Source organism: Anopheles ziemanni, chromosome 2 (genome assembly GCF_943734765.1).
Source record: "Anopheles ziemanni chromosome 2, idAnoZiCoDA_A2_x.2, whole genome shotgun sequence".
Lineage (NCBI taxonomy): Eukaryota > Metazoa > Arthropoda > Insecta > Diptera > Culicidae > Anopheles > Anopheles ziemanni.
The window spans coordinates 82,021,380-82,091,703 of NC_080705.1; the positions used below are offsets into that span (position 1 = coordinate 82,021,380).

At 42.2% G+C, this 70,324-nt stretch overlaps 9 protein-coding genes and 1 pseudogene across 9 annotated transcripts; 2 read left to right on the plus strand and 8 right to left on the minus strand.

Annotated features, from left to right (window-relative positions):
- Nucleotides 1–9,060: 9,060 nt before the first annotated feature.
- On the minus strand, nt 9,061–10,047 carry LOC131294531 (microfibril-associated glycoprotein 4-like). Its single transcript, XM_058322578.1, has 2 exons — nt 9,284–10,047; nt 9,061–9,187 (listed from the first exon to the last, which is right to left on the minus strand). Exons 1-2 carry the CDS (start codon nt 10,045–10,047, stop codon nt 9,061–9,063), a joined length of 891 nt encoding a protein of 296 aa, XP_058178561.1.
- Nucleotides 10,048–10,936: 889 nt separating this feature from the next.
- Nucleotides 10,937–12,265, minus strand: LOC131294532 (ficolin-2-like). Its single transcript, XM_058322579.1, has 2 exons — nt 11,313–12,265; nt 10,937–11,230 (listed from the first exon to the last, which is right to left on the minus strand). The coding sequence occupies exons 1-2, from the start codon at nt 12,263–12,265 to the stop codon at nt 11,095–11,097; spliced, it is 1,089 nt and encodes a 362-aa protein (XP_058178562.1). The 3' UTR covers nt 10,937–11,094.
- A 1,149-nt stretch (nt 12,266–13,414) lies between these two features.
- On the minus strand, nt 13,415–14,239 carry LOC131294533 (ficolin-1-like). Its single transcript, XM_058322580.1, has one exon. The coding sequence runs from the start codon at nt 14,237–14,239 to the stop codon at nt 13,415–13,417; it is 825 nt and encodes a 274-aa protein (XP_058178563.1).
- A 1,087-nt stretch (nt 14,240–15,326) lies between these two features.
- Nucleotides 15,327–16,849, minus strand: LOC131294535 (ficolin-2-like). The gene is made up of 4 exons (XM_058322581.1): nt 16,668–16,849; nt 15,981–16,403; nt 15,529–15,627; nt 15,327–15,456 (listed from the first exon to the last, which is right to left on the minus strand). The coding sequence occupies exons 1-4, from the start codon at nt 16,847–16,849 to the stop codon at nt 15,327–15,329; spliced, it is 834 nt and encodes a 277-aa protein (XP_058178564.1).
- Nucleotides 16,850–17,652: 803 nt separating this feature from the next.
- LOC131294536 (ficolin-2-like) lies at nt 17,653–18,810 on the minus strand (annotated as a pseudogene).
- A 1,090-nt stretch (nt 18,811–19,900) lies between these two features.
- Nucleotides 19,901–21,059, minus strand: LOC131294537 (ficolin-2-like). Its single transcript, XM_058322582.1, has 3 exons — nt 20,835–21,059; nt 20,095–20,630; nt 19,901–20,024 (listed from the first exon to the last, which is right to left on the minus strand). The coding sequence occupies exons 1-3, from the start codon at nt 21,057–21,059 to the stop codon at nt 19,901–19,903; spliced, it is 885 nt and encodes a 294-aa protein (XP_058178565.1).
- A 583-nt stretch (nt 21,060–21,642) lies between these two features.
- On the minus strand, nt 21,643–22,798 carry LOC131292122 (ficolin-2-like). Its single transcript, XM_058320784.1, has 2 exons — nt 21,855–22,798; nt 21,643–21,772 (listed from the first exon to the last, which is right to left on the minus strand). The coding sequence occupies exons 1-2, from the start codon at nt 22,796–22,798 to the stop codon at nt 21,643–21,645; spliced, it is 1,074 nt and encodes a 357-aa protein (XP_058176767.1).
- A 1,133-nt stretch (nt 22,799–23,931) lies between these two features.
- Nucleotides 23,932–24,893, minus strand: LOC131294538 (ficolin-2-like). The gene is made up of 2 exons (XM_058322583.1): nt 24,145–24,893; nt 23,932–24,058 (listed from the first exon to the last, which is right to left on the minus strand). The coding sequence occupies exons 1-2, from the start codon at nt 24,891–24,893 to the stop codon at nt 23,932–23,934; spliced, it is 876 nt and encodes a 291-aa protein (XP_058178566.1).
- Nucleotides 24,894–25,885: 992 nt separating this feature from the next.
- LOC131282682 (large ribosomal subunit protein eL15) lies at nt 25,886–26,943 on the plus strand. The gene is made up of 2 exons (XM_058312208.1): nt 25,886–26,252; nt 26,518–26,943. Exons 1-2 carry the CDS (start codon nt 25,944–25,946, stop codon nt 26,821–26,823), a joined length of 615 nt encoding a protein of 204 aa, XP_058168191.1. The 5' UTR covers nt 25,886–25,943; the 3' UTR covers nt 26,824–26,943.
- Nucleotides 26,944–30,671: 3,728 nt separating this feature from the next.
- LOC131294539 (angiopoietin-related protein 2-like) lies at nt 30,672–39,988 on the plus strand. Its single transcript, XM_058322584.1, has 3 exons — nt 30,672–30,675; nt 35,156–35,321; nt 39,499–39,988. Exons 1-3 carry the CDS (start codon nt 30,672–30,674, stop codon nt 39,986–39,988), a joined length of 660 nt encoding a protein of 219 aa, XP_058178567.1.
- Nucleotides 39,989–70,324: the final 30,336 nt, after the last annotated feature.

The window sequence follows — 70,324 nt, forward strand, 5'->3', positions numbered from 1 at the left end:
TCTAATGAAGTTTGAGTTGACTGATATATTTGTGAACCCTTTTTAATTGACCCCATCGCCGGGCAACGCCTCTCCAATGTCTTCACAACTTAGCCAAGCGTGACAGGCATCCTTTAATATAGACACACATACACACACCCACACAGAGCGGACAATCATCGCCAAAGTCCACATAATTGGCTCGACTTCCCCAACCATTTCCGGAGCGAGCAACAAGTCGATAAGTACCACAAAAATGTTCACCGTGCCGGTTGCAGGTTCGCCACCGTTTGGCTCAAGTCCAAGAATTTCGCTCGCATGTTTCATGGTCAACGCAGGACAAGACGAGCCGGAGCCTGAGCGCAGGCGAGCCGGAGAAGGTGTACACCGCAACGTTGCAAAGAATTCCCCGCCTGTTTTACCGACCAGCACGTCCGGTCACGGGAGTCCACCAACGAGTTTAAAGCGGAATGCTGGCGGACCGAGCAAACTATAAACGGACACCGCGTGCCAGTGGACAACAAGCCAGAAATTGACGACCAGCCGGAGGGATAGATAAACTTGTTAGACTAAAAAAAAACGTATAAAGCTCTGCTAAATGGTAAATGTGTGAAAATGTGTACAAATATAGTTTATTTTATGTTATCAGACATGTTGATAATGTTGAATTTAGAAGAATTTTGGCCAAACTCATACGAAAACTTTTGTAACTCTGCGATTCATTCTGCAAATAATTACTCGACACTTTCGTCCTAAGTTTATTCCTCCTACTGAACAAGATCGGTAATCAGATAGATCGCAGCAAACCATGCAACGAGGAAAAAACCCTGGGAAACCGAGGTCATACACCACATTTCGTTTGAGAGATTGTTGCGAAGATCTCCCACATAATCTATGTATGTTTCTAGACACTTTTTCAACTAACAGTCAAAACAATGGCGTAGCAAAATAGAGACGAATGACCGAAGAGGTCAAAGTCTCTAAAATTTAAAAAAAATGGCGGAGCAAAAAATAGCTTTGCACTGACTTCTCTTTTTACCGAATTTGGTTCTGAGTTATACACACTTTTAATAATTTTGCAAATTTAAATTAAAATCGTCCTTAAGGACGAAATTGACAAAGGAAGTTTATCTCTTACGGCAATATTGGTACAGAAAAGTGGATAATCATAGCTTTATAGCCGCATAGTTATGCGCAATGAAAAATAATTGTAGAATAACTGTTTTCATTACCTTGCACTAGCACCGTCCTGGGCGCAACATTATTGTGACGCATTGTTGTAAAAACGGATGTGACAAGTGGTAAGAAATTGCGCTAAAATTAACATCAAGTGCTACCCCAAAGTCCCACTTTGCCGGTACCTTGTACCTTTACTTCAAAAACATCCTCTTTCGGTTCTGTTTTTGTGCATTACCTTCATCCCCCTACTACAGTCTACTTTTCGTTTTATTTTTCATTCGCCCGCTCGGAGCGGGAAAAATTAAGAGAAATTAATTTAACAAAAATGAAAAAGCTCAACTGTCACATCCAGTTGACACCAGGTTTTTCGCTACCATCCCGGGGGAGAAGCGACTTCAGCTGCGACACAATAAATCCCGGGGGCAATCAATTAAGCATGTTTTCTTGCGTGTAATGATGCCGTTGTTGTTGAGTACCGGAAAAAGGAGTGAGCTAAGAAGGCTTCCGAGCGCTAGCTGGTGTCGATCGGTGAACGGTTTAACAAAGTAAGCGGTGCGATTCAGCTTGGTGGTGCGAAAAAAAGGGAAAATAAAAATTAACTGAAACGCTGTCACTTGCACGGTGCGGTGCTTCTCGAGATGACTGTAGGTAACAATTAATTCTCCGTCGATGCTGTTACTTCGTGGACAAGTTGGCAACCTTCTTCAATGTAACGAAACCGTGGGCAATCGTTTGCATCCAGCCCGTCATGGTAACAGGTGGTGTAGCAGCAATATGAAAAATAACCTATTGCCGCTATGGTTCTGGTGGAACTTGATAATTCCACGGTTTAGTATGGATTAGAGTAGTGTAATTTCGATTTTGATGCATGAATCTGAGTGATTCTTTGCATCGTCTTAGAGTTTCATGAACCTAGAAAGAGAGATTCATGAATCCTAGAGAATTAGTAATGTTAAAAGACCAGATAAGTGAAGGCCAAACAATTGGTAGAGAGAATTCCCTGTTTTTTCATCTCCCATATGAACGCCAATGAAAGAATCATGAATCATTCATTAAAGATTCATAAAGATTCATCAACGTTTGAAAATTCGAATTACAAAAGATTCATGAATTAGTCTGAATGACTCTCAAATGATTCATATCTATGAATCTCGCCTAAAGATTAATAAGTCACATCAATATTATGGTTACCACTAGTTTTACTATCTTTTTCAACGAACTAACATTTTCGATAATTTAAGAAATAATGAATTAGTTTGATTGGTGAAAGTAATATTTTGAATTCACTTTAACATAATTTTTCAACAATGTATCAAAACTAAGTTTTAAAGCTCTTTCCATTATTTTTGCTTGTCGTTTCAATCTTTTCGATGCACAAAAACACTTTAATATTGCTGACAATGCAGCAGTTCCAACATTGTCCTCGACAGTTTCTTCTCAACCAATCAACGATTAATTTTGTTTATCAATTGTGTATAACATCATCATTTGATCTTCAAAGATAGCATATTTATTTCTGATTCGTAAGATACGGCACGGTTATAAGATATCAATTTAATATTTGATTTGATTCAAACCTTACATTAAGCTTAATCTTACACAACTACCCTTTAGCTGACATCAATCATTCGAGCGTTGGGTCATGAATAACATCCCGTGCGTGCATCCAAGAATTACCCATTGCCAAACACCAATGAGTCTCCGTTCTAAATATATAAAAGTACCGAAGAAAAGGCGGCATCTTGCCTTTGTGTTCCATTGGTGTGCATTTTACACAGTAAAACTATGCGCGCCATCATATCGACCAAACCAACTACTCCCAGGCCAAAAAACGCATCAGTGGAGCGGCAAAAGAAGCGGGTAAAAAAGGGTAAAAATATAAATGCCATCCAAGATGGGAAATTGTTTTCTTACCAGCCACAACCAGACGGAACGGAACGCCGGTAAGGAGATTTTGGAAAAGTGAGCTGCATTATGCATTATGCATATGACGCCGCTCTGCCGGTTTGGTATCTTCAATGCACGCACACACTCAAACACAGCCATAGACGCACATGCAGGGCGATATAACCGCCGTAGAGTGCTGCAGTAAACTGTCACTCATGCTGGGCTGCATGCTTATGTCACTGACAGGGTTTGTTTGCCACTGTCTGCACCGTGATAAGAAAATGAGAAATGGGACGGAGGATTTTCTGTGAATACACAATTGATGTAATATTTCGGAGCTGGCCCCGGGGTAGGTCGGGAGGGCGAGTATCGCCAGTACAACATCGCTTCGATCCCGGCCCGCTCGGTGGTTGTCTCAAGGGAAAACGTGAGTGGTTCAAGCATTGATCGCTTTCGTGAGGATGCTTAATGCACTATTGTGCAAGCGAGTCGGTGCCGAGAAGCGCTGGAAAGTATTTAAATTCACTGGAGTTGAGCTAGACCGAAACAGCAATCATTTATGCGCTTTAATGTTGATAACTGATACATTGTAAAGTAACATTGAACATTTTAAAAAGTCAACTCTTTTCCTTGAGATAGTGCCTAAAACATACCGCGTTGGTTAAAAGGTCTTTCTAATACATTTCTTTTTGAGCTTTAAGTTTATAACAAACAATCTTTTTTTTTCTTTCTCGCAAACCCAAAGGATTAGCAAGCCGAAGGATGGCTTAAGGAAATAATTTTCTCATTTAACAATGGCAATAAATTTAATCCAAAGCCGACCCGTGCGTTTTACGGTCAAATGCAACATTAACGCAAATTAATCGCCAATCAGCAGTCCATCAAAAGCAAATTCAATCCGTGCCCGGGTCTCTTTTCCAACGCTCCGGGAATCTCGACCGCCTAACCTAATCAAAATCTAATTTTGCGATACGTTTGAAGTCCGGCTCCCCCGTACCGGACCCCATCCGGCCGACGCCGAGGGGGCGAATCGTCCCGCTGTTCGGTAGAATTCTTTCTTCCTTTTTTCCCGGGAGGATCGGTATTTCTTTTTTATTTCTTTCATTCCCAAACGTTTTTCCGGCAACCACATTCCTCACCTCGTGCCCCGGATATTTAGGACAGCTGTCAGCGTGAGCCTGACGAGCGTCTGATTGGTAGCAGCTGTTGCTTCTGTTATCATTCAAAGCTGTCATGTACGTGGAGATGGATAAGACGGTTGCCTGCCTCCCGCAGGAAAGAGGGCGCTCGTTTGGCAAATCTGGCGCTAGTAACGCTATAATCGAATCAATGCTAGAACCCACCCCCCCCAGCATCCACAGACCGTAATGGTGGACCCGGTTCGCAAAGAAGTGATAATTCTAGTTGATAACGGACCTAGTTCTTTCATGCGGTGTAGCAGCATCCACGTCGGCGTGTGTTAGCAAGCTGACAGACAACGTTGGTTATCATCGGCGCTGCAGGTACCATGGAAAATCCACGGTGATGGAATTTATGGCCTAGAAGGGGCTGAGGGGGTTGAACAAAAAAAAAAAAACAGGAACCACTTCCATGTGTGTTCTCTGCGTACACTGGATTATGGTTTCCGAACATATGTAACCGGGTCGTTGAGCTTATGTTTGGGAAATTGATTTCGATGAATAGGTAATGTGTTGGAATATAATTACTCGTCTGGTATGGAAATATGGGTAATACAAAAAAAAATCACTAAACAAAGTGGATGCAGTAATATTCAGTTCTATATTCAAACATAATGAATATGACACAAGTTGTTTGTGGTAGAGTTTTGCCTTATGAATCTTTTGGTGAGATTCATACAGAATGATTCATGAATCTTTAAGGATTCGCATCTCCAAACATTGAAGAATATTTTATGAATATTTGATCATACTGTAATGAATGTTTATTAATGTGCGACAAAAAAGGTGGTTCTACCTACCAATTGTAGTGACTTTTTGGAGTTCATTAGTCTGTTATTAAAAGGATACTGATCCTCAGGGATTCATGAATCTCTCATTCAGAGATCTCAAAATCGAAGCAAAGAGTCATTTGGGTTAATGAATCTGAATCTCTAGTTTGTTGCTGAAATCCTTGCTGAAAATTATATAAAAAAAGCATGTTATTTAAATCAAAACAAGTAGCCGAGTAAGTCCGGCATAAAGTTTACCAGTCATGAGAACATGCTTTGCGAAACAAAGGCATCTAAACATTAAAAGTACGGCAACGACGAATAAAGTACTCGAAACTATCTGGGCACTAACAATACGGCATACTCCCTTAATCCAAAATAAAAGGATATAGGATAAATGAACACTCAGTTCAATTTAACACTATTTAGTTCTAAATTTAAACTAACAACTGCTGTTGAATAACAACAAACATTTAACTCCTAGGAGTTAAAGAGAGTAAATTGCTACCAGTATTGATATTGTTAAAATTTCGCTTCATCCAAAAGGAAGAATATGTTCCCAAACTGGGCGCCGCGTTCCGTAGCCCGTTGTTAGCAACTGCCAAACTAGCTACAAGGAAAAAGCTACAGGTTAAATAAACGACTGCATACGTGGTCGACGCCACATCCTGAGTACTGGTACCCAGGACTGGACTTCCTGATTCAATTTTCGTGTTTGCATTGGTTTGCAGCACGAAAGCGTATGTACATATACGATTTTTTCTCCTTCTTTCTTGTCGTCTTTGCCGCCTTAGTCGAGGGAGTATTTCATCTTTTTTTTTTTTTTTGATTTCGATTATGCTACCGAGAATCATCATCTGTTTGCACACATGCACACAGCCCGTTCGGGAGGTCCCAGTCACGATCGTGCCCATTTCCATAGTGGCTCCGAAATTCAAACAGAAAGTTTTCATCCAATATATTGACACAAGAAATTGGCATTTTTTCTTCAGCGGTCGGAACCGTCTGGTAATCGACTGACCCAAATTTCTACCCCGATCGGTGAGACACGAGGTTCTCAAATAAGTCTTTGAATGATTCATCACGTTCGGATTAGCAGATCGTTGAAATGACAGAATTTAAATTCTGTGTAGCAATCTACTGGCACGAAGAATATTTTTCAAATAAGGCAATTTTAACATAAAATTGTTTATCGACAGTAGAGCTTTCTTATCACGACTTAAATCTCATTTTTACATGACTTAAGATATTTATGATAAGATTATTTTTCGATTTGGTTCAATATAATCAGAAATAACATTTCCGAAACACTTCAATTTAATTGATTGAATGAGATAAACAAAATTAAATCTAGTTATCGAACCCGTTCATATTAACGTCTACGTATGTTTGCCGTCAAAATAATCGGAACATTCCAGCTTATTTCTAACGTAAGCATTTAAATTCTTTTGTTTAATTTAATGTGCAGTTATTTATTTATGTTTCATTCAATTCTAAACATTTTAAGAATCATCATACCTTTTAACATTTTTCACTTTTTTCTCTTTGTTTCCTGTTGCACGCCATGAAAATCCAGCGAAGAATGGAAGCGTGATTTAAACTTTGTGGTTTTCTATCATCCACCCTTCAAACAACCCCTTCGTTACACTTTCCGCCAAGAACGCATTAGGTGTTGAAGCACCTTCCTTCACACACATTATTGACGAGACAATCTTCTGCCGTACGTTCGACGAAAGATTCGCCACCGCTCGAGAGGTCCCAGTCCCTGGCGTCGCCCGGAAGTGAAAAGGCTTTAAAAGTGATGTTTATTTTGCTCCCAAATCACCCTTTAAGCCCACCCTCGTCCATCCATACACACACGTGCACACGTGCTCTCTACGTACGTTTCTCTTATTCCCCTATACACGCATTCCGATAAGACACTCACCTTTCGAACTCGATCCCCAACTCTTCACGAAACACCCTAACGTGAAACAATTTCCTGCTTATCTTAACCTTCCCACCGCCACTGCCACCCGTTCTAAGGCTCCGATGGGGAGTGTGCCTGACGAAAGGATACGGTGGTAGGATCCTCTTCGCAGCCGGCGACCGTCGCATGACAATATCAAGACATCTAGAGGCCCATCATCAAGTGTTTGTTCCGGGTAAGGGATAACGAAAAAGAAAGAAATGAAACGGGGGAAAAACCTCACACAACAGCCGAGCGTATTTTCACAATGAAACCCACTTTTCTAGCATCCGCAATCGTTTTCCCCTTGCCGCACCGTGGGTTTTCCGATGCAGGATAATTTTGCATATTGCCAACGGAATGTCAAGTACTTTCCGACACCCGTTTCCCGCGACGGGAGAGGGAACGGAGGGAACGAGTTTAAATCACAATCATTCACCCAACTCAAAGGTTTACATTAGCCCTTCAGCAACGGTTTGACATCGTAATCGTGTTCGTATTTATCTAGTGGTGATTACTGACACATGATGAATCTGTTGATGTTGCGACCAATTGAAAGATATATGAAAGGACGGGAAAGGTACGTTTTGAACTGGGATCTTTTTTCTCAATTGGCTTGAAATTGGAAAAGTTTCCACGGCACTTGTTTAGGCAATGTACACGACAAAAACACCTCCATGTCGTGCAATCATTTCGCATAAAAAAGGAAACAGTGAGTCAATTCAACACAAGGTTAGAATGAAAATTTTCTTTCGAAAAAAATCTAGATGTCGAGTTGCATCAGTTTATTTGTAAATTTAATCTACACACACGTATAAATAAATCGAACGGATAACACAAGTTAAATTTACAACAGAAAACATGCATCAACCACACCTGAAATCAAACTATTCCAGAGTATTAGTTATATATATATTGCATATTAAAATAAACTTTGCAAAAATTAAGACCAAATTTCAAGATGTAGCAAACTGTTGAAATGTCTACACGGAATAAAAATAATCAATAACTATTACATAAGCCAAAACAAAATCCCAATCCATAGCTAGACAACGCTTTGAGTGAAAGTTAACCCTCGCATGTAACCCGTGTTTGTCCAGCATATAACATTACAACTCCTCCACTTAGGCGAGGCATAATTTAATTCTCAAACAGCTGCGCTTGCCAAGAAATTAAGATATTCTTCCCCGGCTAGATGCAAACAAAACGGGTGAAAAACCATCAGTGATTCCGCGTCGCGACGGGTCGGGGAGGTAATGCAGATATGCAAATGCTGAGGACACAGGGTTACAACAAGGGAAAAATAAGTACCATAACGCGACCGACTGAAACGATTACGCTTGCCACGAAGGAGCGCTGAGGAAAAGTGTAAAAAAATCTAAATATTTTCCACCCGATCGGGCCACGTTGGATTAAAATTTGCTTCAGACGTGTATTGGGAGTGGTGGCAGCATCTTAATTGAATTCAAGGTGAAATGAATGCTGTTTTTGCTATCTTAGAAATATCTCGAGATAAGATTGTTCTCTCCAATCTGAACCGAACGATGTAAAAACCTACGGGAACAGGAGCGTTCAAAAATATAAACATCGGGTGACTTACAAAGCAAAATTCAAGAAACATTATTTGAACGTTTCTATATTATAACTTTATAAACAGTTTACAATTTTGTATATAAATTAACTTTTCGCAAAACATAAACCCTAGCAAACATAGTTATGAACAGAAGTGTCCAAATTTTTCAACTTTAAGTAATATACGTGAAAAACTCTCTCGCTCCCAATCCTCCCAATGAAGGGCTTCTAGTAACGCAAAAGACGCTCATTGGCACGAAAGGTTTAAAAACGAAACCAAGCATAGTAAAGAGATTTTAATTAAAAGTTGAAGTTTCGTGTGAGCCATTTTGAGCCGAAGTATGCATGTAGAGCGAAGTCATGAAGGATAATTAATTCATGACTTGACGCATTCGGCGAGCAGGCTGAAGTTGACAGAGCGTAGTAGAAAACACAATAGTGCTAAGCATAAGTATTAATGCAGGTGGAAAATCAGTTTATCATACATTTGATATTTTCATTAAATTCTGGTTTTAATTCATTAAAAACGATATAAATGTATAACGCCTTACTCCTTACTTCTTATCATCATCTTTGAAGATTTCAATGCATAGTAGTGTCCACGAAATTCGTACCAAACCATACCAGAAGCATATTCTTTCGTTTCACCGCGCAAATATCGGCCATTAAGATTGCTGTAGGGCGATTAAAGACAAATTGCAATGAGATAAGTAATCAAGCTACGCAATAAATAAATAAAGATAGATAATATTTTGCTACACCAAACCTACCTACTATGGCACGCTGTATACCACCAGGCGCCTGTGAATTGAACCGCGCAGTTCTTGTACCAGGTATCATTATCCGAATCCAGGGTGGTAAATGGAACTCCTTTTATTCCACTCATAGCATTTCCTGCCGTGCCTGAATATCCATCTATGCTTGCCACCAAATACTTTTGAGCCTCGTCTCCAATCGAAAATCGCTCGTACCTTGCATAAGTCCGGTTGCCATCGAAGTCTTCCAGCAAAACCACCAACTCATTTGGCTTCGACGCGGTCAACTGATGGATGCGATCCAAGCCCAACCAGAACTCGCCTTCCAACGAACCAAAGCCGTTTTTATACTCCTGCCAGCCGCGATAGAAATCCACAGAACCGTCGAAACGTTGTTGAATCACTGTCCATCCTCCGGACTCGTACTCTTGATCGCGTAGCACGCTCATCGGTTGCTTGAAAGGTTTCTCCGGTTGAATCTTATATATACCACTCACATTGACCGGCAGCTTGCTACAGGAAGTAAAGTTGCTTCCGCGAAGCTCAGCAATCAGCGGCTGCGTAGTTTCAACTAGCTGAGTAATGGATTTCGCCATACGGTCCACGTTATACTCCAGCACTTGCAGCTTCGTCATAATGATCTCAAACGAAAAACCACCTGGATACGCACTGGAACTGTTCTGATCAGTCCTACTCCTACTCACTTCTTCACATCGCACAACTCCAACGATAAAGAAAGCTGCGAAAGTAATCAAATGGTTCGTGCGCGAATTAGCCATGTTGACCGTATGATGAGCGAAGCTAAACTGACTGAATTCAGTCAGCTTCTTGACTATTTATAGAAGCAAAATTACAGTACCATCTCATCTTTTCATTTTCTTGTAAAATCCTCTAATTGTCGAAAAAACATGGTTAAATAGCTTGCCTTTTTGAAATAAAAAAAGGTTCCGATTCGCAACAAATCATTCGTTAATTGTTATAGTTTGATGTACAGGGTAGGACAGAGAAACTCGACGCTTTGAAATGTTGTTATCATAAAAACCATGTCATGAAGTTCTCGACAGACCGGTAGTGAACGTTCACGGTGAAGCCTACATTTACAGGGGCGCCTTTTTTCATTGAGTGTGCTCGACCAAGTGCACTCCACCGATTTCGCTTCATGCGAAGTTTTTGTAAGGTTATCTCAAAACTGCCGTCTGCAAAAGACAAATTTCGGACTTAGAAAGAGCTGAAATCCAACGTGAGCCACATCATCGATAACATTCCTGGGTACATGTTTGAAAGAGTGCAGTTAAATGTTATATAAGCCATTAGCCGAGTTTCAATTTTAAAATTATATGAAAAAGGATTTCATACACGGAAAAAATAAGAAACAACATGATTTGTTTGTACTTTGTCTTTTAATGTCTTTTCAAATGCCAAGCTTCCCTGCCTCACCATGCACATACACTAAGCTAGTGGTCAGGGAATTTTTTTTTAAATTTCAATTCACACTATATTTGACCATTGATTGACAAATATACGCATTAAAACAAAATAAGTTCAAAGATCCTTGTTCCATATATTTAAGCTTATTTAAGAGTGTCTAAAATATTGAAAACAAAAAAATGATATGGAAATTGTGTGACAATGTGGAATTAGTCACCATAGACTTAGTTATGTAATACAATCATAATTTATTGAAGTTGATTCAGTTGAATAAAGATAATGGAGGTTGATTCCGACGACCGATCGGACAAACGCTTTGATTCAGCATGAAGCAACCGTAGCAAGCACGCTACCGGATGTTTACAAGAGTCGGGTGACGCTTCAACGGTAATATCTGCTTATGGGATCTTAGCTTTGGGTTTTATCATCATCTTTGACGACTTCAACGAATAATGATGTCCACGGAACGTATACCACACCATCCCGGACGCGTACTCTTTCGTCTCTCCTCGCAAATACTTTCCGTTCAGATTGCTAAGGAGGAGTCCACAAACGGTCGAAAAAAATGGTTTAAAACCATTCTAGCAATTAACGCATAACAATATTAAATTCTTACCTCTTGTGACAAGCCCCATACCACCAGGCCCCGAAGTAGGTAACGGCACAGCTATCACCCCAGGTGTCGTTGTCCGAGTCGAGCGTGGAGAACTTCATACCATTCAGCTCGCCCATCGAGTCTCCAGCCGTACCGGAGTATTCGCCGATTTTTGTAATCGCATACCTTTGCTGCTCATTTCCAATCTCGAACAGGTCGTACTTGGCATACGTGTTATTGCCATCGTAGTCCTCCAGCAGCACAACAAGCTCATGTGGCGTTGAACCGGTTAGTTGATAGATGCGATCCAAGCCCAACCAGAACTCGCCCTCCAGATGGCCGAATCCTTCTTTGTACTCGTTCCAGTCGCGGTAGAAGTTCACCGAACCGTCGAAGCGATGCTGAATCACTGTCCATCCGCCGGATTCGTACTCCTGGTCGCACAAAACCGTCATTGGTTGCTTGAAGGGTTTTTCCGGTTGAATCTGATATATGCCGGACACGTGAAAGGGCAAGTTGCTGCAAGAGGTGTATCTGCTTTCACGGTGCGTAACGATTTGTGATAGATTGTTTGTTTTACAACCAGCTTGCATTAAGTAGTCCCCAAACTGTCGGCTTGTGAGAAGCAGCTGCTGCTGCGCTATAACATCTTTAAGATCACGCTGGATGAAACTCAGGTTTTGACCAATAAGCTTGCCATTAAAACTCATTTGGTTGACTGTTTCTCCCGTCTGCTGGACAACCCAAGATAACTGTTCCACGGTTGTTACCAATTTACCCACATTCGATGATAACACGGTGATCCGTTCGTGAACTTCTATGTCATTGTTCATGAGCTGGTGCTCGAGCAGCTGCAGCTTTGTCAAGATCATCTCGAACGAAAATCCTCCTGCCATCGCACTGGAGCTATGCGGATGAGTCACATTTGAATCACACCAAACTGCTCCTATGACAAACCCTACTGCAATAGTCATCAACAAGATCAAGCGCATCTTCGCGATGTTGATCGTACGATCTTCAAACCAGAACTGGCTCAGTTCGATCACCCCGATGATCAATTCAAAAGGCTACGTTGGTGTTCGTTTCATTTTTGCCTTTTCTGCTATATAAAAACAAGGTTCCCATGAGAGTGTGGTTCACCTTGACCTGAGAATTTGTATCAATCAGGTCGGCTATGGAAACCAGTACTGCGATCGTATATTACTCCAATGTTTTATGTCGAACTCTTTTCTAATATTTTGCTACTTTTCGATTTATTTCACCGGAAGAAACTTAATATGATAAATTGACAGTTGTTTTATTAGACATCTGTGCAAATTTGTGCAATGTACTCATAGAACAGCTATTCACTAAGCTATTGGAAAGCGCTACCATGATGTCCCACCGTCTTTCGCATGCGCCTAAAAATGTACAATGGACATTGCATGGTTGTAGTGTTTAGAAATAATTCTTAATCAATTATTATTAATTATTAAATAATATGTTCAATAGTTTCATGCGAAATATTTCTAGTTTAGAAATGCGTAACTTATGCACTAAATTGCCACCCCAGTTTTACCGTCGTAAAAATATGAGGTTTCAGCTCAAACCCAGCTCACTATTTTTTCTGGAGGCACTTAAAACGACCAGTTTTATCTGGGGCATTGTTTTGTGTTTTCTTCTTCAAAAGCAAGAACTAGTCAAAAATTATCTACAGGAAGTATTAACAGCCACCGTATTTTGATGCCGAAAACTAAAACTTTATTTCCAATTACATGGAAGAATACAATTAGTTTTTCACATTGTTATTAGTTAGTTTTTTTATTGATTTATTTTATTTCGATGTACCAAAGCGTTGTGGAGATTGCTGGTAAAATTATACTCTTTAACGATTCGATGATAACGAAACAAAGTAGGTGATCAGATTGAATGTTTTATCCGCTTGATGGATTGTTTTATGGTATCGGTCGTACCATCATTTTTGAAAATTTCAACGGTTCGGGTTGTAGCCATATCATTCCGATTACTACGTTCGAATCCAAAATAGTCCCCGATTTGGGTATGTAGGCTCCGTTCAAGTTGCTATAGTTAAAGAAAGGGAGATGATCATAATTTTATCAACGATGTCTAAAAAAATGTGACACTCATACTACAGACCTCAAATCGCAGTTTTCATGCCACCAAGCTCCAGTGTACTCAACCGCGCAATTTATGGATACAGCGTCATAATCTTTGTCCAGTGTGGTGAAGTTCTGTCCTACGAGGTTTGTCAATTGATCACCAGCAGTACCAGAGTAAGCGCCCACAGGCTTCAAGACATAGCCTTGACTCTCGTCTCCAATCTCGAAGCGTTCGTACCTTGCGTACGTGCTGACGCCTAAGAGATCTACCAACAAAATCACCAACTCAAGTGGTTTGAAGGCGGTCAACTGAAAGATACGATCCAAGCCTAGCCAGAACTCGCCCTCTAAACTACCGAAACCGTTCTTGTACTCCTGCCAACCTCGGTAGAAGTTCACCGAACCGTCGAAGCGATATTGAATCACTGTCCATCCTCCGGACCCGTACTCTTGGTCGCACAGCACGTTCATCGGTTGCTTGAAGGGGTTTTCTGGTTGAATCTGGTATATTCCTGACCTCGTGCATATTATGTCACTGCAGTAGGAATAGTTAGATTCTGGAATTCTACATCCACATTGACATTTCGTTTCACCACATTCACAACAGGTAAGAGGTTTCGCACACTGTCGACGGGTAAGAAGAGTCCTCTGTTCCGCTAGCGAATACTTTAGTTGCTCTAATCCACTAAGATCACTGGCAATTTCTATTAAATCAAGTTTTAGGCTTTCCAACTGCTCCGCAATCTTTGCATTGCAGTTTTTTTCGTTTCTTTTGCACTGCACCACGATTGGGGCCCAAAGGGCACTTAAAATGACCAGTAACATTGCGTACACCTTAGAGGACCTCATCTTTTCTGCTCAGCTTCTAGACTGACTGAATAAAGCCCCCTTGAAACCCTTATATATCGTTGAATATTCATTGTTCTACGTGAAAAATGTGATCTTTTTCCTTCATTCTTCCGAGAACAATCGACAGTAGCACAAAGTATCGTCTATAACCTAGTTTGTTTTTCCTTTGAACTTAGAGCGATATCTGAAGGCGCGTGATGCAAAGGGTGGTACTGGTCAACCACCCGCCAACAGCGACAGGTAAGGTTTGTTTGTCGTTCTGCGACTCTGCCACTATCAGCATAACCAGTGTAACAAGCCTAGCAGGGTCGCTTCTAGTGATAGGTTTCCGGGGTTATACGTGACTCTCTCCATCAACCGATCTTGCCACGCGACCGTCTGGTTGCTTACAACTTCTTGTAACCTCCGCATTATAGCCATAACAGGAACGTCCCCTACCTTCGAAGCAACATCTTTATATAATTGGAGTACACTCCCAGCCTACTAGGGGACGTTGAACCTGGTTGACCACCGTAGCGCTTCTTGATCAAAAATACAAAAATCATGGTAAACGCATCTCATCGGTTAGTGCTGCTCTTGATACCAAATTTATTTATTTCCGTTTACGATTTCGCATATTCTAAATTTACACATAAAATAAATAATAAATTTTGCTACAAAAAAACTGTGCAAACACGTGTTAGTTTACAACATTGATAAAGCTGCCATCACACCGTATAGTGTGATTGACTGACAAACACGTTTTCACGCGCTTCACCACGATCAAATGTAATATTCTGGTCTCCATTAACCATGGTTTTTTTTTCATAAATCCCGTTAATTTGACGTCAGAAACTGTTGTAAACTTAGTGTTAAAGTATTCCACGTCACCATCAACGAATTTTTGTTTTTGTATAGCTTGAATCGATAATTGTGAAATTTGATTTACGAATAAACGTATGAAGGCCGTTGCTTTATTGTTATAATTCCCAAATGTACAGATTGACTTACCATACATTGCACGTTTTTTATCTTTTGTTACGCCGTTCGTTAGTTACGAAAGGAAGTTTCAAAAGTGATTGGTTTTCGTCACAGGTGAACTATTTTATTACATTTCCTTCGGTCGTATCATCATCTTCGATGATTTCAATGAATGATATAATCCCCGGAACGACTTCCACACCATTCCGGTCGCATATTGATCCGTGTCACCACGCAAATACTGGCCATTCAAATTGCTAAGAAAACAAATGGGAATAATTATAACTTAACAAACAATTCTCTCTCAAAATACCACACCGACGACTGACCTTTCATGACAAGCTGCATACCACCAGGCTCCAGTGAACTCAACAGCGCAGTTTTTCACCCATCTGTCGTTATCAGCGTCTAATGTGGTGAACTTCATTAGGTACGGTCACACGAGACGAACCCTGCTCGAATTTGGACGTTCGGCGAACCTTTTCTTGAATGTGTTAGTGAATCGAGCAGAGTTCGCGAACCTTTTTCGAGCAGAAAAGGTTCACCGATTTTGGTGGATAGCACGAACCTTTGCCGCGAACCTTTTTGACGTTCCGTTCGATTTCCTCATTTGTTTACAATGCTTACTTTGATTTATTCTTACCAACTATCAATGAAACTACCTCAAAGATTCGTTACGTGTGAACGCTAAAAGGTTCGGCGAACCTTTTTTTGACATTCGTTTGTAATAGTGTGCGAAAGGTTCGCCATCAAAGGTTCGTCTCGTGTGACCGTACCTATTCCCTTCTGTGCACCTAAAGAATCTCCAGCCGTACCGGAAAAGACGCCAAGTGTCTTTAAGGCATACTTTTGGCCCTCATCTCCAATCTCAAAGCGATCATAATTCGCGTATGTCTTGTTGCCATTGTAATCCTCCAGCAGTATCACCAGCTCGTGTGGCTTCGAGGCCGTCAACTGATGGATGCTATCCAACCCCAACCAGAACTCGCCCTCTAAACTACCGAACCCGTTCTTGTATTCCTGCCAGCCACGGTAGAAAATCACAGAACCCTCGAAACGATGCTGAATCACTGTCCATCCTCCAGAACTGTAGTCTTGATCACACAATACAGTTATTGGTTCCTTGAAAGGTTTCTCCGGTTGAATCTGGTATATTCCGGTTTTCTTAAATGGAATGGACCGGCAGGAAGTATAGTTGGATTCGCGAATCCCACCAGGATCTGGATGTTTAGTTGTATTGCATCCATGTTCGGTGATATATCTCTCAAACTGTTAGCTGGTGAGAAGATTCTTCTGCGCAGCTAGCAATTCCCTTATTTCACTTTGAACGGCACTAAGATTTTGGTTGATTTGCATTACTCCAAAGTCAAGATTATCTACCGTTTCACCAATTGGTTGAACAAGCTGTGTCTGGTTTTTAACTATGTTCGCCAGGTTGTCAACTTTGGTGGACAAAACTGTAATTCGTTCGTCCATTTTCACATCCGTCTTCAGAATGTGATACTCGAGCACTTGCAACTTGGTGATAATCATTTCGATAGAAAATCCGCTTTTTGAGACATCCAGGGTCGTTACGCACCGCACTATCGCTGGGCCACAAGAAGACCCCAAAACAAGCACCAAACTCGCATATAGTAGAAAGATCCTCATCTTCGCTGTCCAACTTCTTCTTCACTAACAACTTCACTAACTGAGTGCAGTCTCCCAGAAAACCCTTATATATCGTACACTGTCAACTTCAAATGTTTGAAGTATTTAACGAGTGTTTATCATGCCGTCACTGTGCAAACCGTGTTATAAATAAAATATTTATTTACGTTTATTATATTTGTACTATCATTAGCTTTGATTCAAACTCAGTTTGATAGCGAATACTGTTTTCTTGATTGTCTTATGTACCTATGAAAAAAATGTTATCTCTGCTAGGGGGTTTTCATGTGAAGATTTCTCGTGTATTTCCTGTATAGGAGACAGTGAGACGTCTCACTAAAGAAAACAAATTCACACTAAAGTTGATTCACTTTCAATTGCTTTATTTGTTAATTTGAGTATATATTCATGCACATTGACAGTACTTTATCTTTGTGAAATAGATATGTCAAGATATGACCAATTGGTTTTGATTTTACCCTTTACAATGTGATCGTTTACAATCCGATCGCGCTCCACTACTAACTCACCTGTGCTAGCGAAAAGGCTTCATGTTATAGATTTTTTTTTAATACAAAACACTGCACTCTTCTCGAAAGAAATTGAGATAAGCGCTATCAAATGTTCGTACAGCAACCACGTAAAAAAGAGGGGAGCGTAATTACTGACCGGGGTCAAGATGTGTATTTTCAAGCTCCATATTAGCACAAGCAAATTAAGCAACCGAGATGAAGTATTATTTTACATGCAAAAGAATGATCTGCATAATCAACTTCTAATTTTATTTGAATTTCTTTGCGAGCCTAGGTCTTTGCTCTTATCATCATCTTTGAAGTTTTCAATGAGTGATCATAACCGCGAAACGTCTGCCAAACCATTCCAGTTGCCGATTCCTTCGTAGCTCCACGCAAATATCTTCCATTCAGACCGCTGATGAATAGATGAAAAAGAGAAAAGGTGAGCAGAACATATCCAAACATGGCATTCGCTTGCAGTTCAAACCTCTTGTGGCAAGCATTGTACCACCATGCTCCAGTGTACTCAACCGCGCAGTTCTTTCCCCATGTGTCGTTATCAGCATCGAGTGTGGAGAATTTCATTCCACTTGTGTCACTAAAAGAATCTCCAGCCGTTCCGGAATAAGTGCCCAGCGCCTTTAAGACATACTGTTGACTCTCATCCCCAATCTCGAAGCGATCGTACTTTGCGTATGTTTTATTTCCATCGTAGTCCTCCAGCACAATCACTAATTAATGTGGTTTTGATGCGGTCAGCTGATGGATGCGATCCAAGCCCAACCAGAACTCGCCTTCTAGGCTACCGAATCCATTCTTATACTCCTGCCAGCCTCGGTAGAAGTTCACCGAACCGTCAAAGCGATGTTGAATCACTGTCCATCCTCCGGACTCGTACTCTTGATCACATAGCACGCTCATCGGTTCCTTGAAAGGCTTCTCCGGTTGAATCTGGTATATTCCAGATAAGTGGAATGGCACGTCTCTGCAGGATGTGTACCTGCTCTCACGTTTGAGCTGTGACATGTTGCTCATTTTACAACCGCCTTGGATTAAATATTCCCCAAACTGTTGGGTGCTTAGGAGCAGCCTCTGTTCCGCGATAACATCTCTGAGATCACGTTGGATGAGACTCAGATTGTGAGCAACCTGCTTGCCATTGAATCCAACCTGGTTGACAGTTTCTCCAGTCTGTTGGGCCACCCATGACAACTGCTCGACGGACTTAACCAAATTGGCCACATTCGAGGACAGTACAGTGATTCGTTGGTCCACTTGAAGATCTTTCTGCATGATGTGAAACTCGAGCTCTTGCAGCTTGGTCATAATCATCTCGAACGAAAATCCAGTTGGTGACGAACTTACATTTGATTCATTTGCACCACAATGAACCAGGGCAATTCCACAAAATACTAACAAAACAATGATCGAACGACACTTTGACATGGTAACCTCTATCAAATTTCGGCTCACACTGAGTTCAGTCGGTTTGAAGAACGTTTATATACCTGTGCGAGATGGTGAAAACACAATTTAACACTAGAATATCATGCTTGCCCGAATGATCTTTTGAACAATCTTTTACAAATGCTTTAACTTTATAGTCGTTTAAAATATGCAAATATATTTTAACGGTGTCTTAATGTATTTGTCATCAAGCTTACACTGTTTCTGAATTTAAATATGATACTTTGAAAAACTAAAAAATGAAAAAATGCTTATTCGATCTTTGTCTGCCTTAAACCGAGCTTTCGGAACGATGGAGAGGTCTATAAAAAAATTGAAAAACTCTTAAAAATTGCCAACAAACATACCAAAACGTGTCCGTTTATGGATTTGAAAATTAACAATATAGACGAACTTATAGCGAATTTAAAAGAACTTTCAAAACTACCGCTGAAAAGTATTTAGTCTGGCCTATATTAGGTTCATAGAACTGGTAGAATATAAAAATCTGGATTTATTTTTAGAAGTATCTTTGGATATTAAGAAAAATCTTTTTGTGTTGAAAAAAAATGCTGTAGCCTTTTTCCAGATTTTAAAATCGAAAACTGCACAGAGGTCAAAATTATGACTGTTTGGATTCTAGTGTAAACGCAAACCACAAAACCGCAGAGACTGCCTCGATTTTTGCTTTTTCTGTGTATTAGTCCAACAACGCAATGCGCTTGTATACATAGTTCTTTATTGCAATTCATGTTGGGTTTATCTTGTTATCCAAAGTTTTCTTTAGCATTTAAAAGATATATTTACTTTCAGTGTATTTGTTTCAGTATATATTCGTTGAGTTACTATTGTACTTATTTGAAATTCATTAAAGAGATACTATTTAACTTTACACCTGTTCTCTTTTGATGATTAAACGAGAGCATCTCTGTACAACAGGTTTGACAGGGAAAAGAGCTGTCTTAGTGCTATATACCCATCAAATTTATTTCAAAATATTAGAACAAAATGGATAAATTTGAATCAAACTAAGATACATTCGCGTTCAAGAATGCATTCCTTAATTTCCATTTACCACACATCATCTGGACTACATTTGCCTAATCATCATTTTTGAAGATTTCAACGAATAATCTTCACCACGGAACTTGTGCCAAACCATTCCAGCCCATGATTCCTTTGTAGCTCCGCTCAAATAACGTCCGTTGAGGTTACTGATGAAAATATAAAAAAGAAAAAGATGAGCGGAACACAATGGATTTTTAAATATTGTATCATTCATACCTGTGATGGCAAGCCGTATACCACCACGCTCCAGTATACTCAACCGCGCAGTTCTTTCCCCATGTGTCGTTATCAGCGTCGAGTGTGGAGAATTTCATACCATTGAGGTCTGAAAACGAATCTCCAGCCGTTCCCGAATAAGTGCCCAGGGTCTTCAAGACATACTTTTGACCCTCGTCTCCAATCTCAAAGCGATCGTACTTTGCGTATGTTTTATTTCCATCGTAGTCCTCCAGCACAATCAATAATTCATGTGGTTTTGATGCGGTCAGCTGATGGATGCGATCCAAGCCCAACCAGAACTCGCCTTCTAGGCTACCGAAACCATTCTTATACTCCTGCCATCCTCGAAAGAAGTTCACCGAACCGTCAAAGCGATGTTGAATCACTGTCCATCCTCCGGACTCGTACTCTTGATCACATAGCACGCTCATCGGTTCCTTGAAAGGTTTCTCCGGCTGAATCTGGTATATTCCAGACAAGCGGAAAGGCAAACTGCTGCAAGAAGTGTACCGACTCTCACGTTGCACACTGAACTGTGAGATATTATTAGTTGTACATCCACCTTGGATTAAATATTCCCCAAACTGTTGGGTGCTAAGAAGCAGCCTCTGTTCTGATGTAACCTCTTTAAGATCACGTTGGATGAGACTCAGATTGTGAGCAATCTGCTTGCCATTGAAACCAAGGTGGTTTACGGTTTCTGCCGTCTGTTGCACAATCCATGATAGTTGCTCGACGTCTCTCACTAGACTCTTCACATTGGACGCCAATACGGTGATTCGTTCGTCTGCTTGAAGATCCTTCTTAATGATGTGATACTCGAGCACTTGCAGCTTTGTCATGATCATCTCGAACGAAAATCCACTTGGAGCTGAAACCGAACTGGATTCGTTGCTAGCACACTGAACAAGCACAGTTTCTAAACAAACCATCAAACCAATAAGAACACTAAGTTTTAACATCTTGCTCTTCATTAGGATGATAATTTCGCGAATCGATCGCAACACGTACTGAGCTCCGTTGCGATTGAGAACGTTTATATAACGTTGTGCGATTACCATCAAAATGGTTGGCCTCAAAGTCAACCACAAAACCAAATAAATTTTGTCTGGTTTTGTATACTGCTGCATCCTGATAATTTGGATACATAAACAAACCTGATAGCTGCGGTATGTACGATCTTTATCGGAAACCGTAACTTCTTTTTCTGTACATTCTATACTAGTATAGTGGATGATTCGGAGATAAAATACTAATCTTGAAAGATTAAACACATATTTCTACAGTTATATGTTGTTCATCAACTTCATACCAACATACATGTAACGGAACACTCTTGTATATAAATTTCCCAGTTCTTGTAACAACGGACTCTTTGTAAACTTCTTATTGTTAAACTTGTTCTAGTACTAGTTGTGCTCCAATTTTTTTTACATCGTTCATCAGTTTAAAGTTTGTTGAAAGTTAAATATTATCTGACACTTTTTATTTATTACATCTAATCAATATTACAGCTAAAAATAACCATCTTCTCGAATGGGCCCATCATAGACTCAATGGTCTTACCATAATTTTCGATGTTTTCAGTGCATGATGATATCCACGAAACGTCTGCCAAACCATGCCTGTAGCAAACTCCTTCGTTTCTCCGCGCAAGTACTTTCCATTCAGATTGCTGGTACAATGATAACAAAAGTGAAAGTTCAGATAAGCCCGAAAGAAATTTCAAAATGACATGTGTTTGTTTCAATACCAACCTCTTGTGGCAGGCAGTGTACCACCACGCTCCAGTGAACTCAACAGCGCAGTTTTTATCCCATGTGTCGTTATCAGCATCGAGTGTGGTGAACTTCATCCCTACCAGTTCTGTTATTGAGTCACCCGCCGTACCGGAATAAGTGCCTACACTCTTCAAGACATACTTCTGACCCTCGTCTCCAATCTCAAAGCGATCGTACTTTGCGTATGTTTTATTTCCATCGTAGTCTTCCAGCAGCACCACTAGTTCGTGTGGTTTCGACGCGGTCAGCTGATGGATGCGATCCAAGCCTAACCAGAACTCGCCTTCTAGGCTACCGAAACCACTCTTATACTCCTGCCAGCCTCGGTAGAAGTTCACCGAACCGTCAAAGCGATGCTGAATTACTGTCCATCCTCCGGACTCGTACTCTTGATCGCACAGGACGCTCATCGGTTCCTTGAAAGGTTTCTCCGGTTGAATCTGGTATATTCCTGATAAGTGGAATGGCACGTCTCTGCAGGATGTGTACCTGCTCTCACGTTTGAACTGTGACATGTTGCTCGTTTTACAACCGCCTTGGATTAAATATTCCCCAAACTGTTGGGTGCTAAGGAGCAGCCTCTGTTCCGCGATAACATCTCTGAGATCACGTTGGATGAGACTCAGATTGTGAGCAACCTGCTTGCCATTGAATCCAACCTGGTTGACAGTTTCTCCAGTCTGTTGGGCCACCCACGACAACTGCTCGACGGACTTAACCAAATTGGCCACATTCGAGGACAGTACGGTGATTCGCTCGTCCACTTGAAGATCTTTCTGCATGATGTGAAACTCGAGCACTTGCAGCTTTGTCATGATCATCTCAAACGAGAAGCCACTACCATTTGTTTCACACTTTATCGATGCAATCCCAACGCAAAACACTGCTACAACAAGAAGCGACCATCTGAGCTGAGACATGTTGATCTCTTGTTGCTAATGGCAAAACTAACTTTAGTCGGTTCGTCTGGAGATCTTTTATATATCCAGTCATGCTGGCTCCAAATTTACTCCATGTTTCTAGAGGCACGGCTTACTGGTAATGATGGCCATCTCGCCCCACAAAATTGGCATCAAGAAACGAGCAAACTTTTCTCGTAATATGGCAGGGAAAGATGATCAACGTTACTGCATCCGGGGATTTTTATTTTCTGTTATGCTTCTTATCATTCTTCGGGGAATCACAAGCCAGTTCCCACGGGTTAAGTTGCAAACATTTCTTACTAGTATGGATAAAATACATGTTTTGCATTGGTGTATTCGACTCCGAAAAAATCAAACATTAATTTAACTGCATATAATGAAAAACAAGGTTTGAAATGTTAAGTTGGCTAAGATAAAACTCTTATTTTATTTGTTTGCATTTATTTATAAACAAACATAGAATGTAGTTGTTGTTTTCTAGTTTAAAAATCGTTAAAATAATCCCGATCACCTATCGCCGTAAAATTAAAAGGTCATAGAACAAGCAGTAAGAAAGTGGGTAACTGCTTAAGTGCACGAGCGAACGATAATGTATTTGTTGTGGAATATGTTGATGTAAATTTTAAACTAGATAAGCACATGTGATAAGTTATCTAACCTACATCAATAAACACTAATATTCCTTTTGAATCATCGAGTTGTTTCTTAATCTTTTATTTACAACGCTATGGTTCTTGTCAGCATCTTTGAATTCTCGCAAATATTCTGAAAAAAGATATTCCCACGCTCTAAACACGCCAAGGCCAAAGAAACGGAAGTGCTAAATTGAGCTATAAAAACAGATACGCCCCACGTTTTTATCAGAAACTGAGACATTTTCTTGTGCATTCTGTTTTTTTTCCTTTTAAACGCTATGTTTTGTTTTGGTATCAAACAGCCAAGTTATGACTCATTTTACTTCATTCCAAATAGGATTTCTTGCTGTTCTTTCAGAAATCACACCGAGTCGATAAAATAACTTACATAAATTGAAACATTAACTCGCATCTCATATATTTCGGATTGACGCATATTAATGAAAATGCGTGTTTAAACTATTAGATCAAATATATTTTAGATTGAAACACTCATCAATTTAACGGCCTGATCATCATTTTCGCTGTTTTCAGAGAATGATGATATCCACGAAAAGGCTGCCATACCATGCCCGTAGCGAACTCTTTTGTTTCTCCGCGTAAATATTTTCCATTGAGATTGCTGTTGGGATGGAAAAAATAATGAAATAAACATAAGGTAAATTCGAGGAACGCTGATAAGAAAACAAAGTTGGATAAAAACCCTACCTCCTATGGCAGTCTTTATACCACCATGCACCAGTGAATGAAACAGCGCAGTTCTTGTTCCACGCGTCGTTATCGGCATCAAGTGTTGTAAACTTCATTCCTACCAGATCGTTCATCGCATTACCAGCCGTTCCCAAATACCCTCCGAGCGACTTTAACACATACTTTTGGCTCTCGTCTCCAATCTCAAAGCGATCGTACTTTGCGTTTGTTTTATTTCCATCGTAGTCTTCCAGCAGCACCACTAGTTCGTGTGGTTTCGACGCGGTCAGCTGATGGATGCGATCCAAGCCCAACCAGAACTCGCCTTCTAAGGTACCGAAACCATTCTTATACTCCTGCCAGCCTCGGTAAAAATTCACCGACCCGTCGAACCGGTTTAGAATAACGGTCCATCCACCGGACTCGTACTTTTGATCGCACAACACGGTCATCGGCTCCTTGAACGGTTTCTCGGGCTGAATTTGATACACTCCAGAGTCGAGTAAAGGTCGCATTTTGCACGATGTGTAGTTACTTCCACGTATTCCACTGAGCAAAGGCTGTGCCAGTCCGGCGAGCAGTTCAACGGACTTTAACAAATTTGCTACATTCAACGATAGAGAATTGATCATCTCCTTGCTTTGTTGATCCTTTTGCATCATGTCGTACTCGAGGACTTGCAGCTTTGTCATGATAATTTCAAAAGAAAAACCACTTTGTAGCTTCTTGTCTGTCCTTAGATCAGTTTCATTAATTTTACACTGCATAGGAGTTATGAAGCATAATGCAACTAAAATCAAATTCCACCGTACACTGAACAACATCTTAAACGCCGTATCACGTGGATAAAATGAACTTCTTTTTCTGATCGTTGATCCTTTATATACGTGGTGTTCGCACATCGCTTGTTGGCATGTTAAAACAATAGGCAAATAAGGGGATTCACTTTTTAAGCTGACTCAACCACGAACACGTTTCTACCGGAAAACTTCAATCGTGTGCGTTGAAATGCAGTTCAAGTATGAATAACAGAGATTATCGTTTGCCAGCTGCTTGAGTGAGAATGCAACAAAAAAAGAAATAATGAACAAGAGCTTAAACACAATACAGCGGTTGTTTTACAAAAAAGGAGCTGATATTATGGAGTTTGTCTTCAATTTAAACTTAAATACCGAAAATGTACGAAACATGTGGAGGAGTGGTGAATAAAAATTTAAATTATCAGATTCGGTGGTGAACTCTTTAACTTATGGATATCAACGCGTCATTAAACAACCCATTTCTATTTTCAAATCCGGATTGACTTTGCATTAATTGAGATTTGAAACCGGATTGAAGTAAAATATTCAATCTGACATCCGCCGTAAGGTTTTATGTCAATTGAACTCAAGCGGTACAATATAAACGTAAAACCATTCAATCCAGCTTCGACCTTACATCACCAGTTCCCAACGAGTTGGAAAACGAGGTGTCAATTCTCGAAAATGTCTTTTTCAGCACAACTGTCCACGAGGTAAGTCGCGTTATTAGTTGTGTGAACCAATTTTATTCTAAATTCACACTATTTTCCTTGCGTTCATCAACCATTGTTAGTTCCTATCCATACCAAAATCAATATTATCGAAAACTAGTGGTCTGATAATTGCTTTCTTCTCATTTTAGGTTAGTATGATTCGTCTCATCTCATCAATCCCCCGGGCCTATGCCACACTACCGTGTTCCACCCTCGCGGTGGCGGTAGGATAGACCGATGATGTGACTTCTGATCAAAACTGATTGATTTCGTTGCTAGGGTCTATCCTCAAACGTAATAAACCATGGGGGCATACAGATACGTCCAGGAGCTGTACCGCAAGAAGCAGAGCGATGTGATGCGCTATCTGTTGCGCGTCCGCGTCTGGCAGTACCGCCAGATGACCAAGTTCCACCGTGCCCCGCGTCCGTCTCGCCCGGACAAGGCTCGCCGTCTGGGATACCGTGCAAAGCAGGGCTATTCAATCTTCCGCATCCGCGTACGTCGCGGTGGCCGTAAACGCCCAGTCCCCAAGGGTTGCACGTACGGCAAGCCCAAGAGCCACGGTGTCAACGAGCTGAAGCCAACCCGCTGTCTGCAGTCCGTCGCCGAGGTAAGTTTAGTATACTTGGTAGAATGTCAAACAGTCCCAGGTTGCTGTATTGATGAAAACAACTTGTTTCACGATGGCCAAAAGACCATATGAATTATATTCCACTTTTACCTTCCTTGGATGTCTGAAAGCAACAACCTAACCTCAAACACAATGTGTTTACACGTTTGACGTTTCCGCACGTGTTTACGTTCAGCTTCGGTTTACGTTCCTAACCTATTTGTTTGCCTGTATGACTTATTTTGCCGACGCTAACCCGTTTTAGGAACGTGTCGGTCGCCGCGTCGGAGGTCTTCGCGTGTTGAACTCGTACTGGGTTTCCCAAGATGCATCCCATAAGTACTACGAGGTCATCATGGTTGATACCTCCCATAACGCAATCCGCCGTGACCCGAAGGCGAACTGGATTTGCAACGCCGTACACAAGCACCGTGAGCTTCGTGGTCTTACGTCGGCTGGAAAGAAATCCCGCGGTCTGGGCAAGGGCTACCGCTACTCCCAGACTATTGGCGGATCTCGTCGTGCCTGCTGGCGTCGTCGCAACCGTCTGCATATGCGCCGTTACCGTTAAGTTACGGTGGTAACAGCAGCAGCCAGCAACACGTGTTGGGGTGGTATGTACGTACGGTTGTTTTGGGAATTATGAATCAGAACACTGTGAAATGCTACGCATACAATAAACCGTCAATGAGACTAATTTTGCTCTGGTCATTACTTCACCGATTCAGAAAGAAACAGCTTAAAGAACCATAGGGAGGTATTTAAAGTATCAATTTAAACACACTTGCTAGATGAATGGAACAGGATCAATGTGCATCATCACTGAACTATTTACTTTGCTGAAAATACTCTTGTAGGTTCTTGTTACTGACCTGTTGAAAAGAATAAAAATATTTCAAATTAAGCAAGCAAAACTAAACTAATGATAGTTTTTAGTCTTATCACTACTGATTGCATTATAACCGCTTCATCATAATTGAATAACAGTGCTATTTTATTAATTTTAAATTAGAAAATCTTTTCGGTTCCTTCGAGGTTATTCGATTCAAATGTTTTAATTCCTTTTTCAAATGTTTTGTCCTTGCTTCTAACGAGATATTAGCGCTAGTTTAATGAATGGTGTTCGTTTGACTGCTAATTATATTTTTACAACCCCACACGAAAGCATAAGATAAAAGTGAGGGGAATGTAGAAATTCGTGTATAGCATAACTCTTACTTGCTTTACAGGTGTGAAACACAGTAATTATGTTGTTAAGCGTGGCGCCATCCCGGCGTCGTGGGTTCGAATCCCCACCGATCCCGCAACATTGCCTGTACCAGAGAATTAACTACTCACGTTTGCATAGGGAAGAAGTATAGTAAGCTCTTAGTGGGAAAGCATGGCCGAAGACGGTCGTTATGCCCACAGACAAGGAAATAATTTGTGTAAGTTAATCTTTTGTCGGTGTCCGCGACAGCCAAGCGGTAGCGCCGGTTAGAAAATCGGCCCATGAGCGCCGGGACTCACCACACCTCGACGGCGTAGGTCCGAATCCCAACCGAGACCGGACCCTCCCCTGTACGAGAGGACGTATTCTATCCACGTACAACAGGAAAACAAGTCTCGTAAGCCCTTAACGGGCAGGCATGACCAACAAGGTCGTTACGCCAAGAAGAAGAAGAATCGTATTTAATGTTTTTTTTTTCTTTGTTAGTAATTTCAGTATGTTTTAAATTCTTCAAAGACTGGAGATATGGTGCCTATTTTAAAAATATTTGTTTAAAGGAAGATGATTCCAGTGCTGGTTGTATCTAGTTTCTCAGTATTAATTTTAAAATTTTCTTTTAGCCCGTGTATTTACAATTCCTAAACAGCAGACTGCAATGAAAATCGGATGAACAAACTAGACTGGAAAGGTTCACTTTGAAGAAGCTATTGTAACTTGTTTCTCCAGGCATTCCGGCTGCATTCACCATCGGTAACAATCGGTAACTCAAATGGGGAAGTAACCGTTTTCCCTGTGCGCATGACTTACGGATGCTGCGAAACTTTCCAAGGGGAGGAAAGAACGGTCGGGTCCACGCGAATCGTTACCGACCGAACCGGTTTATCGGTGACTCGGCGTGTCTGGCCAGCTGTGCCGACCTCGGGCCGGGTCGATCGGGAATTCCTCCTCCGACGGTGCATAAAAAGGTGCAGTGTGTCAGGTTTAGAGTCAGTCTGCCACCAACGTTTGGGGGTAGGTTTTTGGATAGCTGCAACGTCTACACTTTATTTATTGACTGAGGATTGAGTTGGTCACATGCGTTCGGTTTTACCTAAAAAAATGTTGTAAAAATGATCATGTTCATGAATGGGCGGCATGAAAACCCCAATTATGCACAGCGACAACCTTGTTCTACGCATGCATTTTTTACCAGATGACCCATAGTGATCCCTGTTGACTCAATAACTCTTCCCTGTTTTAATTAGCATGTTTCAGTCCCTGCCAATGAAGAGGAGTTTTATTTTCTCGTTTGAAATATCCTTTTCCCCAATGATGCTTCCTTTTACTAACATCCCACCCGGCTTTAATTAAATGTGTGAAGGACTGAAACTCCACTAATCGAGTAGAACGACGGGATTTCAGCGCAGCGGCGGGTTGGTTAAAACTACCATGTTCACAATCGGACCTCCAACCGTATCGGAAGCAAGCCAACAGAACCAACTAACAGGTGCAAAGTGAAACGAGCATTTTCAGGGTTCGTTTACTTCTAATGAAAGCTCGCCGGCTACCGACCACTTCACCAATGGGTAATGTGAATAATCCGAATGGAAGGATTCCCTCCGCTGCCGGCAGATGGGGTGCCCGGATGCAACGTTTTCCCATGTCCCATGTGCTTCGGCCGCGTGCTGCTGCTGCAGTATGTTGGTCAAGTCTTTTATTTTATTTTTCATTTTTCTGTCGAGTTCTCGTTACGAGTCTTCGTTTCGCATTTGGCCACGGTAACAACGGTGCAACGGTTTCTCTGTGTCGCTGTGTCTTTTTCCTCAACGGTGCCCTGCTCGATGCGAACGAACAACAATACGAAATGGGAGTGGGTTCCGCGGTGTAGGGCAAAAGCTATCCTGATGTCTGTCTCATGTAATGCAAAATAATTTAATTGGAGCGAAATCGCTGCACTTTAATTAAATGCAAACAAGTCTGTGATTGCTTCGCAGATAGGATCATCGATTTCGTGCTGGTGAGGTTGGGAGTTGGGAATGCCAAGAAATGACTTCAAACTTTTTGGAGAAAATAAAAAAGCAGATCTTGTCCTGTGAAATGAATGAATAGAACAATTTACAAAAAATGTTATGTACGATGAAAGAAAAAAATTACCAAGATCGAAATAGTTTCACCAGCACAAGAAGTGAGAAAATTTCATTCAACAGTCTTCTCATCCATTTCGGCAGCTACATTCCAATTTAGCAAGTAAGCGAAACATTAGAAACTCCGCGTTCCCTAGCCCCACTACAGCTGGGGGGCCCCCTTATTGAACCGTAATGACCGCAAGCAGTAAAACTGCGCCAGCTGACGTTGAGGGAAAATCGTTTTTCAATAGCTGCTGGTGACGTTGATGAGGATAAAATCATATCCCCCTCATCCTCACGCAAAGAGGGAACAAATAAACAAACTCTCCGGTCGCTGGTTGGTTCCGTGGCTTTACCTTAAGGCCGAACACCATCTCCGGCAGATGAGAGATTTTAATGAAGGGTCATTAATCATATGATGACCGGTTAAACACACCGCTCGTGTCGTAAACGGTCAATGGGACGACCGGAGCTTGCGAGAAGTAGTGGATATTAGTCACTATTTAAGCTGTATATTCTACTTCATGGACACATTTTACTTTTTCAGGACACAGAACAGTTCCACAACATCCCATTTAACGTTGATAATTCCATGTAATACATTGCTTTGTGTCAAACAAAATTCCATTGTTTCTAATTTTAGTTTTTTTTTACGGTTATTTCATTCAATAAGCATCAAAACCACCTTGCAAAACGAAACGAACCCACCTTTACTTCCATTTAAGACTTTGATTCAAACGGATGCTTCAACAAAAACGTTACAGAACACAGACGGTAAGAAAAAGCCCGGGTTCGCGAATTCAAAATTATCACGCCGCAACAGCTTTGAAGTCGAAAATACCTTGAGGACAATTAATTAGGCAAGTACTAACGACAAGCCTGGGCTGCAACGACCTGGTGTCCGTTTGGCCCGTGGGGGGTTTTTCCGGGCACACTGATCCCAATCCTAGCATTTTTGAAGGTATAATTGTCCCTTTAGTTTCCCTGTGTCGCTTTTATCAAGTACTTTTTCTTCGTTCCATTCGTGGAGTTGTGTTACTGGCTATAATTATGGGGAATTTGTTTGAAGTCTCTATTTACGTTCCAGTTAAAGGGTACTTGAAAATGGGTAAGTCCGTATAATTGCACAACATGGTTTTTATAACGTTTTGTTAGTTCATGCTTCCCTTAATAGCAAAGAAAGATAGTTAAATAGTTAAATTATCAAGTGTAGCGTTATGATGTACGGAAATGTATCTTTTAAAGGCAGAGAGGAAAGCTTTTCAAATTAATTATGCTCCCTGCGATAAGCAACTCTTCATAACATTTATACACCAAAGCGTACTTCCCTTTGATCCCCGTTACAAAATCATCCACTCAAGCATAAACAAACATTTCCCGGCCGCAAATTGCATTACTCACGCGGAACCGTACCGTCGATATCGAATCGACGCAAATCATTCCACAAATGTGATAATCACTTTCTAGTTTCCTAGCTTCTCCCAGGAAAGCTTATCCTTCGAGTGCACTCATGCAGGCACGATGCACGTCCAATCAATTGCATTCTTGTCGTTTCGAGCGTAAAAATTCTCCACCGATTATAACTCAAATCTAATTAGCAACACGTGGCCGTTTCGGTTCGGTGCTAATTGTCAAGGTGACTAGGGCACTTGATCATCTAGGCATTCCAGTTCCAAATGTTTCTTCCAAGGCGTATTGACGGCGAAAGGGGACACAGTTTTGCCATTGTTTGACATCGACAGAATTGTTGGCCCCATTAACAATCCCTCACCACTGCACTTTCCTTTAAACATTCATCAAACAAACTCTAATCAATTATAACTGACAACTGCCCACGAAAGTGTGAATTGGGATGATTAGACGCGTGCAACGAATCGGTCAGAGACGGTACCTGCTGCGCCGTGCCTGATTATCGTTACTGCTTCGATCTGTTTCGATAATTGGAATAATCGATCGGCGAACGGGCAAAGCGCTCGCCAAATGAGGGCAATTTACGTTCGCCAGGGATGTTTCTTGGAACCGATCCAACGAGGCCGCCCATAATGTCCTATTTATCGTTGGAGTAATGACCATCAATCAGGCTGCAGTCCGTTAAGGGAGCACTGCAGTAATGCAAGTAACTATAGTGTGTCAAGTACAACTATCCTAAATGCCGTTGGGAGTTTTTCCGATTGAAATAGTAATCGATATTGTTAGCGGTTGTTTATTTATCTCTTATGGTATCTTTTCTATTTACTGTTTCTAAACACTCTATCTAAACTGTTCTTTTCCGTGAGCACAGGCTGTGAGTTAATAATTTTCATTTTCCACTGGGACACAAAGTTACGTATCTCACAAATCCTGTCAAGAACTACCCAACCTAACCTTTGTGGTATTTTGGAAAACAAGATTCCTATTAAAAGCTTTACTTTTATCATTTAAACCTCTTGCTCAATGTGGAGAAGTTAAAGCAACAATTTAATTAATGGGATGATTGGATACAAATGAACGAAAATGGCTACATAAATTTTTAATCTAAATTTTTTTACTGAAATGACAATGCGTATAAAGTTTTCCAATTCTATTCAAACACATTTCATATGCTTTAAAATCTCAGATGCTAACAAACATATTCACGAATACCATATTGGCGCGTGTATAACACCAGCTTTTTCATCCAGGATTATTATATTGAAAACCACGAATAGTGTTTAGAATAGTGAATGGAACGCAGACATTTATTTCACGTTTGTTATAAATTTTTTTGTTCTTATAAGTTAAAACTCTTCTTGCAGGGTTTCTTTTGTTCCAATATAGCTGTTAGTCATTTTCAAATTAAAGTTAAGGCGAAAGCATCGAAACTCAATCGATTTTGCAGCAAGTAGTGATAGTAGTGGTGAAAAATAAACATTTTCTTCAATCAAATCAGTTTGTTCATTTAACTAATCAACTACATGTAATTATTATTGGAAAATGAGATTAGTACACAAACAATTTTTATTTAAAAAATGGATCATTACCACCACGGTTATTTGGGATAAAAAAGATTGTACGTTCAAAGCTCGTTTTATGTCTTATCTTACTGAATGTATCTCAATTGCACCAGGATATAATTTTCAATATAATAATACATGTTCAACAAGAGCATTTAATAAACTGTTCAACGTTTTGTGTAAGACGCTCAGGGGCATGACTAGGTTTAGTTTACGTCAGATAAAATCAGCAAAAGGGCCGCATCCGTGAGAAAATTACCAATTACAACCATGCTGGTATCTTTCATGTTAAGCGTGGCTTCCTGACGGCCTTCACGCGTACATGTTGCGCATCCTTTTCCGTGAGTCTACGAAAGAACTCCGTTGGTACCGAATTGTACCACCAATACGACAGGCCCCCATTTTCCAGCCAGACCGCGTTTCCATTTGTTCCCAATCTCCAATCGCTATCAACGGTCCCAGTGCGCGCCAGAACGCCACGGCTCGGCTTATTTCCCGATGGCTAGGATAGGCTTTTAGGCGGCATAATTCGGTGCTGCCCAGCGAGCCAAACACTCGGGAACGGGAAGTGCAATCTTGCGTTTTATCATGAATTAATTAGTTTCAGTACCAGCGCGTTTCCAGCGGCCGGTCTTTTCGGTGCCTTTAGTTCCGGGACGTTCGGTGGGTGCGAGGGATGTTATTCGAATGTGGCGCACTCAACATCGAGCAACAATTTAGCCGGCTTTCCCGGCAGCTCGTCCACCCGGTCAATAGATGGCCGATATAAATAGGCATTTATATGCAAGTTTTCAAAGATTGCAGTCGTGCAGTCGGAAAATTAATGCGAACGACTTCGGCCGGGTGCGATTGTTTTGTGTGCTCCACCCCAAACCCGAGCCGGTTTGCTTGGCATCGCTTGGCCGCGGAAGAAGCGTGCGAAATTTTGCGCCAAAAGCCCCAATCCCGGGCGATCGAGGCGAAGTCATTTCCATCATCAGTTGATCTGCTTTTAATTATATCACTACCACACCGAATCCAGGTCGCGACAGAATACCGTTCGCATTCCTGACGAGCTCAGCTGAAATAACCAAATAACCGTCCGGCCTGGTGCAGCTGACCGACTCGGGAACCGTAAGCACTTGTCAAGGGCTTGGCGAGGACGAGGAAGCGTACAATGAGCCACGTACAATGTATCTTTCTAATCGACAATCTGTGACAATTGTGAGGCCCGTGGGCATTTTCGTCTGTCCCATTTTCCCATCCGAAAGCCATCCATTTTCTGAAGTGAATTTCCTATTCGAATGTTATTCCATTGAAACACAGTTTGGAAAGTTTATTAACGATTAGATTATGATGGCCCCATCTAGATCGCTGGCTATGGCACAGGTTCAAACCGTTTTCAAAGCTCCAATCGGTTTTATTTTCCCGTCTCAGGGCGTAAGACAGCAATCTCCAGTCACTTCAAGCCATTGAATTGGGTGCCCCCTTGCAATACCCTTTTCCTCGGGCCCAACGATCCGTTTTGTTGAGTTGCCTCAATCAACGCAAATTAATCGCTTATCAGCTGGTCAATCACGGGCGAATGGTTCCGCGAACGGTTCCGGCTTCGTCGTGCCGAAATGTACTCGAAAATTTAATTTTGAACCCATCCGACTCCATCCGGGCAAGTGAGCTGTAAGTGGACAGCGGCTGACAGCCGAAGAATGGTTGGCTTCGAAGACGGTTGGCGTTTTTGGGCCCGACCCCCGCCCCCGGGCCCGCAACGGAACGATACGAAAAGTGAAGGAAAATTAATGTTTTGGGTGCGCAGCTGTTTGATGTCGTTATCGCGTCTCCCTCCGAACTACGTCGTCCGACGGCTGGGACCGGGGTTTCGGTACGTCTCAATTATCCGGTTGTCAAGCTTGTCACGGGGTTGATCATCGCCGTGATGGATCCGTTTCACGAAACGTTCTCTTGGGAAATAAAATTCACTGGAAAAAGATTAGAAAAAATGATACAAAAAAGGCGTTTACGTTCAACCTAATATTCAGAATCCTTTCAAACATTCGGCCAAACAATTACATTTTTCCAACCGGTTGTAAACTGGGATTCGATTCACAACTTGGGATTCGAAACACAACTTGGGATTCGAATCTCTATGGCGACTAGTGACTCTTTTACCCACTCGTTCATTCTTTTGGGATTCGAATCCCAGTTAAGGTTTCAAATCACCTCGAAGGTTAATAAATCATTTTACACGTTTTAAATCACAAAAGGGTGACTTAAAGATTCGAATCATCGTTATGATTATTCACTCTGATTCAAATCTCTAAAAAGAGTTGTTATTCTCATCACTACCACATAAGCCGGTACATATTGCCCTCTGCTGAGGAGTTTTTATATTTTCGGTTCAATTTGATTAACATAGTTTTCGTACATTTTGACATGATTTCTACAATGCTATTGATCGATATAATTAACTTTATACTCATGAAAGTAAGGGTAATAGAATAATGAATAAAGTTTAAAAATCGTTCCATGCAGACAACAACTTCTCTCTTGAACAATTTTTCTTTTGAACTTTGTGGCAGCGTAAAGATTTACTGAAATTTCTCATATTCATTTCCAAAGATTTGTTTGTCCCGTTCACAGTACAGATGGATACAGATAGCTTACTGTTCGGAATGTTGCTTGAACTATCAGTAAAAACTCAGTACGGTTCCGTCAAAGATGCGCCGTCACCGAGTTCGAAAAAAGCACATCAAAGCAGGCAGTGCGCCTTTTGCGTCAATCGAATGGCAACGTCCCCGATGGCGAAGTAAGCCAACCACCTAAAAATTACCGGATGCCGAATGGAAAAGATGGAAGCACGCGCAGCAGATTGTACGCGAAAACATTTGAATATTATGAAGCCCGGGCACAAATAAATCAAAACATTTGCAGATTTATGGTGCCACCCGAGGCCAGCTGGGGCGGCCGTAATGTCGAAAGACTTTCCTTTCGAATGGCGCACACCTCACGCCCTCAAAGAAGACGGCGCCCGAGCTCCTTTCAGCGAGAAAAGAATGTAACTGAAAGGCATTGGAAATCTATCGGGAATTTCAAAGCCGGGTACGTTTGCGAGTTGTCAATTTTCGGAAGGATTATTTTCGCTCCATCCTTCCCGGTTCTGCGTTCCGGTGCGGGAGAAAATGCATTGTTCGTGACTGCCGAAGTGCTGAAACCCATCTCAAGCCCCACCCGGTCGCCGGAAACGCCGGTGGGTCAGCAGCATCCGTTTTGTGCTGGATCTAGGGGCCGCAAAATGATCCGGTTAATGCTACTTTTGTCGTGCGCTCAAGATCGCTTGCGTTGCGGTTCATCTGGCGGCACAATGCTACCCGGAAGTGGTCTGGGATTAAAAAAGAACTGGTGAAAAGATTGAGTTTTTCCTTCTTTCTTCGGAAACCATTGGAGGATTTATCTCCTAAGGAAAAATAAACAAAATCTTATTGACTGTACAACAAATTAGTTCTAGATGGTACAAATGTTTTGTAATGCAGAAAATTCATGAACGCGTGGCTTCGTTCCTAAAGTTCAAAAAAAGAAAAAAAATAAAAGCTTATATATAAAATGTATAAAATCAGTTTACAATTGAACTAAACTCTAAAATCATAGGAATTTATAGGAATTTGTCGACTTAAGAATTTCTCGAGTATCTAAAGATGAAAATCCAGATTTACAAAATGTTTGCCCAAACCGTGAAATATGATGAAACAACTGCTGTTTTACATTTTATTCTTTAGAAAAAAAGTTTTCCTTAATTTCATCATAAAAGATTTTTTTTCAGGTTGACAAAATCTTGCTTAAGCTTATTGTTATATTTTCGTTTATATTTTCTAATATTTGAAGAATTTATGAATTTATTCGTAACGTTGTATCCTTGGTATGAGGCTAATGTAATTTTTACTTATTTAGATTGAAATTTCCCTTTTGTAGTTTGAAATGGGAAAGTTTACTACATAATGCGCTAGTCTGCTCAGCTTAAGCATTTATGATACATTGTCAATAGTTTATGCTGATCGCTTCGAATCACGGGATCACATTCGTCGGCCGTAATGAGACCCAATTGGACACGAACGTCACCCCTCGCGCGTATCACTAAATAGACATAACAATCGAAACCGGGACACGCACCATAACCGTTTGGCTTTCATTGTGGCGCAATTATCGTTAGCAGTGCCGGGAAACAACAATATCTTTCCGCAGGTAATCCCACCCCGGACATAGCCTCTTGCAGCACCGGGCGAAGCGACGGGTCCGTGCCGCGTGCCTGGCCGTTCTAAATCCGTGGCCGCGATTTTGATTGTTTGCGCGTGATTGGATGGCAATTGAAACACGATCGTCACCGCGGTTGGCCGGACTTCCTTTCCACGTTGTGCCGCACAACGGCGGTAAACCCCGTGGAAACACTTCCCGAGCGTGGCCGCCCGTGTCGGAACGATTCGAAATCGTTTTTCCAACTTTACCGAACAACCACCAGTTCATGTGGCTGCCATTAATCGGGGGGGCAAAACAAAAGACAAAAAAGAAACGCACAAACTGACGGTGAAAGTGTCCTCGGAGAGGCCATTTCAGGCCAATATTTCCCCTTAGGTAGGCAGGCCGGACCGGTTGGGACGGGCCGGTGATCAGATGGGACATCCCGTTCGAATGCCACCTGACGGTTACGCACGCTCGTGGGAAGGAAAATTCCCATAATCGCCGAACGTGCTTCGCATGCACTCGGGATGCTCGGATGGTCTCTTCGGTCCCGGAACGCACACCCCGGCACTCAGCGATGCTCTGCAGTGTCGTGCACTGTCAGCATTTTGTCAGCGGCCCCTTAAGTGACGCATTTTTGCCTGCCTTCGATGGGGTTTGCTTATCGGATCAACTTAACCTCAAACGCCCAAGAGGGTGGAAAGGACCAACCTTTTTCTTGTGACACTCATATCCGGGGAGGTGTGTTGCAGGTGGAACCACCCAAAACGATTGGGCACCGATTCTTCTTTTTCCATCTCACCAACCAATCGATTTATCGTTTCTCTTGAAGAAAAACTATGATACAAATTTGGTTGTACTCAAGAAAACCGTTGTGATGAGTTGTTTTAGTTATTTCACATATTTTAATTATTTTTTTAAAATAAAATTGGCATAGCATATGAATATGATATCTCTTATGCAATTTGTAGTTGAATCTAAAAAAATTCACTCATTATTTTAGACTGCTTCATAAATTTGCTTTGCCAATGAATGAATTTCGGATATCCGATCGAATCGAGCTATCTATTTTTATACATATCACGCCGGAGATTCGGTTCCTTTGACGCGGTATTTATGAAAACCGACGGCTCGCTTCATATGATTGAAGTCCGTGCTGAGCCTATATGATTCTATGAGGGTGTGATTTGAGCAATTGCAATGATAAATGTGCGATTTAAAAATTTAAACAAGGACTGTAAAATAATTTGATTTGAAATTTGATTTGATAGTCATAGCAGCACTAGTCGATGCGATGGGTTTACCATAATTTTTGTACTTTTGATCAAGGAGCGTTACTGCGGTCAACCATTCTCATCGTCCCCTAGTAAGGTGGGAGTGTACTCCAATTATATATAGATAACGCTCCAAAGCCAGAGGGACGTTCCTGTTATGGCTATAATGTGGAGGTTACATGAAGTTGTAAGCAACCAGACAGTCGCGTGGCAAGATCGGCTGATGAAGAAAGTCACGTATAATCCCGGAATCCTATCACTAGAAGCGACCCTGCTAGGCTTGTTACACTGGTTATGCTGATAGTGCCAGAGTCGCAGAACGACAAACAAATCTTACCTGTCGCTGTTGGCGGGTTGTTAACCAGTACCACCCTTTGCATCACGCGCCTTCAGATATCGCTCTAAGTTCAAAGGCAAAAACAAACTCAAATGATTTTATCCGGCCCGTAAGAATATTTAAGTGCTTCATACTAAAAACCCATCCCAATTTTTATCGGATTTGTTCACGATGTCAGGTTTATTTTCTTCCCAAAAATGAAGATGATAATTGTTTAACGAGGTGTTCCAGTTACATGTTTATCGATAACATTTTAAATATTTTATCTTTTACCACTTTTTATGCAACTTTGCTATTTAGAAAGTTCCACTCTCCATTACAAAGGGTATTACTTTGAAAACATTGAAGCATCGTTTAAAGTATCCGGCCCGCGCATTCGGTTTCTTTTTAATCATCTGGCCCTTTTTGAAAAACGTGTGCCGATCCCTGCTATAGACGATACTTTGCGCTAAACTGTCGATTGCTTGCGGAAGAATGAAGGAAATAGATCACATTTTTCACGTACTACAATGAATATTCAACGATATATAAGGGTTTCAAGGTACCAGTCAAGAGTACCAGCGCATACATCGTGAGTCAGCATTATGCAAGTCAGCATTCGTCGATCATCGCGACTTGGCCCCGGATCATCACGACGCCCACCACATTATGCTGCGTTGCAGCTTCCCATAGCGACGCGGACCACTCGTATTATGCAGAGTTGCAGTTTTTACAACGAGCAACGATCCAGACCGTAAACCGATCACCAGTTGGTATTCAGCATTGGCATTCAACTTGGCTTTATTCAGTCAGTCTAGAAGCTGAACAGAAAAGATGAGGTCTTCTAAAGAGTCCGCAATGTTATTTGTCGTTTTAAGTGCCATTTGGGCCCCAATCGTAGTGCAGTGCAAAAGAAACGAAAAAAAATATAATGCAAAGATTGCGGAGCAGTTACAAAGTCTAAAACTTGATTTAATACAAATTGCCAGCGATCTTAGAGGATTAGAGCAACTAAAGTATTTGCTAGCGGAACAGACGTCTCTTCTTACCAGCCGACAGGGTGTGGAACCTCTCACCGGTTGTGGTTGTTGTGAAACGAAATGTCAATGTGGGTGTAGAATTCCAGAAACTAACTATTCCTACTGCAGTGAAATTAAATGCAGTACCTCCGGAATTTACCAGATTCAACCCGAAAACCCCTTCAAGCAACCGATGAACGTGCTGTGCGACCAAGAGTACGGGTCCGGTGGATGGACAGTGATTCAATATCGCTTCGACGGTTCGGTAAACTTCTACCGTGGTTGGCAGGAGTACAAGAATGGTTTCGGCAGTTTAGAGAGCGAGTTCTGGTTGGGCTTGGATCGTATCTTTCAGTTGACCGCTTCGAAACCACTTGAGTTGGTGGTTTTGGTGGTAGATGTCAATGGCGTCAGTACGTTCGCAAAGTACGATCACTTCGAGATTGGAGACGATAGTCAAGGCTATGTCTTGAAGTCTGTGGGCGCTTACTCCGGTACGGCTGGCGATGAATTGACAGACCTCGTAGGACAGAAATTCACCACACTGGACATTGATAGTGAAATATTCGAAATTTGTGCGTACACTGGAGGTTGGTGGCATAAAGACTGCTTTATGAGGTCTGTAGCATGTTGATCATATTTTTCGAGACATCGTTGATAAAAATATGATTACATTCATGTGGGAGTAGGGTACGAGAAAGAGAGAAATTGAATAATTAGCGAGCAAGCGGTGGGATATAAAAGGCCGCGAATAGCCTGTGCAAAAGTAGTCGCAAATCGAAGTGGAATGTGTACAGTCGCAACGTTGTGAAGAGAAACGATAATAAAGAAGAATTGACCTTTGAACCTTTCATATTTGCCTACATGGGGGCTCGTCCGGGATAGGATAGGAGGTGAACGGCGAAAAGGTTAAAGTTGTGAAGAGTTTAAGTTGTAAAACCTCCCATTTTGGTGAAGCTTAAGTTGTCAAGTGTGTGAAGTTGAAAAGTTGTGAAGTGGTGAGGTTTTAAAGTTGGACAGTTGCAGTAAGACAAGAGAGTAAAAGTAGGAAAATGACAGAGGAAGAGAAAGTGTTGCAGCTCGTGGAGGACCACACACGATCGGGATTATCAAAAATGTGCGTCGCGCGCGGATTACCGACCTCGGGTACCAAGGAGGAGATGGCACAGCGAATAGTGAGCCAAGACATGCGCGACCGAGACCTAAATGGAACTGTCGGAAGTGCTTATCAAGACGCGGTGGAGCCGGAGGCGACGGCAGGTGAAGACAGTGATGTGATCAGTGTTTGTACAGGCGTACAGAAGGTCCACCAAGTCTTCACGTTCCGCGACGTGGAAGACGGAATCGACACGTATGGTGCAGATCCCGATGCCGACGTCAGGGTATGGTTCCAGCACTTTGAAGACGTAGCGGATATGGCCGGCTGGAATTCGGAGCAGCGACGAGTAATGTGCCGTAAAAAGGTGATAGGAGCGGCTCGAAGCTTCATAAACACGTTGCGCGGTAACATATCATATCAAAAAATAAAAGCGGAACTGATAAACGAATTCGGACCGATGGTGCGAGCATCCGACATCCATCGTAAGCTCACGAACCGACGGAAGATGAAGCACGAGTCCGTGTTGGAATACGTGTACGCCGTGCAGAAAATTGCTAAGTATTCTGATATGGACGAACAAAGCATTTGTGAATATATCGTGGACGGTGTAACAGAAGACACCGCAAGACGAGTAATGTTGTACGAAGCAAAAACAGTAGCGGAATTGAAGCAAAAATTGATTTGCATGGAACGCGTCCACAGCAAGAGAGGGAGTACCCGCGAGACCGGGGGAAACGAAAAAAAAAACTGTTTCAACTGTGGAAGTGCGGAACACCAGCTTGCCCACTGTCCCATAAAAAACAACGGCCCGAAGTGTTTCAAGTGCAACGCGCACGGTCACCGTGCAAAAGAATGCACAAAACAAAATCGTGGAAGTGACCTGCTTCAAGTGAAATGCTTCAAGTGTGGTGAAGCCGGACACATAGCACCTCGTTGTCCAATGGCAGTGTCGCGACCAGCCAAAGTTAATTTCATCAGAACTCGCTGTCCGACCGTCGACGTGGAGTTGGGTAATGTGCGCACGCAAGCCATGGTCGACACGGGAAGTGATGTTTCGCTGATACGGCAGGACTTCTGTGAAAAGCTGGAACCAAGCGTGCAACACAAGGTAACGAATAGCAGACAAATGGTTCGTGGATATGGTGGACAGCGCGAGCAAGTGAACGGCGAATTAAGCTGTGAGGTGGTCATCGGCAAAACTACGCGATTAGTCAGATTCCTAGTAGTACCCAAATCGGCAATCGATAGCCCGGTGTTAATCGGGATCGATACGCTCGAACGGGTAAACTATAGGATCACTAATGGACAGGTCGAAATAATGGAAGACAATGCAAATGTGGAAACAAATAGCGAAAAAGACTTGTGGATACATCACATAGTGTGTGACGAACTAAATGCGGAATTGAACGTTCCTCCGAAGTATCGCCAGAAAGTGGAAGAAATTGTGGCGAGTTACGGTGTTAACAGTCAAGAGAACAATGGATGTGAAGTCGAAGAAATCGTAAACGAAATGAAGATTAATTTGACGGACAACGAAATCGTATGTACGCAACCCCGCCGATTGGCTCCGTTGGAGAAGCAAATCGTGAAGGAGCAAGTGAGTGAGTGGATGCGGGATGGAATTGTTAGGCCATCGTTCAGCCCGTATTCTAGCGCGGTCGTCGTGGTCCCGAAGAAAGACGGATCCTATCGGGTATGCATCGACTATCGCGCGATAAATAAAAAAATAATTCGTGATCAATACCCGATGCCGAATTTGGAAGACCAAGTGGATCAATTAGCGGATGCGCGCGTATACACAACACTCGATCTAAAAAATTCATATTTCCATGTGAAAGTAGCCGAAGAAAGTCGTCAATACACAGCCTTCGTCACAGCGGATGGACAGTACGAGTTCACACGAGCACCGTTTGGCTTATGCGTGAGCGGGAGTGCATTCTGCCGTTTCATCGGGGAGGCGTTGCGCAGTTTGGTGCAGGAAGGCGTAATGCTCATGTTCGTGGATGACATCATTATACCGTCGAGTGATAAAGAAGAAGGATTGCTACGTTTGCAAAAAGTGTTAAGAGCCACGGAAAAAGCAGGATTGGAAATCAATTGGAAGAAGTGTACATTTCTTCAACGAAGAGTAGAATATTTGGGACTTACGATTTACAATGGGCGGATTGAACCATCACCGCAGAAAGTAGAAAAGATGAAGAAATTCCCAGTCCCTAGAACGGTTAAGCAGGTGCAAAGGTTTTATGGTTTGGCCAGTTACTTCAGGAAGTTCATTCCTAACTTTTCAAAAATTATGCGACCAGTGTCGCTACTGTTAAAGAAGGAGGCAGCATTCAAGTTTGACAAAGAGGCGCTCCAAGCATTTGACATGATTAAGGCCAAGTTGACGGAATATCCAGTGTTACTCATTTTCAAAGCTGGGCGTAGCACAGAAGTGCATACTGATGCGTGTAAAGAAGGAATAGCAGGAATGTTGATGCAATACGAGGAAGGAGATAGTAAACCACATCCATGTTACTATTATAGTAGATTAACAAATCAAGCCGAAAAGAATTATCATTCCTTCGAGTTGGAATCATTGGCGGTAGTAGAGTCTGTTAAAAAGTTTCGATGTTATTTGCTAGGTAACAAATTCAAGATTATCACTGATTGTATCGCATTCAAACAATCTATAGCAGCAAAGACGATCAATGCTAGAACGGCTAGATGGCTGGTAACATTGTCCGAGTATGAATATGAGATAGAACATCGACCTGCAGAACAGATGAAGCATGTAGACGCGCTATCTCGAACGAATGTCCTGAGAATATCAGTCGCAGTATCCGAGAGGATTGTTAAGGCGCAGGAAAAGGATGATGAAATAATGAAAATTAGGGAGTCCATAGAGCGAGGAGATAAGTCTGAATCTTTCCGTCTATCCAATGGAATACTCTACAAAGAACAAGAAGGGAAGATGAAACTGGTAGTACCGAAGGCGATTCAAATGTCTATTATAAGAGAAGCACACGAACAGGGGCACTTTGGGATAAAAAAGACGAAGGAACGATTGGATTCAGAATATCATATTCCAAGCATGGAAGAGAAGATCAAGGAGTGCATAGAGAATTGCGTCAGGTGTATAGTGAATGAACGGAAGCGAGGGAAACGCGAGGGTGAGCTTCATCCCATTCCGAAGGGTGAGGTCCCACTTGACACATTTCATATTGATCATTTAGGCCCTATGCCGTCGACACGTAAAGCGTACAATTATATACTCACGGTGATTGATGCATTCACAAAGTATGTTTGGTTGTTCCCGACAAAAACAACAAATGCAGAAGAAGTGATCAAAAAACTTACGGCGGTGTCCGATCTTTTTGGTGACCCGCGCAGAATTATTTGCGATCGTGGCGCAGCGTTCACTTCAGGAGTGTTTGAGAAATATTGCAGCGAACGAAACATAGAGATACACAGGATCGTAACAGGGGTTCCTCGAGGAAATGGGCAGGTGGAAAGAATTCACCGTGTAATCATTCCAGCGTTAGCAAAGTTGTCGGTTGAGAATCCAGAAACGTGGTTTAAATTTGTCAATGAGGTCCAGATAGCAATCAATAATAGTTGGCAGCGCGCCATTCGGATGACACCGTTCGAATTATTAACGGGAGTCAAAATGAGATCGAAAGGAGATATTGTAGTACGCGAAATTTTACAAGAGGAATTACAGGATGATTTTGTAAAAGAACGATCGGAGTTGCGCAAAGCAGCTTGCCAAGGTATAGAGGCTATACAGCAGGAAAATCGCATCGCATACAATTTGCGGCGTAAACCAAATCGGAAATACAAGGTAGGAGATGTCGTAGCGATACCAGTCACCCAATTCGGTGTTGGTAGGAAGGTTAAAGGAAAGTTCCTAGGACCCTATAAGATTACGAAGATCATGATGAACGATCGATGTGAGGTAACGAAGTTGAATCATGAAAATGAAGGGCCGATAAGAACTACTACGGCGTTCGATATGATTAAGCCATGGGCCAATCCAGGGGGATTGTAATGTCAGGAGGGCCGTGTGGGAGTAGGGTACGAGAAAGAGAGAAATTGAATAATTAGCGAGCAAGCGGTGGGATATAAAAGGCCGCGAATAGCCTGTGCAAAAGTAGTCGCAAATCGAAGTGGAATGTGTACAGTCGCAACGTTGTGAAGAGAAACGATAATAAAGAAGAATTGACCTTTGAACCTTTCATATTTGCCTACATTCATTTCTTTTATTTTAGCAACTTGAACGGGCAGTACGTTGCTGAATACAGGCTAACTCTTCTTCTGGGAGCGATAACGACCGGAATGGTGTGGACACAACCCGACGCGTTGAAATTTTCAAAAATGATGGTACGACCCAAGCAATAAAACAAACCAAAATTCATATAAAACTTTAAATCTTATAACCAACTTTCCTTTGTCATCATCGAATCGTTAAAGAGTAGAATTTTAACCGCAACTCCCACATCGTTTTTTTACATAAAAACAAAATAATAAAAATAATTCGATTCAAAAAATTTACTAACAACAAAGTGAATGAGATATTTTATACTTAATCCTTGTTTTTGAATAAGGAAACGAAATACTTCCGCAGATAAAACCTTAGCTCGAGAAATATTAGGGAGCAGGGTTTGAGCTAAACGCTCATGTTTTTACGACAAAAATTGGCATGGCAATATAATGCCAAAGTTGCGCATTTCTAAACTTTCCATATTTTGCATGAAACTATTCAGCATAAAAGAATTATTTTCTATCTGTAATGTGTTTAAATGATTTCCTTTTTTATGCTACCTTCAAATCCATACAATACAAAAAAAAAAATATTTCGACAATGCATCAATGATCGTTACTTTTTAACGTAGGAAGAATTTTCATAACAATGGAAAGAGGCGTTCAATTGTGGGTTTTCCCTTTTTCTGTAAGTGACAGGTTGCTGAAAATTCTAGATCAACACTCTAGAATGTTGGACTCAAAGTGTCTCACAACATCTCGTTCGATATAAATTTTCGCCCTGACAATTTCAATTAAATACTACTATCATTTGCTTATTCTAGATCCTTGATCGGATGTTGTAGAGTGGCCAATTGACCGATTCGATATTTTTTTTAAAAATTCTGATCGATTCATAAGGCAAACCAAACCAACAGCCTCTTCAAGATCTCTTATACATCAAAAAAAGACTTCAGCGCAAATTTACCGTACCACTTTTGGAAAGTTTGACGATTTGAACGAACCTTTTCGATTTTAAACGGGTAATTTTGAAATTTTGTTTTTAACTTAAATATGTTTCACGGAACAATGTGTATCTATAAAAACCAACTGACACATTTTTACCTTATACAAAAGAAAATCTATCCTTGAATATATTTGTAAAATACATTTTAAATAGGTCTCTAGAAAAGTATGTATGTATCAAAAATAAAAGTTGTTACCATTACCACTGGTTATTATCGGGGCGCATAAACAAAACATTTGTTGATTCATCTTATTAGGTTTCTTCCAGTAAAGTAAAACGTAAAGTTGCAGTTCATTAGAAAATAATTCGACAAAAAAGATTGAAGTTCCAAGGCTTCCATTGGCGACAAATTCTCAGGTCAAGGTGAACCACACTCTCATGGGAGGTTCGTTGTTTTATAGCAGAAAAGGCAAAAACGAAATAAGCCAGTTCTGGTTCGAAGATCGTACGATCAACATCGCGAAGATACGCGTGATCTTGTTGATCACTATTGCAGTTGGATTTTTCATCGAAGCAGTTTGGTGTGATTCAAATGTGACTCATCGGGAAAGCTCCAGAGCAATGGCAGGAGAATTTTCGTTCGAGATGATCTTGGCAAAACTGAAGGAGCTCGAGCACCAACTCATACAGATGGGCTTGAGAAGGGTAGTTGACGAACGGATCACCCTGTTATGATCGAATGTGGTGAAATTGGTTATTATATGGTTTCATACCTAAAAATACAATAAAGACTAAGAGATGAAATTAGAAAATTTGAATACATAAACATCTCGACGTTCGCGCGATCTAATGTCGAGCGCACAGTTAAAGAAATCCATGGTTAAAGGCGACAAGAGTGTTACATTTGACAATGGGGGAGCGCGTGAAAACGTAGTGTTTGACAGTCAATCACACCATACGGTGTGATGGTAGCTTTATCAATGTTGTAAACTAGCACCTGTTTGCACAGTTTTTGTAGCAAAGTTTATTATTCAATTTATATGAAAATTTAGAATATGCAATTAAAAAAAGGAAATAAATTTTTCTTAACACGTTAACCGCCCAGCCTATTTTATGACACTTTCCGTTTACGCCACTCGGTCTGCAATTTCGTTCGATGTTAGTCACTGGCACGATAAGCACCGGTGAAATGAAACGAAGAGAGTTCATGAATATGAAGCACCCTAACGGACTGACCTGGTGGACTGATCGACAAGCGCGACTCATGAATTCGTCAGTCTCTAGGGGCCGACGTGGCGTGAACGGAAGCTTCGCCGTCAGTCCCCAGGGACTGACATGGCGGTAAACGTGTTAAACATAAACTTTTTTTTTTTAAATAACAAATAAATAAATTTGGTATCAAGAGCAGCACTAGCCGATGAGATGCGTTTAACAAGATTTTTGTATTTTTATCAAGAAGCGCTACGGTGGTCAACCAGGCTCAACGTCCCCTAGTAAGGTGGGAGTGTACTCCAATTATATAAAGATGTCGCTCCGAAGGTTGCGGACGTTCCTGTTATGGCTATAATGTGGATGATACAAGAAGTTGTAAGCTACCACACGGTCGCGTGGCTGATGAAGTGAGTCACGTATAACCCCGGAAAACTATCATGAGAAGCGACCCTGCTAGGCTTGTTATACTTGTTATGCTGATAGTGGCAGAGTCGCAGAACGACAAACAAACCTTACCGGTCGCTGTTGGCGGGTGGTTAACCAGTACCACCCTTTGCATCACGCGCCTTCAGATATCGCTCTAAGTTCAAAGGCAAAAACAAACTAGGTTATAGACGATACTTTGTGCTAAACTGTCGATCGCTCGCGGAAGAATGATGGGAAAAGGTCACATTTTTCACGTAAAACGATGAATATTCAACTATATATAAGGGTTCCAAGGTGGCTTTGTTCAGTCAGTCTAGAAGCTGAACAGAAAAGATGAGGTCCTCTAAGGTGTACGCAATGTTACTGGTCGTTTTAAGTGCCATTTGGGCCCCAATCGTGGTGCAGTGCAAAAGAAACGAAAAAAACTGCAATGCAAAGATTGCGGAGCAGTTGGAAAGTCTAAAACTTGATTTAATACAAATTGCCAGTGATCTTAGTGGATTAGAGCAACTAAAGTATTTGCTAGCGGAACAGAGGTCTCTTCTTACCCGTAGACAGTGTGAGGAACCTCTTACCAGTTGTGAATGTTGTGAAACGAAATGCCAATGTGGATATAGGATTCCAGTAACTAACTATTCCTACTGCAGTGAAATAAAATGTAGGCCCTCTGGAATATACCAGATTCAACCTGAAACCCCCTTCAAGCAACCGATGACGGTTGTGTGCGATCAGGATTACGACTTCGGAGGATGGACAGTGATTCAATATCGCTTCGACGGTTCGGTGAACTTCTACCGCGGTTGGCAGGAGTATAAGAATGGTTTTGGCAGTTTAGAGGGCGAGTTCTGGCTGGGCTTGGATCGCATCCATCAGTTGACCGCCTCAAAACTACATGAGCTGGTGGTTTTGGTGGTAGATATCAATGGCGTCAGCACGTACGCAAGGTACGAACGCTTCGAGATTGGAGACGAGAGCCAAAAATATGTCTTGAAGCCCGTGGGCGCTTACTCCGGTACGGCTGGCGATGAAATGAGAGACCTCGTCGGAATTGAATTCTCCACACTGGACAACGATAATGACGTTAGACCCGGCAATTGCGCGGTTGACTACACTGGAGCCTGGTGGCATAAGAACTGCTATTTGAGGTGTGTAGTATGAGTATTATATTTTTCAAGACATCGTTGATTAAATAATGATTATCTCTATTTCTTTAATTATAGCAACTTGAACGGGCAGTACGTTGCTCAATCGAGGAATGTATTGGGTTTTGGAGATGTAAAAGTCGGAATGGTATGGATCCAACCCGACCCGTTGAAATTTTCAAAAATGATGATACGACCCAAACAATAAACCAAATCAAAATACAATGTCTGATAATACTTTTAATCAATAACTAGTTGATGTAGCCGATTTTATCCGGGAAGAAAACATTTTCAGACGAAAGAATGTTTTCACGCAGTATCTTGAGTTTAGCACTTTTGGATTTTGCCGTTTTTAAAATGCACAAAAAAAGTTTCTTATTATCGTGGGGATGGCAAGACGGACATGTTCGTCTAGACGCCAGGTGCACCGATACCCGCATATCATGGCATTATTATAGCATTTACTTTTTTCGATCGTTTTGTCGTTACCGTTACGATCGTTTGTTACCGATTTTTATCGGCGTTATTTTTCTTTGTAATGCTCGTGGCAAAAACACTAACGTGAATCCATACATGCATACTTACTTATACTACTTCTATATCGCCAGTTCAAAACGGTATCGCGGCTGATTGATGTTTTTGGTAGAAAGGACCCGTCAACAAAGTGTTAAGTAAACAGCAAATCATTTTTACATACACTTTGAACAAAATTATCCTACTGTGATTCCTTCATGGTGCCCTTATTTTAAATAAATAAATATTTGCTTCAGTATGAGAACCTGGACAGCATACTAATATAAACTTCAGTTTCAATTTATAATTTTATGTTTTTTCTTTCTTATTTTCTGTTCCCCAAAGCGTGCTTTAGTGCTAAACTAACTACTTATCGAATAATATTATAATATTGCATAATTTGCTCAGACAAATACAGATATTACATAAAAACAGACTACGCTGACTTTTATTTACAAATATAAATAGAAAATAGATCGATATTGTAATACAATTTCCCTACTATGTAACTTATTATTCAGCTGTCCTACAGTAAGAGACGGTTTTGCTGTTGCTTAACGGTTGATCTATCTCAAGATGCCGTAAACGATCCTTCTTTCGTACGCTACCAAGTTCACCAAGAGCTAGGAAAATTCATTTTTGATTATTTAATTTGCACTTGAAACAATTTCGCCATCCCCTTCGCTCAGCTGCACTTCAGCTGCACATAGGTTCAAACCAAATAGTTGCAAAACGAAGAAAGAAAAATCAGTATACGGTATTGCATTAGCGCATTCGCTATACTGGCCCACAGCCGTTCGTGCTGCACGTGCTGCTTTGTTTCACCCTCATTCTTTCCTTGTGGCTAACGGATTTTCCTCGAATGGATACAGATTAACTTTGGTGCTAGAAACAATGTCGACAGGAGTAGATTCCAAAACACACCGAAGGGAAAAAAAAGCAAACGAAAGGAACCACCCCGTGGCGTTGAGTATATCCTACGCATAAGCCGGAAAAACTGCCCGAGTGTTTTGTTTTCCTCCCCTTCCCGTTGGTCTGCCGGACGAACGTAAAGTGGTTGCCGGAAAAAGTAAAAAGAAGAAGCAAATCAGCAGAGTAAATCTTTCCCGGAAAAGCTGTAGAATTGAAAACTGGCAGCGCTCGTTAAAATTCCTTTTTAGACTCTCGAATTTCATTGTCTAGCGGGATTAAGTACCGACTCTCGCACCGCACCAGCAACACCGGTATTATTTGACATAATGGATTCGTTTCACTTTTTCCTCCCGTTCCCAACGCGCGTGCTCCATTCCCATTTCCGCCCGTCCCGGGAGTAGGGCAAACCTGTGGGAAATGCTAAACTCCTCGGCAAAAACCGGCACCAAACCGCACTGACCTACGCGAAGCCCGGACGCGCAACGACAACGACTACGGGAAAGTTCAAACCCCACGAGCTTTGAGCCACCAACCAGTCAGCCGGCCCGGTATCGGATATCGTGGAGCAAAGATCTTAACAGCCAATAAATTTATTTCCTGGGTCGGTTTCGCCGCTTCCTTTTGTGCTCCGGTCGCTTCGGTTCCGCTTTCTGTACTTCCCTGGTGAATTTTCTCAGCTTCCTTACCTTCCACTTTCCACTATCGCTGTACTCGCCCCGTCAGCGCTCCTTTTCGGGTTGCTTGTTTTAGCTCCAGCCACCGGGGCTCCTCTGCCCGCTCCACCAGGTGACGGAGGATTTTCCCGGTGGAAACTTTCGGTTGCGCAAAGTTTCGCCGGCGTATTTCGTATCCAAATCGGGACCGGCTTGTTCGTACGATGGTAGGGTCTAATTATGCCTTAGCTCGTAATGAGCTTACTTTTTTTTTTTGGTAGTTTAAAGTCACAAAGCGGCAAACCTTAAAGCCGGCCGGGCCATGAGCCGGTTAGACAAATGGGGCCGGACACATTCCGGCCCCGTGAATTCCCCCGGTAGCCGAGGTTGCGGGAGTCGAATGCGAGGCGTGTTTGTAGATAAAACTGTTTAAAAAGGTACTCAGTACCATTTGATGCCAAATCAAAGCATAATGTGTGCAATTAGTATTAACTGTTAGAAGGTCAGAGTTCGTATTCCGTGGATCTTAACCTTCACAGGATCAACTAAACGTTCAGAAATTTTTGATTATAAGAAAACAATTGAATTGTATCGAAAGGATTTAAACAATATTTTTAAATATAACATGCTTTGTACGCTAGGAAAAACAATCGCGAAACAGTTATAGAAGGACCATAATTAGTTTAAACTTAACAAAACAGATTTATAGATTCAAAATGATGATTCAAAATTTAATTAAATTAGCCGCAAACATCATATCGATTTTTTAGAAATTGCTTTTTATTCAGAGCAACTTAAGAATACTGATAACTAACGTTCATATTTATTGTACCGAACTCAGATCGAATATTAAAACTACAAAATTTTATTTTAAATCACTTGCACGTCACGTGCAATACGAAAAACACAGACTTTATTCTCCCTTACATCAGTGGTAAAAAAAAGCTTTCCTCCGCCCGCTTGAATACATTAATTAACTAATCATATCTGTTCTTTTCTTCTTTCCTATTCATTTTAGGCTATAACGTTGGAACAACTTAAAATTGGATGCAATTTATAAGCTTGGAACAATTTAAAAAAAGGGGTCCGCGACAGCCGAGCGGTAGCGCCGGTTAGAAAATCGGCCCATGAGCGCCGGGGCTCACCACCTCGACGGCGTGGGTTCGAATCCCAACCGAGACCGGACCTTCCCCTGTACGAGAGGACTGACTATCCACGTACAACAGGGAAACAAGTCTCGTAAGCCCTTAACGGGCAGGCATGACCAAGAGGTCGTTACGCCAAGAAGAAGAAGAATTTAAAAAAAACATTCTCTTGATCATAATTAAGATTTCGATTAAAGGTTGCTGATTATTTAAGCGTATACACTTCTACAAATCTGTAATTTCGATTCGAAAGCTGTTGTAGTTCATAAGATTTATTCGCTTGGTTCGAAAAATCTACTTAAAACCCTTGCTCTTGAAACTCACTGTTCGTGAAACCTAGTTCACAGCAAATTTTTGCCACTCAAATTACTCAAGTACTTGGAAATGACTGAATATATTTTGACTGTGACTTATTTTTGAAGCAAATTTCAAACAGAATGGCCAAAATACTCATAGGCCAATGCATTGTCTTGGTCATAGAGCAATGCGTTGGCCTCATAGACCTCTTGCAAACCAATGCATTTTGCAACGATTTATAGCCTTAAGGAAATCATGGCATACCTGATAAATTCTTCACAAATCCAGCATATTAGTACAACTTGTTGAGAAAATATTAATTTTGGAGCATTGATTTACTACGAAATGAGAAGGTTCATCTTTTGAACACTCCGCAGAAGATCAAAGAACATGTCATAGAAGAACAAATATCTCAATTGGATTTATTTCGTCGTAGAGCTGGAATTTTGTTCTACTATAACCACTATTGGTACTAGCACCACTATAGGAGCACATACCCTACATACTGTTTTATTGACTAGCAAGTTGTGTTTTCTCACTTTCTATTCGTATAGCATGAAAACATTTCCAAGTTGTAATCAGTTACCAATAATAATTTTATAACAATTTACATAGATTTTCTTAAACCAAAGCTTTGTACAAATGCATTTCGAAAAAAATTAAGATCATTTTTGATATTCTTGCGTGTACGTCGAATGCTGGTAACAATAAATTCACTTCCGCAACTACGGTTTCTATATGTTTCGCTCAAACAAGTAAGTTGTTTCAAATAGTTTCCTTATACTATAATTATAAGGGTCACTCGTTCAAAAACGATTTTTCATAAAGTAGAAAGTGGTACAAACATTTCCAATTAATATCAATACTAAGGTACTTATTTCACCGTACATTTCTCATCCATTTGGTTTGAGATTTTTTTCAATTCAAACTTTCAACACAAAGATACTAATGTAATGATAAAATGGGGCTGCATCACGTCGTAATGTTTTTTACAGTGATGATTTGCAACTAGGAGAAGAGAAACAATCACAAAACCGCTTACTTCGGGCGTGCAGGTCAAGTTGACTGCAAAAGCCAACAGTCTCTGGTTTCGGGTTAATTCTTTTATTCCCATCTGGGTGGTGGATGGTTCCGATTCACTTCTCCTTGAGCTGTACAAACCACGACACTCCCTCTTAGCATACACCCATACACATGCCGAGGGAAGGTCACCCGAAGAAGAAGGTAACGAATCGTTGAGATTGAATTGCCAACTTCACCGTATGTAGCAACGCGTACCGCCGCCCTTCGCCCGATTCGGAATTGACAAACGATGTGAGTTTTCCGAACTGCATGTATAAATATACTCGTTGACATCTATAGAGGGTGCACTATGGCAAAATACGATGGAGGCGCCTGGTCGTTCTTTCCGGTTCGATCGTGTGGAATGGAGGCGCCTGGTGTTTCATGCCGTTTTGCGTTGTAGGGTTCGCGGTTAAATGTTGAAAAGCCAAAAAAAAATTCAAGAATACCGAATCAATGCATAGCACGTTGCCTTGACCAGGAGGATCGATTCCTTTCGCCGGGTTTGCTCACCGTGCGGCAGTAACTTCGTCATTCGCATGGTGTTTCGTAGTTTCGTGGTGGAATCGTTTCATGACGCTGCTGCCGAAATCATTAGCAATGCATTAAATTTTATCAAAGTATTACGATCGTCTAACGAAGTTGGTGATAAGTTTGGTGGTTTTGTTACAGTGCACCGCTCGAATGTAGTGCCCGCGTTCGTGCTGCTTCTGCACCGAAGTCATTTGTTGAGGACGATGCGACACCCGACCCCCGGGTCCTGCCTTTGCGCAAACACACCGAAAACAACCAAGGGCCAAGGTAGACCTGGCACGCTTCACACGGTGGGCCGAAGATGGAAAGAGTTTTGATTTTATTATGTTGCTCTCCAAATTGCTGTGCAACTTCGTGCCGAAAGTTCCCTGAAGTTCGTACCGTAGTGGGTGCACGTGCGGTTCGACATTGTCGATTGGAGAAAGATCGCATCGAGAGGAGCGGCAGAAAAGTTACAACAAACATCATTGCTCGGTGGTCCATTCTTCGAGCTTCGATTATGCCCGACATAGTGTGGGAAAGATTGCTTTTTGCTAACTCACTTGAAAGAAAAGTGCAATTTTAATTAAACACCCTACAATATTGCTAATAAGCAACAAACGAGCGCCGTTTTTCCAAGGAAATGGAATGCAAAAAACGAAACGAAGCCCTTTTAAACCATAAACATTTTCACATGTGTCTCGTTGCTAACTTAATTATGCAATGTAATTACCCTACCGCTTTCCAGGAACGTCGGCAATTATTCTACTCGAGACTATCCGGGGCGCCACACTTTCTCCCGGCACAGTTCGCAACTTTCAGCCCCGGACGGTTCGGAAATCTTCAGCAAAGTGCCGACACTCTAGCTGCCTTTGAAGCCCCGGGGTCGGCAAGTAAAGTAACTTCCTGTGTTTTATTTTATTAACGTGCATACAGCCTCGCGTACGGGCCTGGGAAAGCCTTCCAGAAGCCACCCATCAGAAGCCGTACACGGTGGCCGGGCTAGCTTTGCAGCATTCATCATTTATGCAAGACGTGATTGCTTCGCAAACGATGTTTTTGGGCAGCTTTAAAACGCTACACTCAAACCGCCTTGTTTAAGCCGCCGGATGGGAAATAATTTTTAATAACTTTTCGGTTGCCTATACGGGAGGTTTAGCTAAAATGTAAAGCCATTCGGTTCACTTTGAGAGCACGGGTTTAAATTTCCACGCCCTGACCCTTGGATCGGAAGAAAATTTCCATTAAAGCATCCTTGGGTGTATAAAAAAACGGTTGAAAAAGAAAAAAAAAACAGAAAGCAATCAACATTGATGTCCACCGGGAACGAAAAAACGATCGCACGTCAAGTGAAACAAAATTGTAAAGTATGTGCAGGGTGCTCAATTGATTGATTATTCGACCCAAAAAATTGCAAATATTTGTTCTAACATTGTTTCTTGTAATGCCCACCAACCGTCTAAAAAACATAATACCCCTATAAAAGCCCATCGTCGAGTTTATCAAGCGAAACAATGCTCAACATGGGTGCTGAGAAGGGAGGGAGAAAGAAAGTCTTGCTACTTCTTTACAACTCATAATCCCTGTGGCTCGGCTTCGGCAGGGACGGGGGCTGGAAAGGCTTGTGAATGCACAAGAACAAGTAGAAGGAGTGAAGTAATAAGAGAAAGGGTAGCAAAACTCACCCAAAGACGGTCGAATGATGGTCAGTGAAGCAAAATTTAATATTCAAGGGTTATTAATTTTCCAATCCTTCTGTCCATCACCGTTGAGGCGTAATTTGTCATACAGTTTTACAGCGCCGCCATCCTGTCCCCGATCGCGGAAAAGGGGTAGGTTCTCGCTAGCGAAGGGAAAATTAACCCGGGGGTTGCGGGTGGAGTTATTGGAATAGAAGTAACATTGATTGATTATTACATCCCGGCTGTCACAATGTGGACAAAATGCTAAAGAGCATTGGAGTATGTAAAGCCGGAGCCATTTTACTCCGGATGATGTTCATCGTCGTGAAATGCCCTGCACTTCGAGCACGACTAGGGAAGAAACCAAGCAGCTGAGTTGACCGCATTTACGATGGCCACTATCTCCCGATAGATGACGTCAAACATATTCATAATGTCTTACCATTCGTCGTCCAACGCTGTCGTTCTCGTCTTAGCATGGAACAAAGCATAAAACCTCAGTACTTCAGCACTTCAAAGCAGCATTTCTGGGAAAAGTCATAATGAAACGTTCCACTAAAAGCTTCACTTGAACAAATGAAAACCAACGAATGGCTCCAGCTCCGATCCGGGCGTACCGGTCTGAGGAAATCGCAAATCCGAAACAATATCCCGCGAATATTGCTTTATGATAATCTCGAGTGCAAACGAACGAACGACGGCTCCACGGAAGGAAAAACAATGGCACCGAACGGGATTCCCGGAGGAATGTTTCTTCTTCGCTTCGTCGTTTCGAAAGTCAGAATTCCAATTCCGTTTTTACCGGTGCTTCTCCGTTCCGTTGGCCCGGAATGTGCCCGTAGCACTTGACCGCACTGCTTTGGTATGGGCTGCATCTCTGTCCACGTTCCACGGTTGGGCAGCGTACCACATTGCGTAAGCTTTTCTTTTATTTTGGATACTTCAGATTGGGTTCTTGAAAGATGGAAGATATCGTTCTCCATTAGTAGAAGAAATCCTTATGATTTTTATTAATATCTCCTTCCTTCCTCCCAAGTGCTGCCCGGGTGAAAGGTAAGTGCTCAAGCTACATTTCATAGGACTCCATTTTGTCCCCAGTACTGCTGCCCTCCCTCCTCTGGCAGGTAAGGGGAAAAGAAAACTGAGACAGCGTGAATGCCACGCATTACAAATCCAAAGAAAGCAATGCAAAAGGACCCTCAATTTGCGTAGGGCAGCGTAGGGTGAGGCACTGGAACGTAAACATATTTGCGTACCGTACCGCTGGCCGTGATTCGCCTGGCGTGACCGAGCGAAGGTTACATTGCTGTCATTTTGCTGCTTCGCTCGCCCCAAAAAAAAGCCAGAGATTCCGGTCCGCTGTCTTGCTGTCAAATCGTCGCCGGATTATGCTTCATTATCCACCGATTAGGAGGAGTTGTTAGGGGGATGGATCGGTTGTTTTGTTTGCCTCCTCGCTTCCCTTAAAGTGTGCAACGAAAGAGCCCATTCTACCTCACTTTTTCTCACTTCCTTCCCTTCGGCTCGGGCATTTCCGAGCGGGGAAAAAAAGGCATCCGAACGTGTGTGCTCTGCTGCCCTAATCAACTTGTTTTGGGTTCACCATTTTTTGTCTTGGTTTGTGTGGGAGTGCGTATGTACGTGTATGTGTGTGGGTGTGTATGTGGCAGTTAATAATTTCATCTTTTGGCCCTACTCTCCGAAGGTCACTGCGGGAGAAGGACACTCGGGAGATGCCTCCTTCGATGGCTTCTTCTCTCGGGCTCGGGGGGAAATCACCTGCGCCTTCGCCTCGGACCGAAGGGAAACGCCGCTCGGACACCAGATGTGCCGGTTTATGTGTCCGTTTTGCGGTAAGCTTCGTCCCTGTCCCGGGTTGTGATAAATGTGTGTTTTGCCCAGTTTCGGGCGCCCGGCACGAGGAACCAATTCCATTTGAATACCTCACGGGGTTGCGATGATTCATGGTAAAAGGACCCATGCCCAATGCCAGTCCACCAGAGGGGCGGTGGAGAGGCACATCCCCGGACCAATACCTCCCCTCGTGTGTGAGTGTGTGTGTCCAGCCCAGACCGTCCGGCCAGTACGGCATATTTCACTTCGTACCTTTTTATGTCATCCTCGGGATTATTGGAAAACGTTTTATGACAAAGGAATCCCCCAATCTAATTTATATCCGACGGTGCACACATGTGCCACCAGAGCCGCCCCGGTTTTGGCCCCACAAAACCGGCTGACAGAAGCAATAAGCGACCGTTCGGTTCGTCGTCCCGCGTCACCTTCGGGGTCGGTCACTTTTGGGGTGGGGGACGAACGAGGACGTGCACGAAAACGAAACACGACACAAACGGAAGGAGTATCGCAAAAGGAATGGAAACCCCACAACAAAGATACAACGTTCGGGTGACCGTTTTCCATCGATTAGGATGATTAAGACGCAAGCGAGGCACACACGCATACACACACATACCACATGCTTGTTTACGGGTTTGGGGCTGTAACGGCATTACGGGGCAGATTTGCGGCTGATGTCTACGTTAATGCTAATTTGTTTTCGGTCAGGAAAGCTTGATCGTTGGAAATCTCAAAAGATTCAACGTCGTTTTGCAGCACTAGGAAAGGTTGAGATTTGATTTGAATGACTATAAAAACCTTTGATTTTTAAATATTATCGATCGAGTTCAATCACTATTTAACAATGTTTTCAAAACTCTGTTAAAATTAAGAATTATAGAAGTAGTATATGCAATATACTACTGTGGTCGTTTCTGGTTTTCTTATTTGTGTATTTTATTGTCACAACTTCTTTCACTGGCAAGGATACAAAGCAATTGAACGACTTTAAAACTTATCACATTAACTGAATTAATATTGAATTAGTGTGAATCTCTTTATTTATGTCCAAAGATCTAAGAAACTTCCAGCGCGGGTTACAGTTTAAAAGAATCGATTTCTCTAAGCTTTTATGCTTTCTTAACATTATGGCAGTTTTCCAACCACTTTCATTTAAAAGAAGATCTTTTCTACACACCAGGTAACTCAGTATTTGGATTGATTATCTCTGGCTATTGTTGATTTATGCAGTTTTGTTGGCCGTTGCGAACCTTTACGGCCGAAAATCATCGACAATTTGGTGGATTTGAAGAAATATATCCTTACTAGAAATATACAAGACAAGATATTAAAAACATATTATTTCTTCGAGATATTAGAATTCATTTTCAATAAACGTGAATAAAACAATAAACCACTTTTTAGATCTGGCCAATATATTTATCGCTATCAAAAAGAGATAGAAAGCTAATCTTTAAAAACTTATAAATTTCAGCTTAATTCTTTTTGAGTTAATTCATAGAGAAGAGAGTGTATGAAACAATTTTTTAATAAGTGTAACTTTGTTTTTTTGTAGCGAGAAAACCGTACAAAAACCGGAAGTCAAAACAATAACTAAAATGACTCTTTATCTGTTACATCATAGAAAGAACTGGTTTAAAGTGCAATGATATCAAAAGTAACGAGATGTTCGCTGTAAAATCTACAAATAATAGGACACCAACTCCGACCCTCCAGGAAGAGATAAAGACTCCCCCGCAATAGAAACTGACAAGCATTCGCTTAACAAGATACTTGATCGCATTCTTCACACGTTATTTACATTGCTCACGTGGTCGGGCATTCCCGCCAGCTACTACTTAAGCCTCGAGCCATCAATTCTAAGCTCATTTAAGTTTCCACAAGACTTTAAGGCACTCCGGCAGCACTCGGCGCCTCCCCTACGGGTCGGGGTCGAATCCCCGGCACTGCTTACACTGCATTATCACGCCTAATGCCGCAGAAGAGATATGCCAAGACCGTCGTGAAAACCGCCCGCCCACCCGATAAGATCTTCCTGTGCTCCTCCCCCTCCTGCAGGGAACATAAACAAGCCGTAAAACGGTAGTCCGGAACCGGATTGGAAGGGAGCACACCCGTCGCACGTTACTGAATGCACCAGTCGCTTCCGCCCGATCGTTCGTCGTCTTCCCGCCTCCCGCAAGGAATGTGTTGTGGTGTTTCCGGTGTTGTTTCTTTTTTTTGTATTTTCGATACGACTTTCACCACTCATCCGCCCATCATCCGGAGGAAAGCCAAAGCACCCGGATTTGATGAGCGCGTTACATCTTCCGTTTTCGTCCGTTATCGGCGATGATGATGATGATGGCGGCGGCGGCGGCGGTGGTGATGCCACTGTCTGCCACGTCAAACGCACACCCACACACACACCCATTGACTTGCTAAATCTTTGCCAAACTTCTTAAATGAGCAGCAGAAAGGGCCGCCACCCTCAAACCGGTCGGAATGAGCTAGCCGGGTTCATAAAATCTAATCGAAACACGCCGGAAGGGCAGGAAAGGTGGTGCAATGCAGACACGCTCCCAAATGGGACGCCGGAAGGAATCGGCGATTCGAGAGGCGTCTTAAATCGACATCCACTCGGCTGCGGCGGGAAAGTTATTCTCGCTGCCGAAACCACAGCGAACAGTTTTCCGCTTATCCAATTTTCAACGCCAACGAGGGCGAGGTAACAGCTTGCCGGCGCCGAAATCATCATTTTTTCGTTAAGCCCCCAATAGCTGTCGACATGATAATGGAAGTGCGTAGCCTATGATGTCGGGGGAAGCGTGCGCCTTCCACCTTCTCGATGGCTCAGAAGAACGCCAGAAACTTTATCTTTCGCACCATTTCGCCGGCGTCGGTGGAGTTTTTCCCGCACTCGTCCAGTGTCCGAGAGTGACGGGAGGCAATAATCAATTACGGTCATGATTTATAACGTCATACCGGTTCGGTTGGGAGGAATGTTCTCGGCCACGAGGCGAACCACTTTGGACAACACCTCCCCGAACGGACGCTTCTTCTCTAATTGATGTTGTTTGAAAAATGGCTCCGCAGGATTTCCGAATCGATCGGGCGAATGAACTAAAAACAATCATTTCTTGACTTGCCGAGCTTAACTTGGCCCCGATAGGTCACGTAAGAGACAGGGACAGGATACTGGGGAAGCCGGCTGGTTGAACCTGAAAGAGATGAAATCAAAACGTACGGCTCATAAATCACATTTTGCGGGTCGGAAATTTATTCGTCCCATTCTACCGAGACCCCGACGTTCCGGAGTTACCTGAGCCCTGGCGATCGCAAGAAACCCCCACGCCCCCCACACACACACACACCCACCCGCCCATCCTCACGGGACAGTGAATGTGGCAACATAATTCATGCGAAATGGCTTTTCGTGGGTAGAATTGATTTTACTTTCCCAAGCCGAGCAACGTTGTAAACATGAACTCATGCATGTTACGTCGAATAAAGTGGCGTAGGGCAGCCGTTGAGCTTGAGTTGCTGCGTAATGGGAATTATTATTAATTTCCACCGGGGAATAATCATTTCGGTATTATTAAAAAAAAACGGATTCGTTCGACGGAAACATAACGTTCCACGTGTGGAAAATAATGTCACGTTGGCGAAACAGATGGGGTTTGAGGTTGGAAAAAAAAACCTTTGCCGGTTGGGAAGGAAACGTTTGTAGCCCTTTGATTGACCATTTATGTGATGTATTGTCGGTTTTCGGTTTATTTCATATATTTTATTTCTAACCATAAAATGTTAATTTCAATATCTGACAGAATATACAGTGCTTATGCTAAAATTTGCTTTGGCGAAAAGAAAAGATCGCAAGTCAAAGAAGTAAACCCTTTGCAGTATATCAAAAATGGTGCGTTCAACAGCGACAACCATTTCGTTTTTCTTAAAAGTTGGCAAAGACAGATACATTTCTAATAAAATAAATCCCATATCTCTCTATCGAAGCATGATTCAGTCCGAAATAAATAATAAATTCACTTCGAAGACGAAATACACACTTAATAATGTTGAATTGTTTCAACAGAGCTTTATGCTTTTGTAATTAAATGTGCAAATCGAAAGGATTGAGTTTTGCACATATTTAATTTTTCCCAATATGGTTTGACCGCATCCAATCATTTTGTTTCTTTGAATTGCAATTGATCATCCATTTATGATTGATTTCAATTTGATTAACTACAAAAGTAACGAAAGAATGAATGACCACAAATTAAGGAAATGCTTCGCTGGGTTAAGTGAATATTTATTTCCAATCGATTCAACTTCGTCAAGAAAAGATGAAAAGCGGTTGAGCAATTACGTCTTCAAAACCGTTTGATGCTAAAGATGAGCAGAAGGTACATAGGTTTTTCATGGAAATAATAAAGGCACCTCTCCTCTATATTTTCAAATAGACAAAAGTATTTTCCGTTACAACCGTATGCCTTATTAAAATCCTTCCTCCTCTCAACGAAACTTGCTCGCCGAAAGCATCATCCGTGTTTTACCACATTTGATTTTTCGTTGCAAAACATGTTACACAAAATTACAAGCATTTCTTAGCAAACAACTATCCTTTCAGAAATCTTACCCGGATTTTCTGCTCCGGTGAAATCCGTTTACCATATGTACTAAGAATCCGCTTACAAGCTCCTCTGCCCCATGTTGTGGAAAACGACCGTGGTAAAACATGTACCATTTTCGATTTCGATCCTTGCTGGAGGAAAACAACACAACACAAAATATGAACATTCTAATGCCGGTAGGAAAGCAAAAAAAAACAACGAAGACAAAAACATCCGGTTCAGAAACCTCCGATGCGCTGATGCGCCAACCCGAACTCCTTCCTTTTCTCATTCAAATAAGCTTCGGGTGGCATTAGCGACTCTCTTTATTCGCGACTTTCGTTCCTACAAGCCCAACCTTACGCCCCGTCGGCGGCCGCAGAGGGAAAACGGTCCCGTGGGGGGTTTCCCTGCCCACAGCCGAGTTTTCCCCGAGGTGGGTAACGCACTTGCCCCGCTTTGAGTGTTTGTTGACGGAAGTGTCAAAGGTACCCGGTGAACCGGCGCTCCGTTGCTCGCTTGCCATAAATGAGCGCTGCTTCCGGAACATGTAACTTCATTTCGAAACCGGCGTCCTTTGGGTGCGAGGGCTCCAAGGCTTTTTTCTTTCCCTTTCCCCCGGCGGCACCCACCCGTTGCAGTGCGGCACATATTCACCTCATGATTGTGCCTCATTTATGGTGCTTTCACTGACGTTCGTTCACCGGCGCACGCTTCCTTCGCAGCGCCATCTTCCGTATCTTTATCGGTTCGCGGAAGGTAGGGCTGATATGGTCGCATAAAAGTAAACGATGGAAAGAGGGCTTAACCGTTCCACTCTAGACACACTCTAGAACGCGCACAGGGCACGGGGAGCGCTGAATTGCCCCCTCGGGGCTGGATGGCCTCTCGTTCGCCGGGGCAACATTTCGCCGGAGGCGGCAGCCACGTTGCAAAAGAAAAACGGCAAATGTTTATTCTGTTCCCAAGGCAAACATGTACACACACACACACGCGCGCACGCCGTTTCATACACCTACCTACCTCCTTAGTGCGTTCATTTTCCCACCAGAACAGCGGAGGTTCTTTATCGTACCGTGCGAACTTCTTCCAGCAACAGCTATATGCTTATTGAGACGCGTGCTTACTGCAGGCGCAATGTATGTTTGCCTTCATTTTTTCTCCATCATCCTTTTACACGATTCGCTTTCCTTTTTTTGTGTGCGTGCGTGTGTGTATGTTCCTTATGGTTGCCCGATGTTCTTGCAGATATTTACCCACCCCGGCCCTGTTCCGGTGTTCCGGTGGTACGATCCAGCGCAACATAAAAGCCCAAGCCTTTGCGGTGTAATCCGGTAGGCTCTGCCCTCCATTCTCGGAAGGAGCTCAGAAGAAATAACAAATATGGAAATTCACCTACGACCTAGCGTGAGGGTGACTGGTTCGTCGTGCCACGCGCTTTGAACGGTTCCAATTTCCTTCCTTTGGCCCACCGGAGCAGCGCTGGAAAGCCTTCCATCTTCCTCCCAACCACCGCATGTTGGGCGGAAGTCAGACCGAAATCATCATCTAAATCTAATTCAAAGTTTACATTATCTCCCACTTCACCGACGCATTACGGCAAACCATCATCATCACGGTACGATTTATGTTTATCATGTGGTGATTTTTGCGACGTGATGAATATGTTTGCAAGGATTTAGGCACGGCCGTCGTGGCTCGGAACGAACGAATACCGTCACGGTACGCTGGCAAACGATGGCAACGATGAACGCATGCCACCTTCACCTCGCGACCTTTTGTTTCGAAATCGACAAGATGTCTGTGCTAACCGATCATCTGGTTTGGGGCTTGATAGGAAAAAGGTACACGATTTTGCCTATGGCGATGCGTGCTTCTCGATGCTATCTTGCTTGTTTGACAATGTGTGTACGAAATAGGCATGAATAGACCGGCACACATTTGTGATAATTACGTTGCAGAAACATTTATATGGTGTTCAGTATATCCTTATACGACACTTGAATAACATTTTTTTCATCGCATTAAGGTTTTTTGGTCTGATTTTAATTCTAAGCCATTTTTCTATGGATCAAGTACAACATGTCGGAAAACTCCGTCAGGGTCGATGTTTTTTAACAACCTGACATGCCTTCCCAACGAATTTTCATCTAATTCGTTCGAACGACTTAGGCTGAATCTGTTCTGGTCACCAATCCAGCACATCCTACAAAACCAACCGAATGTTTCAATACAAAAGTTATGTTAAGTGGTACTGTACCATAGAAATAATTAAACAAAACTTTCGATGACTTGTAGAAACAGAGTAGAATGTTAGAATAATATGCAGAAAATATATAAACTGCTGTGATCCCCATTCTCCCCCAAAAAAACCCATTTTATGATTTTTGTAATTATTTTGACTGAACTTGTAATCAAGGACTTAAGAACAAGCACAGATTTTAGAAAATAAACATTTTTTTACATAGTTAGTATCTAATGTAAGATAGGTTAAATTTTATGTCAAGACGTTTATCACATTGCGTACTTGACTTCTCAGTACCGATACAATATTTTTAACCTTTTGATCCTTCACTTCAACTATGATAAATCATTGCCATCGTCTGCTCGAGACATTCCTAAGCCTTTCGCTGCACGGTATTGCACCTCATTAATTGAACAACAAAAGACCTAAGCATGCATAGACAACCTTTGCGGCCTTTCATTTGCAGAACTTGTTGAAACTTACATCCCCGAAGGTATTCCGTACGTCTGTAATTATCCATAAATCTACGTTCCCCACGGGAGACCCCGAACAGCTCACCGGTATCTACATTGATTTATCATTTCCGTCGCCGAATTATCGCCCCGATCGGGCGAGGCAAAATTGGCTGACGAGCCTGAGAGTGCCGACCGGTCCGATTCCCCCACAAGGTGGGGATCTGGATGGTTGATAGACGGTTGAACGCGCAAAACAAAACAGATCCGACACCAGTCGCGCAGACTATTCCGAAAACTATGTTCCAATCACATCCAGTGGGTGGGTGTGGGATGTTTGCGTAATCACAGCGATTGCCACCCTGCGGTTATTTACGACCTTTGCAGCCCTGACCCTCGACCTCACCCGCACCCTCTGCCGGGTGCCAGGGTGCTTTTAGGCCGTTTGAGCCACAGCCGCAGAACAGGGGAAAAAATAACAGACCCAAACATGGGATGAATAAATAACCTCTCAGTTCGTCCAAAATTTACTGTGCGCAATATTGAAGCTAATGGGACGGATTTGGTACGCCACATGCTCCCGAATGTTTTCCACCGGCGGGCGAACGCCCACCCCCAAATTACCCCCGAGCTGTCAAATAAAATCGAACGAAACCGATAAAACACTGACATTCATTACTGTCAAAAGGATGAAGGCTCAAGCAGGCACATTCACAGACACACACCAACATCAAACCGAAAGTAGAGTACACTGTGTTGGAGGTTTTGTTTTGGAAACACAAATACACGGCTTGATGGATAGTTTTAGTTAGTTTGTGATTTTTGTTTTTGAGCTAAAGTGGAATTTTATAAGCACAAGAGATCATTTTTCTGCATCGTGTCATAAATTTATCAGCATGAAGAATGGAATTCTCTTTGGCGAACAGTCGGCTGAATCAAATTTACAATTTTAATCCATAAATTCAACCGAAATATGTTTTACAATTGGAATTTTACTAAACAATACGCGAACAGCTTGTACAACGATAAAAAATAAGATAATATAAGAAGTAGTCTGGTTTATGCGAGAGGAAAAGAAAACTCGAATGTGGCGAAACATTTTTCAGTCACTTTCGTCTAACAAACTTCTAATGTTTTATTGTTGATCCCTATCAATTATTATTTCCTACAAAGGAAAATTGTTGTTGTTCAAAACTATGACCCACATATGACGGTTGTCTAAGTTATATAGTGTTGTAAGCTTTATTGAAATTATTTTTAATGTCTTATTACTCATAGCAGTATTTGAAACCAAAAAGGTTTCACAGTTCTGAGCTGAAATTTTGCTAAACATATCTTTCCAATACTTCTACGCTCAACATACATTGGTCTTCAATTAAAACACGATTTCATCGCTTTGTGTAAAATTAACATCAATTTTAGTGTAGTCATTATTTTTTCACACTTTGTTCATTTTGTTATCATTTATTTATTGCTATTCCTTTGAAGGCGCAAACCTTAACGCGTTAAATATAGTTCTAAGCTGTGATGTGCTTGCTGCACGAGCTGCCCCACTACCAAAGCGACACTTTTTCTTTATTCCCATACTCATCAGCAAAACTCACAACGAGTTGGTAAACCAGTTTTTGCTCTTTTTTGTTTTTTTGGTAAAATCCCAAACCATTCTGAAGAACAAACTGCTCATCCTCGAGGCGAGCCGCGCACTCCCAGGTGCCACCGGGGCTTACCGGTCCCGTGGACGTACGGTGAGATTTCCCGGAAAACCGTGCCCCCTTGTTCGACCGCCTTTTCCGCCACCGAACGAGCACTTCCCACGTCAGCTCAATCCTTACGGAAATATTTCAAGAACGTCGCTTCTCATTCCGTACGGCACGTCGCACGCTGCATTGCCGGCAGCGCACCGTTTTCCCCGCGTTTTCCCGGAGGGCGCCGAATGAAACGCCCCACACGGGAAACCGGCACATACTGTGAGAGCCAGCTGTCGAAAGGGTTTTCCACCCAATGCCGATGCCGGGCCCCTTTCCGCTCCGCCTCGCGTTTGTTCCGTGGGGAAACCTACGACGAAGGCTGGCTGGAAAGTGAAATATTGTTTCAAGGATTGAAAAAGAATGCAAACCCGGCGCAAAAAGTGAACAGCGGAGTATGTTCGCACACTCAGCTGACAAGCGGCTCTCGCTCTCTCTCTTCTTCTCTCTCCTTCACCCTTGCTCGTTGATGACACGTGAGCGGGTCGGGAATTAAAGCGCCGGCGAAGACAAATCCGGAAATCGATTCTGCCCAAAGCCTCGGGAAGCACGGAATCCCGAGACCGAACGGGAATCCATTGTCGGCGCAGATGACAGACGGGAAAAATGGACCTATGAGCCGAATGGAAGCGGACGGAGCGCACGAAGAAGTGATGAAAGAAAAAATGGCCACCATCCGGATCACGATTCCGTTGCGCAGAAGAAATGGACTGCCAGGTATGCACCGGACGGCCGGTCGTTGGAAAAATCTCTTTCCGTTAAGATGAAAAAAGGACCCTCATTTACACCCAACCAGCCTACCACCCTCCGCCTACCACCCTCCGCATCCAGTGCTGGATGCTCGGAAATGCAGAGTCGTCAGACGAACGTAAGCTGTGTCAGCGTTTGCTGCTTCGGAGACAAATGCTGGAATGCCCCTTTCCCGAGGCCCAACCCTGGGTGCCGGGCCGGGTTACAATGGGTTGGTTTAGCGGAAGCCGAGATTATCGGCACGCGGAGAACTTCATTATGTGACTCTAATTAATCCCAAGCCGCCCGTTGCAAGCGATACGGAAGAACATTATCATAATTTTATTGCATCGTTAACGAATCCTCACGATACGGAAGAAGGCGTCAGCTTCGCGCTGCTGCCACCGTCGACGGCAGGTGACCGTGGCTAAGATACGACCATCACTTGCTTCATTAGTGCAAGGTGTGAGACGTCGATGGTCGGACCAGTGTCGTCGTTTGCCGCCGCCGAGAAAGGCGGAGAATAATTCCCGGTGTCCGGAACGATGGCGTGTTAATGTGGAGGTGGTTTAATGTTTGTACATTAAACACACTAATTATGCTCGCCCAGCCCGCCCATCACGGTACATTAATGGGCCACACGAATGAGACCTCATTTTTTGTCCTCCGAGACCCATTTGCGAACGGACTAGCTAGCCGACTTATGAGAACTTTAAATGATCATGCAAACGGATGGGAAGATTTCGGTGAACATTGTAGGCACATTATTTCGGAGCATATTTACAGCATCGGTGTTTTCCCTAAGAAGGCATTATTTTATCATATATTCCATACTCATGCCTATATTATCTATTGCTCACTAAAAATAATTACCACAGTTATCTTTCGAATTTTGCATCTATCGTAAGTTAAAGTTCGATTCGTATCCTTTGGTTGCTAAAGATAAAATGAAATTTTACAATTTATGAATACAGTTACATTTTAAAAATAAGAAATGAGAGTATCTGACTTGTTATTTGAGAGTTAAAATTTCTCTTTAAATCTAATAGCGTCTAAAAAGTAGTAGTTTGCGGGATAATTGAAGAAATTCGTTTTTTGATAAGAGAATTTAATATTCCAAAAAAAGATCCAAAAGAGTTCTGAAACAAACAGTTAAGTATTTGATTCCTCATTTGCACTATTTTTTCTTTACACAGTGGAAAATGTATACCTAATTTTTGGTCTCACGTCTGTCAGGACACAGAGCTTAATGGGCATTTGATTTACATTTTCTAAAAACCCTCTAAAAGTTCACAAAATGTTTCAAATTGGATCAATGATGAAACATTTAAAATTTTCGATTATCGGAAATAAGATAGCTGCGTTTTTGGTTGCATAAACGCAACAAGGAGTCTAAGAAACACAGTTCTTCCCAACAGACTAGTTTTACGTTAACTTTGCAATTTCAAAGTGACGATACCAATTTAAGAGCTCAGTTGATGAAGCTATAGCCGAAAAGACCAAAATCCAACCACGCCGAGCGGCGTCCTACGCCAGCAAGTCACCGCTTTGACACACGGAGACGAGCTTTCGAATTCGATTCGCCTGCAACCGGAACTGGCGAGGGCTGATTGTTACGACAGCAAATAGCCACCGTTCCCACACACCCCGCGACCCTGGCACCGGTAAGCTTGGTGACCGATGATGTGTTGATCTTGTGACCCGGCAAGGAACACTCGAGCAGTCAGACACTCGTCAGGCCGAGCCGGAGTGGGTCCGGGCTTATCATCATCCATCAGACGGACTGCCGTCAAGCGCGCGCGCGGGTGTGTGTGTGTGCTTCCAATATAAGGACTTCAGCTGCCAAATAAAACATCATAACATCAATCAAACCCGTGGCAACACTCGGTCAGGAGCTTGGCGCTGCACGATGCCATTTCGTTGGCGAATGCTCGACGCAAATCGTCGTCCACCATATTGCCATGATATGTATGTGTGACGGTCTAGTCCTGTGCTGCGTATATCGTTTGCGATGCAGCCGATGCATTTGATTCACCCTTCCGGACCTAATCAGATGAAACAGGTTTCGGCATTCGGTCTTTCGGAGCTTTCGAGCGTTTCCGGTTCTTTCGCTTTGCGCTGGGGTGACAGTGTTCGATGGATGTGGAGAATAATCGAAACAACAACAAAAAAAAACCGTCAACCGGTGAAAATTCTTTCACCCTCTGGCCATGCCAAATGGCGTCGGTGAAGAGATACGTACCTTTTTCGAAACCTTTGCGTGACTTATGCTCGGTCAAGCAGTTTATTCGGTACGATCGACTAGAGGACTTATTTATTGGCCGGTATTCGCGAGAACTAGTGTTGTGCTTAATGAATCTTTTGGCGAGATTCATTCATATGAATCTTTTACCTAAGATTCATTCAGATGGATTCATGAATCTTTGCGGATTCGAATATTCAAAGCTTAATGAATTTTTCGAAACCTTAATAAATCTTCATGAATCTTTCATGGTTCTGTCGTGAATCTCCCCGATTCTGTCATAGGCGTGGACAATGAGACCAAAAAAAAAAAAAAAGGTGGTCCCTCAACCGACTTTTGGTTGGTGACTTTACATCATTTGGTGTGTCTTTGGGATTCATGAATCTCGCGGCGAAAGATTCATGAATCCCTTATAAGGCAGAGATTCATTCAGATTCATGAATCTGAATCCGATTTACACAACTCTAGCGAGAACTCAATTTGAACCTGCAGTGACGCGGTCGGAGTCTGCCAAATCTATGTAATTTTCTATTAGCCGGGCGAAAGCTATTTTTCTAAAATAAATTGTTAATTTAAGAAAACTTATTTGTTTTTTTTATATATATTTGGAAAAACTTATTTTGTATTCTCAGACATTAGGGGTTATCATGAAATCGTCGTTTCGTTTTAGCGGTCGCTAAAGGCGCTCATTCGTCGCTAAGGGTGCTCATTTGTTCATTATAATGAACCCCTACTACCAATTTTGAATGAACTCAGGCCTATCCCCGTGGATCGGAGCGAGACGCAGCGACTGACTTATGCTCCGTCGCATTCGCGCTGCAGCACCGAAATTTTTCAACCCGCTCTTGAGTGAAACTTTGCATGACGAATGAAATAAAGCGACGGATGGAAAGCATAAACCGTTACAGTTTGAACGTAAAGTTTATTTATTACCTTTGGATGGCAGCGGCGCTGCCACCAACGGTAGAACATTTTCCAATGTAAACAACATTGACGCTTTCAAATCTATTATCGATGCACAATAAAGAGAAGAAATAAAACAAAATTGCTCCTTAATGGTTATTCCTAGCCAAGTGCATCATTCAGAAAAAAGATAGTCCCACTAAATACCTATGCAATAAGATTTATATCATCTCAATCGCCTCAGAAATGATTGTGTTTTAGATGATCCAAAATGTATGATTTCAATAGCATTCGAAGCATTCTCGTGCGGTCTCTTCAAAGCAACACTCGATAGAATAAAGAATCCTTCGACAGAATTTCTATATGT

Bases quoted from the DNA above. Each gene is read 5' to 3' on its own strand.
- LOC131294531 (XM_058322578.1), bottom strand. From the start codon at position 10,047: ATGGCTAATTCGCGCACGAACCATTTGATTACTTTCGCAGCTTTCTTT. The intron at 9,188-9,283 runs GTAGGTTTGGTG...ATCGCCCTACAG, and splicing joins TATACAGCGTGCCATAGTAG to CAATCTTAATGGCCGATATT.
- LOC131294532 (XM_058322579.1), bottom strand. From the start codon at position 12,265: ATGACTATTGCAGTAGGGTTTGTCATAGGAGCAGTTTGGTGTGATTCA. The intron at 11,231-11,312 runs GTAAGAATTTAA...ACTCCTCCTTAG, and splicing joins TATGGGGCTTGTCACAAGAG to CAATCTGAACGGAAAGTATT.
- LOC131294533 (XM_058322580.1), bottom strand. From the start codon at position 14,239: ATGAGGTCCTCTAAGGTGTACGCAATGTTACTGGTCATTTTAAGTGCC.
- LOC131294535 (XM_058322581.1), bottom strand. From the start codon at position 16,849: ATGAGGATCTTTCTACTATATGCGAGTTTGGTGCTTGTTTTGGGGTCT. The intron at 15,628-15,980 runs AATAGGTACGGT...GTGACCGTACCT, and splicing joins TCTTTAGGTGCACAGAAGGG to AATGAAGTTCACCACATTAG. The intron at 15,457-15,528 runs GTCAGTCGTCGG...TTGTTTTCTTAG, and splicing joins TATGCAGCTTGTCATGAAAG to CAATTTGAATGGCCAGTATT.
- LOC131294537 (XM_058322582.1), bottom strand. From the start codon at position 21,059: ATGTTAAAACTTAGTGTTCTTATTGGTTTGATGGTTTGTTTAGAAACT. The intron at 20,631-20,834 runs GTCGAGCAACTA...AATATCTCACAG, and splicing joins TGAAGAGTCTAGTGAGAGAC to TTCAGTGTGCAACGTGAGAG. The intron at 20,025-20,094 runs GTATGAATGATA...TATTTTCATCAG, and splicing joins TATACGGCTTGCCATCACAG to TAACCTCAACGGACGTTATT.
- LOC131292122 (XM_058320784.1), bottom strand. From the start codon at position 22,798: ATGTCTCAGCTCAGATGGTCGCTTCTTGTTGTAGCAGTGTTTTGCGTT. The intron at 21,773-21,854 runs GTTGGTATTGAA...TCATTGTACCAG, and splicing joins TACACTGCCTGCCACAAGAG to CAATCTGAATGGAAAGTACT.
- LOC131294538 (XM_058322583.1), bottom strand. From the start codon at position 24,893: ATGCAGTGTAAAATTAATGAAACTGATCTAAGGACAGACAAGAAGCTA. The intron at 24,059-24,144 runs GTAGGGTTTTTA...CCATCCCAACAG, and splicing joins TATAAAGACTGCCATAGGAG to CAATCTCAATGGAAAATATT.
- LOC131282682 (XM_058312208.1), top strand. From the start codon at position 25,944: ATGGGGGCATACAGATACGTCCAGGAGCTGTACCGCAAGAAGCAGAGC. The intron at 26,253-26,517 runs GTAAGTTTAGTA...AACCCGTTTTAG, and splicing joins GTCTGCAGTCCGTCGCCGAG to GAACGTGTCGGTCGCCGCGT.
- LOC131294539 (XM_058322584.1), top strand. The intron at 35,322-39,498 runs GTAAGCCAACCA...AATTAAATGCAG, and splicing joins GCAACGTCCCCGATGGCGAA to TACCTCCGGAATTTACCAGA.